This window comes from Pinus tabuliformis, chromosome J (assembly GCF_031772625.1).
Source record: "Pinus tabuliformis cultivar Carrire ecotype Pingquan chromosome J, CPIR1, whole genome shotgun sequence".
NCBI lineage: Eukaryota > Viridiplantae > Streptophyta > Pinopsida > Pinales > Pinaceae > Pinus > Pinus tabuliformis.
The window spans coordinates 1,622,523,130-1,622,595,218 of NC_142295.1; positions in this window are offsets into that span (position 1 = coordinate 1,622,523,130).

The window sequence follows — 72,089 nt, forward strand, 5'->3', positions numbered from 1 at the left end:
ATCTATCTTTTCTATCTTTTCTTGAGTTGGTTTCATAACAGAATTCAATTGAAACAGGAAAATAGGTATGTGGTGTCTATCGTAAAGGTGCAGTATTCTTTTTCCATAATGTATGGTACAAAGCATTGCTTTCCTACTTGATCTTGTTGCAATTTTATCATTTATGCACTCGATACTTTCATAAGTGTTGTAACATGGTTTTAGTTGTCATAGTAATAAAAATGTTGCAGACTTGATGAATACTTTAAATGATGACATACCATGATATCTTAATATTTCCTTGTGGATATTTTTGCTGACACTTTTATCGGGAAGCATAGTATGATCTTTAAACATTCCCCCTGCCTTCTTCCATGATTTTATAATCTTATTGTTTGGCTTGCATGAGGACATGCAAGAAGGTCAGCATGGGGGAGTGTTGAGCCTCCATTTTGTCCAAATTTTCATGATTTAACTGAATAATTTTATGTCTGTACTAAGTGTCTATAATCATTATTATTCATTGTGTGCATTATTAAGTTATTATTTAGAGGCATTTAGAACTGACAATTGTTGATCTATGAACTCTTGTTTTGTTAATTTAATGTGAAAATGTCATTAATGTCAGGCTCTTTTGTGGTAGGTGGTAACATTCCTATAGTAGCAGTTCCTAAACAAGTTGTGCCTACACCAGCTCTGCTAGCACCAACATGCATGCACTAATTTGGGGCTTTCATACATTGACACATCTCCAGGGAAATATGAAAGAGGTTTTTGTTCAAAATGGTGTTTTAACACTTCCACATAAGTTAATACACCCAAGTCATACGGATTTATGTTTAGGCAATAATTAATGCCTTAGCCCCAAATTTGCAAGAGTTTCAAGAATGCCAACTTCCACCTCGATTTCCGTGCAGGTGAAGGTGAATGGAGAAATTATAGAACATGGGTTTTGGTCCTAGTATAGAAAATTGATGAAGAATCAAACCGATTTCTAAAATTTGTAATGGTATAAAAGTTACATAACGGTCTTTGAGGCAGTTTTCTAAAAATAGATTGTTTTTCCAAAATTTTAGCATCTCAGATTTCAAACAGTCATTTTCGGGCATGATTTCTAAGGCAATGGATCTGAACCAGAAAATTATGAGAGAGGTTATTGTTGAAAATATAACAAGCTAGATTTCCTCCAAACAGTTTTCCAAAATTCGTAATGGTTAAGGAGATACGTAGAGTTCTTTGGAGGCATTTTGTTAAAAAAACTGATTTTTCCAGAATTGTAGAAAATGACCAGATTTGGGAAATTCGTGCCAGATATTCATTCCTTCAATGGGTAAATGGTTGTACTGATATTCTATTGATGAATATCAGTTGGGATTCAATCCCCATGTTATTTTCTAAAGAAACTATCATGTAAAAACCAATATAAAAGAGAGGAGCTACGTAGGTGGGAGGAGGATGGTAGTTTGTATTTTGTAAATTGTATTTTAGTTGCAGAACATGGAATTAGATCTCGTTGTGCAAGAAAGGAGGAGCTACGAACTAGTGGGATGATCCCTAGAGTGGACCATTGGATCCAGTGCTACATTATTTAAGAATCTGCAACAAGACTTCTGAAATGAATTTCTTTGGCATTAAATATTGAATTCTAGTTTCTACTCTGAAACGAATTTATTTGGCAATCACTTCTGAGTAATTTTGTTTCTCCATATTGTTCTGAATATTGTGACTTAATCGCTGCAAGGGAAAAAAGCGAGATGGTTGGGCCCACCAGCCAGTCTGTTGCCTCTTAACTTTCTTTTGCTACATTTTAGTTTGCTTGGTGTGAGTGTGATCTTAGATAATTTCGCAATTTCATTTCATAGCTCTTCTTTCAGTCATTTCATTTTCAATTTCATTCCAAAAGCTTTATTTTAATGCTCTGGTTATTCAAGTTTAATATCAATGCTTTTGGATGTATTTTGATAAAGGATGAACTAAAGTAAACGATGAATGTTTTCACTGCATCTCTTATTTATTCTTACAAGGATTTACCCTAATCTCATTATTGCATAACAAAGTTTATTTCCAGAATGTAATGGTGAAATAATTGCTAATCAAGAATTCTGGTTAACTTAACTTAACATGTATTCATGATTTCCTTTGAATATTATATGACACGGATTCCTGTACTTTTGCAGAAAAACATTTATTCCTGCACTTTTGCAAGCAGATGTTAGGATCAGCATAAGGAAAAATTGTGAATCATGTTGAAAAATTGCTCACAAAATTCTTCATTATAATTAAATGTTGCATATATTATAAGGAAGTATTTAATAAGATCAGGCCAAATAACACGAATTATATATTGGTTCTTATTGCATATTTCTCTAACAGTTAAAGTATTGAATTGTCTTTAAGAGAAGCAGTGCATTATTATCTTGATTCTTCTTAAAGCATTCAATTATTTCCTTATATTAGTTGGAATGAAGTTGTTGTGTGATTTCTAGTTTAATTTCATGTTTGCAACATAGCATTAATGTTTTAAGAGGTTTTTCATTCTTTATTTCTTGAATCGCATTCTTTTGAACAGGGCCTGCGTTCCCTTGTCCCCTGGACAACTGAGGAAGACTTACTGCAGGAATTAACTCAACCTAGACGAGGAGCGAGAAGTAGATTCCCAAAGTGTGTTTACTTTTCTTTGAAGAGTCTTGTTTATTTTTCTTGAATGATGCTCCTTTTGAATTTCTTGCAAGAGCTTAGTTTTTATTTAACATATCCCTAAGGTCATATTCTGGCATATATTGTGCTACACCTCTAAGTTTACTTACCCAGATTTACAAATTAAATGTTGGTGTAAATCTTACATTTATACTGCCCGACATGCACGGAAGAAGCTTGAGCTGACAACAGAGTTGGGGATATTTGTGGGGTACACTGATACACCTCACAACTATCGGGTGTACTTTCTAACCAATAGGATGATAGTGGTTAACATGGATGTTAGATTTGATGAGGAGAAGGCCATGCAAGTTTCCATTGAGAGGGAGCCTCAAATTGATGTGGAGCAACCACATGCAGAGGATTCAGGAGTGGAGACATCCACTCCGGCAAAGTCTTCCAGAGAGGGAAGAAAGTGCACCAGAGAGGCTGACAGATTGTTGGATGATGAACGGGAGAATGTGGGAGCACCCACTTCTCAACACAAGTAGAGGAGGTCACCTGAGAGGTACACTGGATACATGGCTCTTATGGGCGAATGTGTTGTGACAAAGCCATCTTCCTTTAAGGAAGCAATTCAGTAGCTGGTTTGTGTTGATGCCACGGTGGATGAGTATGACTCCATAGTTCATAAGAGTGTTTGGGATGTGGTCTCAAGACCAGAGGACAAGTTAGTGGTGAGCTCCTGTTGGATTTACAAGGTAAAGCAAGCTGCAGATGGTAGTGTCGAGAAGCATAAGGCTAGATTTGTGGCTTGTGGATTTTCACAGGTAGAGGGGATTGACTATGATGAGGCCTTTTCTCTTGTTGCAGGGTACTCATCAATCAGATCTATATTGTCACTCTCAACACAGATGGGTTGGAAGATACATAAGATGGATTAGAAGACAACCTTCCGTAATGGCATGATTGAGGAAGAGGTGTACATAGAGCAACCTAAAGGTTTTGAAACATTTGACTGTGAGTCACATGTGTTCCAACTCAAGAGAGTGTTGTATGGGCTAAAGTAAGCACCCTATGCTTGGTACACTAGGATAGATATCAACTTCATCGGGTTGGGCTTCACGAAGAGTGAAGCGGATGTGAACCTGTACCACATAGTGGTGGAAGGTAAGTTGTTGATCATTGTATTGTATGTTGATGATCTCATATTGACAGGTGATGATCAACTGATAAAACCTTGCAAGAGAGTTTGAGATGAAGGACATGAGGTTCATGCATTACTTTCTTGGCATGGAGGTATGGCAGGGAGATGGGGATTTGTTTTTGTCTCAGGGAAAGTATGCCAATGAGATACTTAGGAGATTGCACATGGAGAGAAGCAAACCCATGGAGGCTCCTCTAGCAGGTAACTGGAGGAAGGAAGATGCTACTTCAGGGGGAAGTAGTGGAAGCTACTGTTTATAGGTAGCTTGTGGTTTCACTCATGTACTTGGTGAACACATGTGATCCAAATTGGATCCTAGAACACTCTCTAAGTTTTCATGAACTCTTCAAAAATCATGCTAAAGATTCAAAGTCTTATAAAGATCAAGCTATCAGAAGGAATCCTCAGACAGTTGTGAATTGCGGTCAGTGTGGATCAATGAGGGCCATCGATCTAGCACGCAGAGCGGCGGACCATGGTAATGTGCACTGACACCAACCAGCAAATGCAGGGACAAAATGAAGTAGCAGAGGTAGTTTCTGATATGCGATTAGCGACAAGTCGCTAGTCGCTAATCGCCTATCGCAGGGAAAACCTCTCAGTGAAGGAAAGCCTCGAGCGCCTAGACTCGAAATAATTATAAAACGTGGAAAATAATGCTTTGGTTTCGTCAGATTAGGATTCCACAAAACCAGCAGAATATCGGAGGGGCTTCCACCAGTAAGAAGTTTCGGCTGAGTTCCGCCCGATGCCACGCAACATTCGCCATGCGTCCTGGCAGGGAGAGAGAAAACCGCTCACATCGGACGGGTAAATGTCATGCTACTTAGCCCGCTGATATGAACGATGACCGTAGGATCTGCGGCCCCCAGATGAACGATGGAGATGCGTTCTGATGGATGACCAGATTTGACAAGGTTATGAAGTGAGGTCACATAGGATTTGAAGTCCGATATGGATGATGTGTTGATAATAGGTTGTGTTTCACGGGCATTCTTGGTGTAATGATAAAAACGATCATTCTGAGTATGTCTAAGAGAATTGACACTCATCCGTTATGAAATAGGTGGCCACCTCCCTGTGAGGCATTATACAGTGACTGATGACGTAGGACAGAGGAATTCAAACAGACAGAGGTAGGGAAACTAGAAAGCCAGGAAGCAGAAACAAATAGTCAAGAAGCGGATTGGCTTTTAAGCCACAAACTGACAGAGAGAGTAGCAAGAAGTAAGTTAGAGGCAAAAATCTAAGAGCAGTAGGCAGTAAGCTGAAAGCAGAGAGAAGAATCCGAGTTGACTTGCAAAAGTAAAGGCAGCATTGAGCCAGAGTTAGGACAGAGACAGAGAGAGTCAGAGAGTCTGTGTGCTCCAGAGAAGGCTTGAGAGGTTCAAGCACACTCCTATGTAATGTCTGTCATGTATGAGTCTTAGATTAGGCTCATACTACTGTGACCAATAGAGGTCGAGAGTTAGTAAGGAGAGTCTGTGTACTCCAGAGACTTGGGGGATCCAAGTACAGTCTTGCTGATTTATATCTATTGTATGAGACTCAAACTTAGCTCACTATTGTAAAAACTCTACTTGAAAACATAATAGAGAGGCCACCACTGAAGGCTGGATCAGGAGACGTAGCCTAGGAGTATTGGGTGAACTCCTTATTAAAATTGTTTTGTTTATATATGTTGCCTGTTATGTTTTCTTTTACTGCTTCAGTGTTTGTGTATTTTGCAATAATATCGATCCGTTGCACAAAATAACATAGGCGCATCCATGCACATGAGTCTGTAATACCTTATTGTTTGTCTTAGATCAATTTCAGATCAAGTGGTATCAGAGCTCTAGGTTGCTAAGGTTAGACAAGCTTGTGCTGGATTTTTTTGTTGAATGCTAACTAGGACAAAGCTCAAATTAGGAGAAGGAGAATTGGTTGAAGCTAACCCAGAAATTGGAAGAGTCTATCCTAAGAGGAAAATGGTAGAAGAAATTCCCTTGGAATCAGACTCCCAGTTCATGGATAGTTTCATGACCATGAGAGCCATGGTAGAGGAAATGTATAGAGAATTTAAGAAAGGTAGAGATGAAGATTCATCAAACTCCAAACAAGATAAAGGAGCAGAAGAATCTCTCCTCAATGACCATTCTAAAGGCAAAGGGAAAGAAGAAAAGCTTCCCACACCTCCTAATAGCCCTAAAAATAAAAAGAAAACATCTTTGATTAAATTAGATGTTAAATTTGATTTGCCGATATATGATGGAGAGTTGAATGCAGAGAAGCTGGATAATTGGATTAGACAGATTGATGTATATTGCAGGGTGCAAAGCATTGATTCAGACAAAAGTAAGATTCAGCTGGCCAGCCTATGCCTTGGAGGCACTGCCTTGGTATGGTGGGAAGGTAGGACACAAGCTGACATGAAGAAGCATGGTAAAATCCTTTCTATCTGGAGTGAATTTGTTTCTGCAATTAAAAAATAGTTCTATCCACTAGCTTATATGCAGCAAGCTATGATGAGTTGGCAAACTCTTCAAGAATTAAAAGGGCAAAGTGTACAAGGTTACATCAAAGAATTTAGAAAAAGAACTTTGATTCTAGGAATTTCTTTAGACTCACCTAAAACTCTACTGAAGTATATAGGTGGTCTACACAACTATTTAAAGCACACCATTCTCATGTTTAATCCTACTAGCATAGATGAGGTATCTATTCAGGCTACACATCTAGAGGCTAGAGGTAAGAATGTGAACCCAAAAGTTGGGGGATCATCAAAACCCACTGCAAGCAAGAACCAGGAAAAGAGAAAGAAAAAATGGAAAGAGAGGAAGACAAATGCTGTACAAAATACCAAACCTTCATGCACTCACTGGAAGAAGGATGGGCATGATGATGAACACTGTTGGATTCTGCATCCAAAGATGAGACCCAAGAAGTTCGATGGCAAAAAGAAGAAGACTGTTGCAGCTATTCAAAAAGATTTGGGGTCAAACTCAGGGGATGAAACAACAATCACAGCCACATGTATAAAAGGTAAAAATTCTGAAGCATCTACTAGTAATTCTACACAATCTACTGATAATGAAGAAAATGAGAGGAAAATACATGAGCTTTTTCATATTAGAGTTATTTTCAAGCATCAAAAGATTGATACTTTGTTTGATAGTGGCTCACAAGTAAACTTAATTTCTGAAGCAGTTGTAAAGAAGTTGGGATTACTAACCACACCTCACAAGAAGCCATATCCATTGGGTTGGTTATGTGATAAAGCAAAGCTACAAGTGACTAGACAATGTAAACTTAGGTTTCCTTTTGGGTCAACATTTCTAGATGAGGTTGAGTTAGACATAGTTCCTTTGGATATATGTGGAATTTTTTTAGGAAGTCCTTACTTGTATGATAGAAAAGCCATTTTTTATAGAGCTAAAAACAAGTATCAACTCGTTAAATATGGAATCGAATATATTGTAAGAGCTCATAAACTCAAGAATAATTATGCTCTCATAAACTCGGGGCAGATGAAAAGAATTGTAAATTCATGAAAACAATTTTTACTGATGGTTGTAAAGGAAAATAAGCTTGATAAAACCAATGTATTTGAAGGCTGTAATGCTAAACAACCAGCTGATTTAGAAAAATTTGTTTCAGAATATGATATGCTATTTCACGAACCTAAAGGTCTGCCACCCAAAAAGGAAATAGTACATGATATTAATTTGCAGCAAGATGCTCCATTTCCTAACATCGGAATGTATAGGTTGTCCGCTTTAGAGAATGCAGAAATCAAGAAGTAGGTACAAGAGCTGCTCAAGAAAGGGTTTATGAGACCTAGCACATCACCATGTGGTCTCCAATTGTCTTGGTGAGAAAGAAAGATGGCTCATGGAGAATGTGCATTGATTACTGAGCACTAAATAAGATAACAATAAAAAACCATTGTCCCCTTCCTCACATAGATGATCTACTAGATCAGTTGAAAGAAGTTGTTTACTTTTCCAAGTTGGACTTGCATAGTGGCTACCATCAGGTTAGAGTTACAGAGCAAGATGCATGGAAGACTACTTTCAAAACAAAGCAGGGATTGTATGAGTGGTTAGTTATGCCTTTTGGCTTAACTAATGCTCCTACTACTTTCATGAGAGTAATGAATGATGTACTCAGGCCTTTTATTGATGATTTTGTCATTGTATACTTAGATGACATTCTTATATTTAGTAAAACATGGGAAGAACATTTGAAGCATGTAAAACAGACTCTAGATGTTTTGAAAAGAGAAAATATCTATGTTAAGCTATCAAAATGTGAATTTGGAAAAACATCTTTGAATTATTTGGGTCATATCGTAGGAGGTGGTGAATTGAAGATAGATCCCTCTAAGGTTGCAGTCATTGTAAACTGGCCTAAACCCAAATCTGCTACAGAAGTTAGAAGCCTCCTAGGAGACACACAGTATTGGAGAAAGTTTATTGCTAATTTTTCCTTGATTACAGCTCCCTCACATGCTTTTATAGGATTGAACAAGGTGTTTCAATGGGGAGGAAAACAGCAAAAAGCCTTTGACACCTTAAAAGAAAACATTAGTACAACACCAGCACTAGCACTGCCTGATCTTCAAAGACTCTTTGAGCTTGAAACGGATGCCAGTGACTATGTGTTAAGGGAAATGTTCCCCTAGGTCTTTTGGGTTGAAACCCTAGCAGACTGAAAGTTGTCTCTATAGAGAAACACACATTCCACACAGCCATTATGCTAGCATAAGCAAATTCTATGATAAGGGGCATACCTGAGGTCCTACGTTTGAGAAGGTCCTTTTAGGGTCCAAACCCTTCTTGGAGTTCCTTTTGCTCCTTTGACCTGCAAAACAACCAATTCAAGAATGTACAATAGTATATGGACTAAACCTTATAAAGAAACCATCTTCATGTTATAAAGAAAGGTAGTTAGTTATGAAATTTAAACAACCATTCACATATGAATTCTAACATGAATATCACAAACATGAAGAAGATTTATATCAGGAACAAAGACATGTGTTTCTTTTATTATAGACAAATAAAGTACAGAAAGGAATAATTTCACCTAAGTCGTCCTTTCGCAAGCTCCAAGCAAAGCTTTCCTCCAGATTCGTCCAGCCTCAAGCCTTTAACAAACTCCTTCCATGACTTACTCCATGATATCACAAGTAGTGGATGGACATCAACACACAAGGAAACAAGGGTTTCCTGTAAAAATGGGGGAAGTGCAGGAGGCACAAGGATCTTCAGACCTGGTCAGGGAAATCTCAGCATAATAACCTTTCTCTCTCTTCTCTCCTCCCTTAGGCCTTCCCGTTGAGGTCTTTTTATACCTCTCCCAAAGTAGTTTTTAGTTGGGAGTTGGTTGGGAACAGTTGGGCCATGGGCACTAACAGGTGATCAGCAGGTAAAACCTGTGATCTCCGCCCGAAATTAAGGAGTTTTATATTTTTTTTAAGTGTTTTAATATATATACGCGGGTTGGGTATATGCCTACCCACGTATACACGCGTTTAACTCAGGGCAATGTCATGTATAAGGGAAAAAACACTATTTTTAAAATTTTTGGACTAGGTCTAGAAGGAGGGGTTGCCCTAGGCCATGAGTGCAGCATCACAAACCATAAGAGTGAGCTTTGGAGCTATAACAGATGCCCCCTAACATATGAGGTTAGAAGGGGTACATGATGGCCAAAATGTATTAAGCAAGCACATGGAAAGGAAATCTGTCAAAAATCGAGAAGGACTTCACCAGAGTTCAACCTTCCAAGCCATAAAAGGAGATCAGAAAGAAACACTATCTGAGGCGGGCATACCCATGCTCAGAAAAATTAAAGCATGTCCGCATATCAAGTACAAGCGGATCCACTAAGTATATAAGTATAAATGACTAGAAAATATATAATGGATCATCTGATCATGATCAAACAAGTACATGTCTGAATATCACATATAAGACTGTCAATGATGCTAAAAGATGCGACGGATCACTGATATCAAAGACTGATCCCAAAAGGTACCAACTGAACATGATGGGATAGGATGGTACTACACTGCAAACCCAGGTGCCAGCATATAGAATATCGTCGTGACTGACTGCAACATATAAGGTGGAATGGTATCAACTAGCAGCAATAGGAGCAACTGTCAAGTGAACCAATGAATGCTGATACAACCTAAGGTCTTCACCGACCGCCGTGGTACATTTCTACACCATGGGAATAAATGATCTGAAGTCAACCATGTGAGAAATCATTTGATTATCGGTCATTGATGTATACCGTTAACAAACACGAGACTACTCACCGATAATGATAATGAGTGTCAAGGTACCCAGTACAATCTAACAAGTGTGAATAGATGAGCTGGAGTCGAACACCTGTAAGAATCTATCGATCAGGAGACAATGATGGTTTCCCACTATCGATAGTGAAGGATTTGCCACTAATGACTACAAACCCCAAGGTACTGCCAAATGGACTCTAGATCTTTGCCCCAGAGCAATGGGTTGAAGTCGATAGGGAAAGATCCGCTAGAAGGAAGGCATTAAGGCATCCTTCATCAATCTAGCACGAGTGTAACCCGTAGGCCAATAATGTGGAAGGAATCGGAGGAAAGAGATGTAGTAACCCAACTGAAGTACATTTCCGGCGTACACAAGATGTGGCTAGCGCACGACAGAAACCCTCTGAACAACCAATAATGGAAGCTGACACAGAGGCGAGGTATCCACCAATAGGGTCAAATGGAAACCAAGGTACTACATGAATCCCAATGTGTGATAATGTATGCTGATGTTGAACACAAGGGAAACCACTCAGTCAAAGACCCATGATATTGATTGATGTTGAGCACAAGGTGACCTATCAATAATGAAAATAGGGCCAGGGTGTAGCTCTAGGCCTATCCTCAGAGCAAGATGTCATCGTCGATAAGGACAAGACCCGCCAGCAAGAAGTCAATGGAGACCTTCTCAAACCGGCACGAGCAAAGGACCAATATAACTGATGTGATGATAGACATGATACTGGCAACCAGGGATGGCCGACTGAAAAATGAGTCAAGAGACACCACAGAGAGGCTGACTCAGGCTAACTTCCCTTGAACAAAAGCACGACTCAATGTGACTATGTGGCAGCATATGATGACTCTATATAAGTTCGTCATGCAGGAGGCATGAACAAACCCTCCATATGATTGGAAGAGATAACCAATCGGGGGAGAACTGACTCAATAACAAGGTTAAGGCATACCTAAGTCAAACTAAATCCCGCCCAAATGGAGAAGACTTTGTTTTGAGTGCTTTGTTCAAGGGCGACATGACTGACTCTAGCTACCAACAATAAATGGAAATACTGTCCCGTTCCCGCACTTTTTGGAATATTTAATTTTTTTGTCTTTTTCTGTTAAGCTTGAAAAAGAATAAAAGAATGCTATAGTACAGTGGAAAGAACGAGCGTTGGTGAAACAGATGATCTAGTTCCTGGGATTGGAATGTTCCTATGCTCAACGTAGGGAGGTGAAAACTGGTCAGTGACACTCAAAGGTGCATTCCTTCCACGGGTCAAGGTGTGTCAAGCTGTAGAAGTCAAAGGTATGCAAGGTTGATTTTGCAGTCGTCATGGTCAAAAGTTGGCTTAAACACGAGTCCAAGTGAAGCCGGCTCTAGGCCAAAAGGTGCAAGTGGTCAACATGCAATGCAGTAGTACAACTCAACACAAAGGAGCCTCTAGGGTATAAGGCCAGAACGAAGCGAAGAAGCTAAGAGGAATGAGTCTTCAATGCATAAGTCATGGCGGGACTACAGAGGACTCCCGAGCCTACTCAAAATGGAGCAGCATGGGCAACAAATGTCAGTGAGGTGCTAACTATGATGCCCATGTAAAGGATGGCTCTACCATCGTGTCATGATTTAAAGAATCGGCGAGTGAAGATGGCTTACGAACCATAACACGATGGGGTCGAACCTATGGCAGATGTATCGACAAATGGAGGCTAGTATGCATAATGCAACGAAAAAATGGCTTCCCTAACCTATATGCCAGTGAGAAAACGATACCTGCCATGACGGGTCAGCAGTCATGGAACCATCTCGAAACTGTCGAAAAAACGTCCAAAATGTCCTGAAAATCAAACCATTCTCGACATTCCAAGCTCCCAAGTTAAAAGTCACATGAGGCCAAACAAAATAAAATTTTGAAAAATTTTTGCATTTTCAAAACCTATAAAAGAGCTTTTGGACTCACCATTTTCACCATTTGAGTTTAAGAGCAAAGAATTGGAGCAAAAGGAGCAAACTTCCCATACACCAAATTCAACCGTTCAGATTCTTCAAAAACCTCTAGGTAACTGTTATACTTCCCTTGCAATTGATTGTGACTTGTTTTAAGATTTTTAATTGATGTTTCACCACTGAATTTTTTGCCAAAAATTTCACCGCGGCATATACGCGGGTTGGTAATATGGAACCCATGTACACGCGGGCCCTATACGTGACTGTGTGCACAGGGATCCATGTATACGCCGCGAACATTTTTAAACAAAAACTAATGGTTGAAAATCATTTTTTCTTTAAGATGCTGGTCACCTGGTGAGAAAGAGAGCATTCCATGGTAGATGATGAAGTCATGAAAGATGGTATATGCCTACCTAATTGTCTTGGTGAGATCTCTCTGATGGTATATGGAGATTGTCACTGATCATGGCAGTCATTTCCAAAATCAACTAATGTCTGAATTGGCTCTCAAATTGGGTTTCCGGCAGGAGCATTTGTCTCCTTATTATCCTCAGGCCAATGGATAGGTCGAGGCAGTTAACAAAAGTCTGAAGACGATCTTGCAACAAAAAATCGACAAAAATTGGTCCAGTTGGCACATTATGTTGTATCTGGCTCTTTGGGCATACCAAACCTCCGTAAAGACTGCTACTGGTTTTACACCTTTCCAGTTGGTTTATGGGATGGAATCCATCTTTCCGGTTGAATGTGAAATTCCATCTCTTAAGTTAGCTGTTGAGCTCCTTCTAGAGACTTCAAGTCTCAAAGAGCGCCTCCTTCACTTGGAACATCTCGATGAGCAGCGTCGAGATGCCACCACGATGAATGAGGCTCATAAGAAAAGGGTTAAAATGCAGTATGATAAAGTTGTCCGTCCTCGAGTCTTTTCTGAAGGTGACCTTGTCTTGGTCTATGACCAAGATAAAGACACCTTGGGGGCATGCAAGTTTAAGCCTATGTGGTATGGTCCTTTCATTATTAAATGAGTTTTAGAAAAAGGGTCGTATGAGTTAATCGATTTTGAGGGAAACAAAATGGCGGAGCCCCGAAACAGGCTCTACCTAAAGAAGTACTTTGCTTAAGTAGGAATTAGGCAATGGCTTCTCTGTACATTATGTATATTTGTACATATCTCATCGAGATTTTTTCGATGTCAACACTTTTTGGTCTGCTGTGGCAGGTGTTGATGGATGACTTGGTCTATTTTGGGTTCGCCGATGGTGCTAGTCGGCACACTCGGAATCTTGCTTCCACAGCTTGGGTACTTTATTATCCAACTGGTCAGTTGATGGTATCAAGGGGAGTATGCATTGGTCCCGCTTCAGACAACATGGCTGAGTATACTGCCGTCATTAGTTTACAATCCGAGGCAATTTCTTATGGAATTGACTCGTTGGTAGTTTATCTTGATTCACAATTGATAGTGTCACAATTAAATAACATTTATCGGGTAAGGGATCCATGTTTATATCGCCAGTATTTAAGAGTGAGGTTGTTGCAAAGATCATTTACTTATATTAATTATTTTCACATTCCAAGATCTCATAATTGGTTAGCTGATTCTATCGCTAATCAAGCATTAGACTGGCATATCAATCATTCATCACAATAAAATCAAGCATCAAAAAGTCGAACTGTATATATATATATATATATATATATATATATATATATATATATATATCATAAAACATCTCAAGTGTACATAAGTCTATCAAAAAATATACAAAATTGGGACTCAAATGCCCATAATCATGTCCGATATATCTAGTGCCCCAGCTCAGGATGAGTGGCTAAGTAGGTAACTATCACATTGGCCACACGCCGAAAAGTGCGAACCCAGTCACGTGGCATGCCAACCACATGACGCTACATATCCTCAGGAAGGTCCTCTACGGCAGCCATCGGTACTCGGTGACTCAGTCTCGCCAAGTGTCGCTGAACGTTATGTAGAAGTCGTTCTGTATCAGCAGCTACCTCTTCAGCTCCTCGGCTGCACCGTCCATGCCGCGGGAACCCATCTGGTCGTACCGGCCCAATATCTGGAACATGATCATCATTTTAGTCATTTGAATCCCATCAAAAATATTTTTCAAAATTCATTATTATATTTGAAAAATCCAAAAAATCATAAAATCAAAAAATACTTACCAATGTCGCCCCATGCTGCGGTCGGTGGTAATGCTAGATCGGGATCTCCTCGGAAATCCAACCCAGCATAGGGGTAGTCATCTATGGCGATGATCTGCTGATCCCACCAGGTAAAGAAGTCATCATCAAATGCAGTCCGTGGGACGTCCCCACCCCCTAGACGTTTCATTAGGTCAGCCCACCTGCCCATGCGTGGATCTCGTGGGGTGCTGATGGAAACTGCTACCCTAGGGCGGAGTGCTGGGACCCTCTCAAAAAAGAAAGAACACAGAATAGTCCCATATCCAAAGTTTTTGGTCTGTCCCCTCTTGATAGAAGTGAGCTAGCTCTTCATGCTGGCTAGAAGAGGAGTACACCAGTCAAATACAGTGGTGAGACAGTCAACTGCCACGCTCATGGTTAGCCGTGATGCCTGATGCAGAGAGGCTGATCCGTTCACTCGAGCTATGGTGAACAAGATTATCCTCAGCGGTAAAATCGCCACATGTGTGATGGAAATCTGTCTCCCAACCTTCTTGGGATGTCTCGGGCAATATATCTGTACGTAGTCCTCGATCGAGAGACTGCTCCGTGTCCTGCCCCAGGAATGTACTACCTCTCCCCTTCGGGAAAGGCTCGTGATGAAATAGATATCTTCCACTTCTATCCTGAGTGGCACATGATCAATCATAAAGGCATTCTCCTCGATATTCCAATAATCAATGAGCATCTCAAGCAGACGTGTGTTTGCTTTCATATTCGGTAGTTTGAAGAATTTAAGCAAACCACATCCCCGTAGGGCATCCAAAGCATCAGGATCATTCATGACTTCATCATCTACTGCGACATGCTCTCTTTCTTGCCAGGTGACCGGAATCCTGAAGAAAAAATGATTTTCAACCGTTAGTTTTTGTTTAAAAATGTTCGCGGCGTATACTCAGGTCCCTGTGCACACAGTTGCGTATAGGGCCCGCATGTACGCGGGTTCCATATTACCAACCCGCGTATACTCCACGGTGAAATTTTTGGCAAAAAATTCAACGGTGAAACATCAATTAAAAATCTTAAAACTAGTCACAATCAATTGCAAGACAAGTATAAGAGTTACCTAGAGGTTTTTGAAGAATCTGAACGGTTGAATTTGGTGTATGGGAAGTTTGCTCCTTTTGCTCCAATTCTTTGCTCTCAAACTCAAATGGTGAAAATGGTGAGTCCAAAAGCTCTTTTATAGGTTTTGAAAATGAATTTTTTTTTCAAAATTTTATTTTGTTTGGCCTCATGTGACTTTTAACTTAGGAGCTTGGCATATACCGCGGGTTGGGTATATGCCTACCCGCGTATACATGCGTTTAACTCAGGGAAATGTCGCATATAAGGGAAAAAACACTTTTTTTTAAATTTTTGGACCAGGTCTAGAAGGAGGGGTTGCCCTAGGCCATGAGTGCAGCATCACAACCATAAGAGTGAGATTTGGAGCTATAACACTATGCATAGGAGCAGTGTTGATGCAACATGGTAAACCCATATGTTATCATTCTGAGACATTTAATTCTACAGTAGTTAATTATCCCACATATGATAAAGAATTGTATGCATTAGTACAGAGTGTGAAAAAGTGGAAACATTATCTAATGGGAAAAGAGACAGTTATACATATTGATCATCAACCACTTCAATATTTACACTCACAAACTAAGTTGCAACAATCAAGACACTATAGGTGGATGGGTTTTCTACAACAGCTTCATCTTGCCATCAGATATAAAAAGGCCATACACAATAAAGTTGCAGATATGTTGTCCAGACCAATCATAAATGCATCTACTATACTTAAGCATAATTCAGTATTGCATGAAAGCTACATTGAACAGTATGCTCAAGATATAGATTTTAAAGATGTATATGCAACTTTAAGTCATGGAAAACAAGTAGAAGAATTGGATTATCATGTTAAGGACCAACTCTTATATCATTTTGAAAAGTTATGCTTTCCTCAAACCGAAAGAGTAAAGATAATTTGAGAAGCACACACTTCTCTAATATTAGATCACTTTGGTGTAAGTAAAACAGTTGCACAGCTGCAACGATTTTGTTATTGGCCAAAAATGAATGAAACAGTTTCTAGATATGTAAGAGGGTGTACCATGTGTGCTAAAAGCAAGCCCAACAATAGAAAACTAGGCTTGTACACTCCACTGCCAGTTCCTTCTCATCCTTGGGAAAGTGTTTCCATGGACTTTGTTGGGGGACTGCCTAAATCTAGAAAATGTCATGACTATTTATATGTTATTGTGGATAGGTTCAGCAAAATGTGTATTTTAATACCCTGTAACAAATAGATTACAGCTGAACAAACAACAAAATTGTTCTTTCAGCATGTATGGGTTCATTTTGGATTACCCACTTCCATTGTATCTGATCGAGATTCCCGATTTGTTGGGAAGTTTTGGTCAAGTCTATGGGAATTGATGGACACTAGACTGAAGAAGAGCACAGCCTTTCATCCACAAACAGATGGCCAAACAGAAGTGGTCAATAGGATAGTGATCCAGTTGCTCAGAGGCTATTGCAGCAAGCATCCCAAGCTTTGGGATGAACATTTATGTTATGTGCAACATGCTTACAACCATGCTAAACATTCTTCTACATAGAGATCTCCTTTTGAGACTTGTTTTGGTTTCACACCAAGGTCTCCCTTGGATTTTGTCTTTGGTAAAGACATAGCAATTGATGGACATAGTGATGTGGACAAGGAAACCAAGTTCATTGAACAAATCCAAGAAATTCACCAGGTAGTATAGGAACGGTTGGAAAAGATCCAAGCCAAGTAAAAGGCAAAGCATGACAAGCATCAGATTAAGCATAGTTTCCAAGTTGGTGATCAAGTTTGGCTATATATCAGCAAAGACAAAATGCAAGGTGAAGGTAAGAAGTTGAAGCCAATAAGGTATGGACCTTTCAAGATACTTGAGAAAATTGGTGAGAATGCTTTTCACCTTGATTTGCCAGCTTACATGCACATCTATTCGGTAGTTAATGCAGAAAGCTTGAGACTATTTGAACCTTCATTGCTTAAAGATCCCGAAGAGTAGAGTCAATTGCCTTATGTTGATGATCTGTTGCTTGCATATCTTAATGAATTGCAGGAAGATATAGTTCTGGACAAGAAGGTAAGAACTACGTGCAGAGGGGATGTTGAGTACCTCAAGATTGGACTCAAAGGTTCAAAACCAAGTAGTGCAAAATGGATAGAAATTGGGCAAGCGAGGAATCTATATCCTCACTTGATTGATGTTTAAAAAACCAACTTTTGGTGGTCCAAATGCTTTTTCAGTGGGAAGGCCGTGATCCAAATTGGATCCTAGAATACTCTCTAAGCTTTCATGAACTCTTCAAAAATCATGCTAAAGATTCAAAGTCTTATAAATATCAAGCTATCAGAAGGAATCCTCAGATAGTTGCGAATTTTGGTCAGTGCAGATCAACGAGGGCCGCCGATCTAGCGCATAGAGCGGTGAACCATGGTAATTCACGCTGACACCAACTAGAAAATGTAGGGACAAAATGAAGCAGTGGAGGTAGTTTCTGATATGTGATTAGTGACAAGTCGCTAATCGCATATCACAGGGAAAACCTCTTAGTGAAGGAAAGCCACGAGCACCCGGACCCGAAATAATTATAAAACGTGGAAAATAATGCTTCAGTTCCATCAGATCAGGATTCCACAAAACCGACAAAATATCGGAGAGGCTTCGAGTGGTAAGCGGTTTCGGCCAAGTTCCGCCTAATGCCACGCAGCGATTGCCACACGTCTCGGCAAGGAGAGAGAAAACCGCTCACATTGGATGGGTAAACATCATGCTACTTAGCTGCCCGATATGAATGATGACCATAGGATCTGGGGCCCCTAGATCAACGACGGAGATGTGTTCCGATGGATGATCGGATTTGACAAGGTTATGAAGCGAGGTCACATAGGATTGGAAGTCCGATATGGAAGATGCGTTGGCAGTAGGTCGTGTTTCGCGGGCATTCTTGGAGTAATGGTAGAAATGATCATTTCGAGTATGTCCAATAGAACTGACACTCATCCGTTACGAAATAGGTGGCCACCTCCCTGTGAGGTGTTATACAGTGACTGATGATGCAAGACAGAGCAATTCAAATGGACAGAGGTAGGGAAACCAAAAAGCTAGGAAGCAGAAACAAACAGTTAAGAAGCGAATTGTCTTTTAAGCCACAAACTGATGGAGAGAGCAGCAAGCAGTAAGTTAGAGGCAGAAAGCTAAAAGTAGTAGGTAGTAAGCTGAAAGCAGAGAGAAGAAGCCGAGCTGACCTGCAGAACCAAAGGCAACATCGAGCCAGAGTTAGGACAGAGACAGAGAGAGTCAAAGAGTCTGTATGCTCTAGAGAAGGCTTGAGAGGTTCAAGCACACTCCTCTGTAATGCCTGTCATGTATGAGTCTCAGATTGGGCTCATACTACTGTGACCAACAGAGGTCGAGAGTCAGTAAGGAGAGTTTGTGTACTCCAGAGACTTGGGGGATCCAAGTATAGTCTTGCTGATTTATATCTGTTGTGTGAGAGTCAAACTAAGCTCACTGTTGTAAAAACTCTGCTTGAAAACATAATAGAGAGGCCACCACTGAAGGCTAGATCGGGAGATGTAGCCCAGGAGTATTGGGTGAACTCCTTATTAAACTTGTTGTGTTTATATGTATTGCCTGTTATGTTTTCTTTTACTGCTTCAGTGTCTATGTATTTTGCAATCTTACCGATCCGTTGCACAAAATAACATAGGCACATCCATGCACATGAGTTTGTAATACCTTATTGTTTGTCTTAGATCAATTTTAGATCAACATGACCGAATATGTGTTATGCAGTTAACCAACTTATTCAAGCGATGGTTAAGCCTAACAAGTTGTGTTGGAAGGTGAAAAAGAATGTGTTGAGATACCTCAGGGGAACTTCTTAGTATGGATTATGGTACAAATGAATAGAGGGAGTGAAGCTTCAAGGCTTCATCGATGAAAATTGGGCAGGGAGTCCATCCAATAGGAAGAGCACATAATGAGGGATCTTTAGTATTGGGTCAACGGAAATTTCTTGGTACTGTATGAAACAAAGATCGGTTGCACTCATTTCGGTAGAGGTAGAGTACATGGCTGTGAGTCAGGGAGCATGCAAGGCCATCTAGATGAGGAAGATCCTGGTTGGTTTTTTTTTGTCAGCAGATGGATCCAACTGTGATTTACTGCGATAATCAGAGTTGTATCAAACTATATGAAAATCCAGTTTTTCATGATTAGCCCAAGCATATTCATATCCGATATCATCATCTTAGAGATTGTGTATTGAGGGAGATTACATTGTTAGAGTACATTCCCATGGAGGAGAAAGATGCTAACATTTTGACAAAGGCATTGTCAAGATGTAAATTCTAGTTTCAAAGAGATAGGATCGGGGTAGCTGATAATCCCTTTCTTGTTGAGAGGGAGTGTTGAGAAATGGTAATAAGAAATTCCAGTTTAATTTGTCCTTGAATTAAACTGAGAACTAAAATAGAATTATATTCTAATAGCAACATGTAAATAGTTAATTAAGTTTATTTAACTTAATTAGCTAAGGAAGTCTTTTGGAAGTCATGTATATGTTCTCCTAAGTTGCAGGGGTCCAAAATAAGTTTATTATGAGTTGTAATTAGATAAATTGGGTTAGTTATATTAGTTCTAATTGCTTGTGGAACAAATAGAGGATTAGTAGTCAATTGGTGCACTAATGCATCCACTAGTGCTACTCTAGTTAATTGAATATTTCCTCATGAGAAACTGATGCATGTCTATTCAAAGAAAGACCTAATTGAGACTAGAGTGTAGGGACAATGTACTATTAGTTGTATGATTTACTAAGTTGTATAGATCATGCATGCAATCATGAACTGGACCTAGTTTTGATTGCATGGCTTTAGATGCACTAGATTCCCATTAATATGGGTTATTCATCCATAGGAATTGCACAAGGAAATATGGGCTTGGAGATCTACAGAATTGGTTAAGTTTTGGCCAAGAGCTAGCTTGTGAGATGAGAAAGTTGAGCATACTTGTACAAAATTGTTCTAGTGAGAACAAGCTTTGTATCTTCACTCATATTTATGATATATGCAATACAGATAGTGGGGTTTTGAGTAGTGGATTCCCCATATACATCTTGTTTTATGTTCCATTGATTTATCTTCTTCTTGTTCTTATTGTTTTCATCGATCTATTGGCTTCCGCTGGTTGAAAGTAGAAGTAGATTCTTGTCCTGTGCTTTAGTAAATTGCATGAGGTTGTGAATCTACAGGATTTTCTATAGGACCTACCAGTAAAAATTGTCATGCGAACTAATTCATCCACCTTTTCCACTCTAAAAGAATCAATATGGATGAAAAATAATTTAATGATCCAATCTAAATCACATGTTGGGCTCCAAATTGTCTTATTTTTCACCATTTTTGTGTTTTTCTATCTAAAGTGGCAGCGACTTATTTTATTTAACCTTGATAGTTTATGGTGAATCTTTAGTTATCTTGTTTGTGTTGTTTAGTGATATTTGTTCATCAAACAATATCAAGAAACTACAACAACAAAATAGGACATAGATATGGGCTTTGATCTAGGGGAAAACCCCTCCAAGGCGAAAACCTAGAAACTCTTCTCTTCTTATAATTTTCTTCAAATAAGATATAAAGAACTAGTCCTTTAGACTCATTCATTTTCCTATTACCAAGTCAACCCTTCCTCAAGTCCTTCTTTACATCTGCACCAAACTATTTCTTCCTGCACCTTTGAATTACCAGCTTTGATGCTACTACTGGACTTGCAACTTTGACCTTGCAGCTTCAGAAATAAACCCTAATACAACCTACTTCAAAGACCTACTTAGAGCAAGAAAACTCCCTAAGGTCAACAAGGCATAGATAAGGGTTTTCCCTTCTATTAGTATCCTATAATTATAGTAGTCAGAGAACAAGTTTTATCTTTCAACTTATTTTGGCAAATGTACATAGGTCTTGCTATGATCTTGTAGAGATCAAGCTATTGGTCTTAGTGTAGAATAGAAATTTCATTACTAAATGTAATTATGTCAAAGAGTGTGAAGGATCATGAAAATAGTCATTAATATCCTTTGAGTTTGAGTTAAATGAGTCTAGGGTCATGTTTCACCAAAAAATTATAAGGTCATGGTATCATGTCTTATCATCATTGGAATATATTTGTAGGGTCACTCTGGTCAGTTAGAATGTCAAATCACAACTTGTGATGACATCACATTGGTACAATGGTTAGGAGGATAGCGTCGCGCTGCTGACAACTGTTGTACTTTGTGATTGAGGTTCAAAGATTGTCACCATCATTCTTCAAATTTGAATTTAGCCACCTTGGGAGTTCAAATGCTTGGTTAAATTCAAAAAGAACCACAAGCCCATTAATTTTTCCATTGAGAGGTGAGTGAACATCACTTTAAGGTTCGCTACATAAAGGATCCAGGAGAGGTGTTGCACTCACAGACAAGTGCTGTGTTTTCCAAGTCAATGGTCAATTTTTTTATCTAGGTGCCAATTCTTTGTTTTCATAAATCCTTTGTTTTGTAGGTCATTGAAATTACTCCCATGTGTTGAGGAAATGCATTGAAAACCTGAAAAATTCTAAATTATTGGCTCATGGCGTTTCATAGAGAATATTCCGAGCTTTTCCTTTGCACTGCATTTTCATGTTCTTACCCCGACCAAACAACCATAGTTTTTTTGCCACCTTGATATTGAAGCCTGACATAACATTCAAGTGATTTGAAACCTCATACCTAGCCATTGCTTTCCTTAGCGACCAAAGAAGATTTTTTTCCCCCATGCACTGTGCTTTTGGCATTGCGCCTATGTTTTTTATTCTGCCACTAGAAAACACTAGATTTTATTTTATGTTTGGGAGATGAGTTGTGTTGTTTGAATTTTCCATGCAAAGTTTTAATTCTGAATTGTCATAAAAATTTAATCTAAGTTCCATTTCATCATTGCTACCTCATTTTCTGCGCTTAATTGATATACACCAAGTTGCATTCAAGGAACCTTGGAATTCATCTTTGCTGTGAAAATCATGACAACCCCAAATAGGAAAAAGCACAAGGGAGGTGATATTGTGAGATTTGAACCTCAAGACCTCACTTTGATAAAATCAGACCCATCAATCAGAGTTTCCTTTGAAAAAGTTGGTTGCATTAGATTTTGTGAGAAGATCTAGGGGTATAATGTACAACTCACCAAAGAATTTTCCTTGAGCTTTAGTGGATTAGATGTTAAGGTTGGAGGGCTCACTTTTCTAGTGTCAGATGTCACTATCTCAGCTACCACAGAGATTCCTCTACAAGGAGAGCAGTGGTTCAAGGGCATGCCTCTTGACATAGCCAATTATAAATATTTCTTGAAACCCAAATACAGAAACAAAGGGTATGGAGCCATTGTACCTAGAGAATACTTTCTTGAGCCCTACAACAAGATTTTGAAGGAAATCTAGAGATACTTTACCTATGAGGGAAGATTTGGGAGGATCTATCAATATCATTTTAGGATTTGATGCACTTCACAGGAAAGAGTCCTTTGAATCTGCCCTTCTATTTGTTCAGAAGCCTTAGCAAGATGGCAGACAAAGTGCAAGGAAAACAAATCCAAGTGGAACCTAGTCTTTTCCACTTTTCTTTGACTAAATTGTTGGTGTTGGAGGAACTAAATAGGAGAAATCAATCATGGTAGTCATTTATAGATTCTTCAAAGTTGGAAGCTGAATTACCAACTAGTTCTCTGAGTAGGAAGGATACACCATCATCAGTGGAAAAATATATACAATCACCAGTTGAAATTTCAGTCAAAAGGCCCTCAGTTTCAGTTCATTCATCAAAAAAGAAGAAGGGAAAAAAGTTGCATTTTTCTCCTGAAGTAGTGAAGGTTCCCAAAAGGCCCCTCACTAGATCTACTGCAAAGAAACTTCCCTTGGAACAAACACTTGAGCAGCCATCTGAAACTTTAGAGGCTATACCAGAGGACATTGTTCCAAGTGATAAAGACAAGGAGATTTTGGAATTGCAAGAACAGTTAAAGAAAGCACACTTGGTCATTTCCCAATTGCAACATGATAACAAGGAATTGAAGAAGGTTTCTATAGAAAGGACTCCTAAGGGTAATGAAGAAGAACCAGTGACAATGACCGCACCATCTATCACTAAGTCTAAAGGCAAGGAGAAGATAGTGAGAGAAGACATTCAAGAGGTAGAAGCTCCATCAACTAGAGTTACTAGATCTTTAGCTAGAAAATTGCAAACACGGGAAGAGAAGTTAGTAGAAGAACAGAAGAAAAGAGAATAGATGAAGGGAAGCATACTTTTAAACCTTACCATGAGGAGGGAGTTGAGGTCTATCAAGCAGTAGTTGAAGGAGATACATGAGAAGGACGGAGGTAAGCTATATTTGTTGTCTAAGGTAGCCAAAGTTTGAATGTTGGAATAGGTAAATCAAAGCAATTTTGGCCTTTTTGTTTTTTTTCCAAGAATGATAGCTGAGTGAGGTTGTATAAGGGATTCTTGTAATTTTTGAAGATTTCTTGATAGTACAATAAACTAGACTCAAGAAACCATGAAAATTTGATTAAAAGAGTAGCTCAAACAACAATATTGTATTTTGGCCAAGCATCAGGGTTAGGGATTTTATGTAAATTGGGAATTTTGTCATATTTTTGGTGAGTGGAAGTTTGAAAAGGGTTATCAAGAATGTTAAAATCATCATCATGCTGTAAATATTTTTCATAGACCTCATTGTTGGTCAAAACCCATAGAGGATAGGTTTCATTGTGCTTTCACAAGTGCTGCGCTTTTGTTGTAGGTGGAATTTTGAAATTTGGGAGCTTTGCATGATAAAAGAAGGTTTCTAGAGGGGAATTTGATGTTGTGCAAACCATTTCACATTTGTATCAGTCATCAAGAAATTCAGAGAGTCATTGGAGCTACATCAACCATTGATTTGTTGCACTTTGATGCTACGTTTTTGCTGAACTAGGAGGTTGCGCAGCACCGATGCTACACTTCCACATAATCAATCTTTTGACTGAGAATGTATAAAAGCTATGTAATTTAATTTTATGATCTTCATTAATTCTATGAGTCATATAAGGACCTTCGAGCACGATTTAGGATTTTAATTTTATGTAAATTCGTTTTGGAAAGCCTTGGTCAAACAATTCCCAGTTTTCAGAAAAAACAATTATATTTCATTGCATTAGGTAGAAACAAAAATCTTATTAGGGAATTTGGTTCCGAGAGGTGGGAATTGATTGTTTGTGATAGATTTATGTTGTAATTTTTATGAAGCAAGGGGTTGGTCAAATTTTAGAAGAAGAGACATTGTGTACTGCATTTTTCTGATATATTTTTCAGTGAATGAAAAGACAGAGGTGTGATTTTACAGGGATTCTCATGTCGGTTTCTATGGAGATGTGCTTCCAAATTTTGTGATTTATCTTCTTTTATCAATCATGTTTTGAATGTGTGTCTTCTTGTTTAGATAAACAAATATTTGTCTCATAATTTTCATTAAAAGTGCTTTGATTTCATTTTCTAAACAATCTATGTTTTCTTATTGAATGGAATTTAGAAATCATCCCATTGTTTGATGCTCTTTATATAATTTCTGCCTATCTTCTACTCAACCTCCTACAATGAATTTGACTGAAAAACTCCAAAAAGACTACCTACCTTGCCCCTGTAGAAGATCCCTCTTTCTCTTCATCCTATCATTGGAAAAGAATCAACTTATATGATCATATTGCCCAATGGATCTATCTTCTTCCTTGCCAACAAACCTTTAAAATCTATATCCCTCTGAGCATCATACCTAGCCTAAGATCTAAGTGCCTAAATTGGATAGAGAGAGCCCTCTCTAAAGCTAGAAGGGCTAGATTCTAGCTTCCAAGTGGCTTGTGGTTAGCTTTGGGTTCCTCTCCTCACCCTGGAGGAATTATGGAGTGCTAACACCTTCCTCCAGCTACAAATTATGCACTTCATCCTCAAGCAAATTGAACCTGCAATTTCGGCCTCCTATTGCATCTCAAAAAATCCATAATTTTGCATGTGTGAGAGAGATAGAGCCCAAATCCAAGATATTTTGGCCTTCTAACTTCTTCCAGATCTTTGCTCTCCTTCTTCCCAACATCCCAGCTTTAGATCAAACTATTTATTGTAGATCAAACATGTTAGTGAGGGTATCTTCAGATGAGATTGAACTTCTCTTTATATATCCTTCTTAAGTGGTCAGATTCCCTCCTTTAGGTGAACTTAATGATCCTAGGGTCGACTTGTACTCTCAGAGATTACAAGACTTTCTAGACTGAAAAAAAAATTCTTTTTACAATTACAAATTGCTTGAAGGGGTCTTGTAAACATGATGTTGACTACTTTGATTCATGACAATAAATATTAAGACCTAACAAACCCTAGAAGCATTAAGAACATGCTTTTACCTAGAATACCATCAATAATGAGAATGAAACCCATGCTTTAATAATAATAAATTTCTTTTTCTTTTTATTGTTTGTTACATAGGATACATATTGAAATGAGTACACCAATTATGAAGACCAAAACTACTTACATTTCTCAACACTTTTCCCATCTATCACCCATATTGCTAGGATTTTTTCTGAAAGTGCCACATTAAGCGAATGAATATTAAAGTAGTATATCATTATTTTCCATATGTTTGACAAATTAGAAAGGATTATTGTTGGTTTTACTAATGATGGTTTTCCTAGTGGTTCCCATGCAGTGACGTTAACCAACCTCCATGTTGGCATATGTACATAACTCCAGGAGGAAACTGAAACATGGAATTCATTCTTGGCAACGTTTACATGGATTTGTGTTACCTAAATCATACCTAGATAAACTCCATTAGGCTCCATCTCATGATATATAGTTCAAACAACTCATGCTAAGCATAATTAGATGACAAAATTTGGACATTATTTTCAAACAAATCAAATGAGTATTAGAAATATGTCACATGGGTTTTCCTGAGAACATTCCCAATTAGGTTACGAATGAGCGATTTCTGCAAAAATTTCATGGATTAGGCTCTATGTGACATTATTTCAGGCACATATTTATTATTGCAATTGTTGATAGACTACCTCCCAAACATAAAAAATAATTATCAACTGCATGAGTTGCAGCCTATCCTCAGATGGTTTCATAATATATTAATCTAATTTAATCATATATTAACTTGTTTTGTAACTAATATCTTCCAAAAACAACAAACACGATATCTTGTAAATTTGTCCATAGATTTGGTTGTCCAGATTTGGGGTAATTAATTCCAATTCACCCCCTGCCCTTTTCTTGTATAAATGTATGGGCAAAGATAAGGATGGGTGTGTTATGTTAGGGGAAGAAATAGTGGAGACAAGGATTATATCATCAAACAATGACACAATAAAATTATTGTTGCATGATTATTTTAATAAAGTATGCAAATTTCTATCATCTTAAGCATTAATTTGTGGGTAAGCTTTAGTTGCTATGATTGGTGAAGGAGGACCCCTTCACTAGTTAGGTTCTATAGTTTCATTTGTTAATTAGAAATATCATAGGTGCTACAATTTCATTTATTATTTAGATTTATCATAGGAGTTTTGTAATTCCTTATACTTTGATTTTATGAGCAGTTGCTAATTTCCAGAAGTTAGTGTTTACATCTGTTATCTTGAGAAGGTTGATTTGCTGAAGTTGGGATTCTACTACATTGACATTTCAGGGTGATTTATTTCTTGTTATTCGCAATGTTGTTTAACTACTATTACTTGCACAATAGTTTATTTCTTGCTATTTGTAGTGCATTTAACTATTATTACTTGTGGAATGGTTTATTTGCAGTTACTTGTAGAGTGGAGTGGTTTAATTTTTGTTACTTATGGAATGTTTAAGTTTTGTTACCTGCAAAATGTTTAATTTTTGTTACTTGTAGGGCGTTTAATTGTTGTTACTTGCAATGTGGTTTAATTGTTATTGCCTTCATAGATTGAATTACTATTAAGATAGGACTCTATATCATATGAATGTTATCAATTATTTTGTAGATTAAATTTCCTTTTTTTACAACCAATGCATTCTCTTGTAATTGATTGAAGTTTCTATTGCATTTATTTCATGTGTTTTTATTTCTTGAGTTTGATTTAATCTACAAGTGTGAGTTTTCTAGCTACATGATGTAACACTCTCCTCCCACATCTACCTAAGTAATCGACCAGTTGGGGTAAACATGCGACGAGAGGCCACTATGATATGATTCGACCTCCTAAGTCACCTTAAGGAAGTGGAACCGACAAAAAAACACCAGACAAACATCCAACATAATCAACAAAACCCTTAGAAGACAAGTCAACCACTTAGATAGCTTGTCCCTAGGTCCCACTATTGTTTTAAGTCTCTTGGGCCATAGTCACTCTCATCCTATGGGCAAGGGAGTGACCAAAAAACTAAAATTTCTCTCATAGGCATACCTACCAGTGATTGTGGAAAAAGATTGTCAGTGTTTTCCTAGCGACCCTGAGATTTAAGCCACTTTCTCAGGCTCAGAGCCTAGGACCCTGCCCAGAACTGATCCATCTCTTCAAATAAGTAAAGTAACATGGAAATGAAAGTACTAAAGAAAATTCTTGTTTAAGCTCTTGACTAGATCCCTACTAGCCATGATAGGAATTTCGTCAAACATATCATCGACATGTAATCTATAGGTGTAAATAATAGAGTTAAGCGTAGGGATCTCACATTTATATGAAAATCCCTATAAACCATTGTTCCCTTATGCCATTTGCCGCATTATCATCTATTAGGTCATAGAAACATTGTCCATTCAAATACAAGTAAAACCACGTTGAGAGCCATACATAATTATTGTCATATAAAATGTGCATATAAACAACATAATAGGGACATAAATACCATAAACACATCAGCCATCAAATCCATTAATACATCCGTACCTTTACACATGAAAATAAAGGGAAAGGATTTCTCATTAATGAATGTAATGAACCAGCTAGAGATGGGACTACCATGTTCCACCCGACTGTAGAATGTCTGAGACAAATCTCTCTTCAGCCATTCACCCTGTGCCATATTCCAAGCATGAATGTGGGATCTCACATAACGCATCAATCAAAACTCATCCAGGGCTTCCAAAGGCCATCCACCTCAACCCATCAAATAATGATTCCATCTCAAGGTCAAACATCACAAAAAAGCATGAGATTGGTCTCCATCCAAGCCTTCCAGGGCTTCTAGAGCGTTTGTTCTAACCAAGGCTTCCAAGACTAGTAACTCAACCCACAACTATCGCTGGGCTTCTAGAGAATTTGTCCAACCAAAGCTTCCTTGAATAGTAGCTCACCCCACCAAGGGCTTCTAGATTGTTTGTCCAACAAAGGCTTATAGGACTATTAACTCAACTCAATCTATTATAGGGCTTCCAGAGCGTTTGTCCAACTAGGGCTTCTAGGAACTAATAACTCAACCCAAGATAAGGAATCATGAGAACTAACCAAAAAAAAATTGGTGCAGGGTTACCCCTGCACATACCCATAGTATGCATGAAACGCATAAAAATAATTGTCCCAGGAGTTTGACTCTTCTATGGAGTCAAAACTTCAAAGCATAAATGGTTAAAGCTCTCTACAACAGTTCCTTTGTATCGGAACACAATCACCCCGCTTTAAACCCTCTATCGGGACTATTCAACCCTTCGTAACCTTCATATAAGGCCTTATTAACCAACGCAGCATATATATTAACCTTCACCCCTTAAACTATTGGTTCATATGTATAAACCACACAAACCACATATCGGCACTTAATTTCTTTTTAACCCAACTACAAAGGAAATCCTGCAAAAACATTATTTTCCACCTTTTGTACAAACCCCACACAGAACCTGAGGTTGTACCTCATCGCTGATCACAATTGGGACCTCACAAGTCCACAATTATTCCTCGGCCTCTATCGCATCCGATATGCGAACATATTACATAGAACTATGGAAAACTCCACTTTATTGTATAGCCGGATCTCAAGGGTTATTCATCCGCATATATAAATTTGTCGGATCCGCGCTTGAGTCGCCCACTCCTCCGATAGGCCCAAACACTACTTGGTCCTGATTGCTGATCTCCGATTATCGGCAATCGCTGTATTAGTGTTCACTTTACACTGTCTATCAGCCCTCCTATCCTGCGATATGCGATCATTCCTCCGTTGTTCGATCAAGTCCAATCCAACGGTCTACATTGCATCACTCTATCACAATCGACATTTGCAAAGGCTCAAGACCAGATCTATCCATGAAGACTTCTACCGATGTGATCAATCTCGACCATTGATCTATTATATCTAACAGTTGCTGAGTCTTCTCGTGACTGTTTCCTTTAGTCTTGATTTCGCTTATCTTCAATGAACTCTACGTTAAAAATGCTTCCCGCCCACATTCTATCTGCAATTATGGGTTGTTATATGATTTCTCTGGGAGGGCTTTGGATAATTCATTGAGTATAAAAACGCTCAAATGCTGCTAAGGAACCAAGATTAATCAAGCTATTTCAATACTGCTATTCGTATTCTCATACATAAAACAGAGAAGAATCTATAGTTTCTTCCGTGGGAATACACACAGAGAAAAGCAAAGGATCCCAATACAAATGGCATATTAACACATGTACTGAAACATTTATTCCATATAACACTATATTCAGAGTCCCGCCCTCTGTCTTGACAACAGCAATAATAAACCCTGTTTCAGTTGAAATCCTTGCTCTCTCCTTTCTGCTTCTCTCGCTAATCTATCCAGCCTCTCTCTCCTACTCTAGCTAACCAACCCGTCAATTATACGAGGAAATCACAATTTATACAAAGAATGGATTCATGACCCAATTCTGGTTCAGAATCTGAAATCTCTCAACCTCTCCTGAAAAGTCTCTTCAGTTCCACTCTTTTCTAAACAACCACTAAATCAAGCTTTCAGTTTCCTCATTTTCTATTTAAACCAATTAAATCTAATAGTTTGGCCTAATCTCCACACAGGGAGAATCAATCAGCCACTATGCCCCTTTTCTCATATTTTACAATAAATGAACACTCTCATATATTTGAATAAAAATTAATTAATTCTTTCCTTCCAACCCCTTGCTAGTCACAACATGTGATCATGCTATCATATTGCTGACTAGGCCCGAATGCTCCTGCATCACAAATTATGAAATTAAACCCATAAGAACCATGGCTATCTAGGAAATGGCAAGAGTAGGAAACCCACTGTCAATCTAGGCAACCTCCATGCCAATGAAAGATCATGACCAAGAATCCACATGCATATTGCATGCATGTACAACTAGTAAAGAAACCATACATGTAACTTGGTCCCTCCAAGCAAATATGTTGTAGTTGTTGATGTTGATGCCTTCTTGTGCTTTCCTGCTCTTCCTTTTCCTTCTTGATCCAAGAAACCAAGTATTTCACACCCTCCAAGAGTGTTCCAAGAAAACTCTAAGTATCTAAGAGTATGAGAGAGAGCTCCAACACTAAACTGATCAAGTCTTACCCACTGATCCTCATACGCCTTTTTATTAATGAGGCCTCTATTTTCTTCATTTTCCATTATTTTCCTTCATTTTCCTCCTCACATGCAACCTGTGACCTTTCACCTTCCTTTTCTCCTAATTTCCATTATTTTCATAAATAAATGTGCCAAAATACCTTTTTCCTCTTTAATGCCTTAGTCATTGCCTTTGCCAGTTTCTTTATCCATAAACAACCAAATGAACACCCACTAGGATGTCCTGCCTACCATTCATCTTGGAATATGTGTCCCATCATTTGTTCTATTTATATATTTTTACATGAAATTTTCACCAAGGATGTTACACACGATCATTAGAATCATTGGAACTAGAAAGGGATCTATTTCCTGCATATATTTTTCACACAGCCTTGAAATATTAGACAAAACCAAGATTGACATTTAAACGTGGAGTTTTTTAGTTTTTCTAAAGAGACATGTAATTTTGACATCATACTTCCCCTTTTTGGAAGGAGTTTGGTCCCCAAAATCTTCTATTAAATGACGTGAGGAAACCTTTCCTCCACCTTCTTTCGGGTGTACCATTTAGCTTTGAATATAAGTTTTCTTTTAAACCCAATCATCCAAATATCATGCTACCCCCGTCTTGTAGTTATGGACCTCTTCTACAAGATTGTGGCATCTATCAAATATACCTAAGCATCTCATGGTAGAACTTCTATAGAAGGTAGGACCTATTCCCCTTCTTGATTTAGCATAGAAGCATAATAGAGTTTTAGATTCTCTAAATTCCCCACTGAGTAAATGTACATATATGGGATTAGATTGAGTCTATAAGCATTATCTCCCACCTTTTCTAGTATCTAAAAGGTAACATATTACAAAGCCTTGATTTTCTTATCAAGACTTTGTAGCCTCTCCTTGTTGAATTGTAACCATACTCTGTCTTCCACCTTGAAGGAATTCTCTATTCTATACTCATTATGCCTAGGCTTATATTTTTTTGTGACTTCTACAATGTCTACTATACTTGTGTATGGATTTTTCTAATCTTCTCAACAAAATATTCTACCCCTAAGGCATCCCCTATAATATCATCCCTCACTCATCCTTATTTTTCATATCTTGTATCGAAAGGTGAAGGAGGAAAATGATCTGATATTCACCCTATGAGTGACATTAGTTAAAGATTTATTAAACAAAGGTATTATAGACTCATGTGTTGGTGTGTGTTCTGTGTTATTGAAGCAACAAATCGATTAGATTGCCAATACACAGACAATAAAATGGAAAGACATCAGAGAAATACAGTAAGAAAACACAAAGACACAAGAAAATTTTTAATAAGGAGTTCACCCTATTCTCCAAGGCTACATCTTCGATCCATCTTTCAGTGCTGGCCTTGTTTTATTGTGCCTTTAAGCAGAGAATTACAATACAGGGACTCAATGTGAGTTCTCCTGAAGTAGGTTTTGCTTGGCAGGGTGGTTCTTGGGTTCCCCAAGCCACTGGAGTGCACAGACTCTTCTTCTTCTGCCAGCTTTGTGACCTTCTAGTCTACAATGGCAAGAGCCCAATATGGTCCTCAGCCTGGATAGATCCTCTATGGGATAGCTTGAGTCTTCAAGCTCTTTGGTGCTCGATGCTGCTGTTGGTCAGCTCGGCCCTCTATCTCTTCTTCTTTGCTTTACTGCTCTTTGTGTTCTGTCCTCCTCTCAGGGTTCACTATTCCACTTCTTCCGTTTCTCGACTCTTCTGTGTCTTCTGTCTCTATTCATGTCTTTTAGCCATTCATTCCAATTCTTGTTCAGTTCCTCTTCCGCCTCTGTCGATTCTCCTTTTGCAGCTGCACTTGGAGTTCCCTGTTCGGCGTCATCATGAATGCTAAGGGAGTGGCCACTTGTCCTCCTCTAAACGGCGCCAACATGCTTCGTCGATTCGTTTCTTCAGTTACGTCGTGGATGCGTTCTTCCTCCACCGTGGTGGTCAAATGGATTCCAAATCTTCCTAAAACACGGCGTATTCCTTTGTCGATTCCGCTTCCTCCATCAGGTGCGATCTCAACCATCCGTCTGAGGCCTTCAGATCTAACGCCATATGCACGTTTCATGAGGTTGACTTGTTCGATCGATAGTGCATGATAAACGGTGGTTTTCTCTCACCTTTGCTTGCCACGTGTCGATCGATGTATGGAATCACTCTGCTCTCATTCAAAACCTCTTACCGTTTAAGGGCGCCCCGATCAATATCACCGATTTTCCAGAGCGCAGGTCCCACCTTGTACTTTCAACACCTTTTCCTTTTCCACCCATGGTTCTTTGGCTCCCCCATGCGACTGAGTGCTCGGGATTTTACTTCATGGCCCTGTTCCCCCAGCGATGCACGATTAACGCTAAGTGCTAATTGCACATCAAAAACCACCTCTGTTTCCCGATCCGGGGCTCCCAGGGGCTACTTTGACCTCTTGCACGGTCTCCATGGGCCTCGATCAGTGTGCTTTGACCGAGGTCCTCTTCGTTCCACGTTGGTTGCCATTGCCACTGGTTCACGGTGTCTTTGATCATTGTTTTGGATTTCTTTAGAGATTTGTTCGACCTGATACAGTCATGGTTCTTGATAGTCTTCTATGGATCCAATTCGGATCACGACCTTCCCACTGAAAAAGATTTTGGACCACCAAAAGTTGGTTTTCAAGCATCGACTAAGTGAGGGACTGTTTTCTCACTTGTCCAATCTCAATCCACTTTTCACTGCTTGGTTTTGAACTTTTGAGCCCAATCCTGAGGTACTCAACATCTCCCCTGCACATTGTCCTCACCTTCCTGTCTAGCACTGTGTCTTTTTGCAACTCATTGAGGTATTCAGGTAGCAGGTCATCAATAGAAGGCAATTGACTTTGCTCTTCAGGGTCCTCAATCATTGAAGGTTCAAACAATCTCAAGCAATCTACATTTACGACTGAGTAGATGTGCATGTAAGCTGGTAGATCAAGGCGAAAAGTGTTTTCACCAATCTTCTCAAGTATCCTAAAAGGTCCATACCTGATAGGCTTTAGCTTTTTACCTTCACCTTGCATCCTGTCCTTACTAATATATAGCCAGACTTGGTCTCCAACTTGAAAACTATGCTCCATCCGATGCTTATCATGCCTAGCCTTATACTTGGCTTGGCTCTTTTCTAGCTGTTCCTGTACTGCCTGGTGGATCTCCTGGATCTGTTCAATGAACCTAGTTTCCTTGTCCACATCATTGTGTCCATCAACCATGGTATCTTTACCAAAGACAAAATCCAAAGGAGACCTTGGTGTGAAACCAAAATAGGTCTCAAAAAGAGATCTCTGTGTAGAAGAGTGTTTGGCTCTGTTGTAAGCATGCTGCACATAACACAAGTGTTCATCCCAAAGCTTAGGATGTTTGCTACAATAACCTCTCAGTAACTGGATCACTGTCTTGTTTACTGCTTCTGTCTGGCCATCTGTTTATGGATGAAAAGCTATGCTTTTCTTCAACTTGGTGTCCATTAGTTCCCATAGACTCGACCAAAACTTCCCCACAAATTGGGTGTCTTGATCAGATACAATGGAAGTGGGTAATCCAAAATGAATCCATACATGTTCAAAGAACAATTTTGTAGTCTGTTCAACTGTGATTTGTTTACTACAAGGTATCAAAATACACATTTTGCTGAACCTATCCACAACAACATATAGATAATCATGACCTTTCCCAGATTTAGGTAGTCCTTCAATAAAAGCCATGGAAATGCTTTCCCAAGGGTGAGAAGGAATTGGCAATGGAGTGTACAAGCCTAGTTTTCTATTGCTGGGCTTGCTTTTAGCACACATGGCACACCCTCTTACATATCTAGAAACTGTCTCATTCATTTTCGGCCAATAGCAGAATCTTTGTAGCTGTGCAACTATTTTACTTACTCCAAAGTGACCTAATATCAGAGAAGTGTGTGCTTCCCTAATTATCTTTATCCTCTCAGTTTGTGGAATACAGAGTTTCCCACAATGATATAAGAGTCGGTCCTTTATATGATAGTCCAATTCTTCTACTCTTTTGCCTTCACTCAAAGTTGCATATACATCTTTAAAGTCCATATCCTGAGCATATTGTTCTATGTAGCTTTCATGTAGTACATAATTATGCTTAAGTATGGTAGATGAATTTATAAGGGGTCTAGATAACATGTCTGCAACCTTGTTATGTATGCCCTTTTTTATATCTGATGACTAAATGAAACTGTTGTAGAAAACCTATCCATCTATAATGTCTTGATTGCTGCAGCCTAGTTTGGGAGTATAGATATTGAAGTGGCTGATGATCAGTATGTATTACTGTCTCTTTGCCCATTAAGTAATGTTTCCACATTTTCACACTCTAAAATAATGCATACAATTCTTTATCATATGTAGGATAGTTAACTACTGCAGGATTAAAAGTCTCAGAATGATAACATATGGGTTTACTATGCTGTGTCAACACTGCTCCCATGGCATAGTCACTGGCATCAGTTTGGATCTCAAATGGTCTTTGCAAATCTGGCAGTGCTAGTACAAGTGTTGTACTAATTTTCACTTTCAAGGTGTCAAAGGCTTTCTGATGTTTGCCTCCCCACTAAAACACCTTATTCAATCCTGTTAAAGCATGTAAGGGAGCTGCAATCGAGGAGAAGTTAAAAATGAACTTCCTCCAATACTGTGCTGCTCCTAAGAAGCTTCTCACTTCTATAGCAGACCTGGGTTTAGGCTAGTTCACAATGACTGCCACTTTAGAGGGATCTATTTTCAATTCACCTCCCCCTACTATATGACCCAAGTAGTTTAGAGATGTTTTTCCAAATTCACATTTTGAGAGTTTAACATAAAGTTTTTCTCTTTTCAAAACATCTAATGTCTGCTTAACATGGTTTAAATGTTCTTCCGGCATTTTACTAAAAATTAGAATGTCATCCAGATACACAATAACAAAATCATCAAGAAAAGGTCTGAGTACATCATTCATTAATCTCATGAAAGTAGCAGGAGCATTAGTTAAGCCAAAAGGCATAACCATCCATTCATACAATCCCTGCTTTGTTTTGAAAGCAGTCTTCCATGCATCTTGCTTTGCAACTCTGACCTGATGGTATCCACTGTGCAAATCCAGCTTGGTGAAATAAACAACCTCTTTCAATTGATCTAAAAGATCATCTATGCGAGGAAGGGGATAACAATTTTTGATTGTTATCTTATTCAGTGTTCGGTACTCAATGCACATTTTCCACGAGCCATATTTCTTTCTTACCAAAACAATTGGTGACCCACATGGTGATGTGCTAGGCCTGATGAAGCCCTTCTCGAGCAACTCCTGCACCTACTTCTTGATTTCAGCATTCTCTAAAGCAAATAACCTATACATCCCAATGTTAGGCAATGGAACATCTTGCTACAAAATAATATCATGTACTATTCCATTTTTGGGTGGCAGACCTTTAGGTTCTTGAAATAAGACATCATACTCTAAAACAACCTTTTCTATATCAACTTGTTGTTCAACATTACAACCCTCAAATACATTGGTTTTATCAGGTTTCTTTTCCTTTACAACCATCAGTAAGAATTGTTTACATGAATTTATCATTCTTTTCATATGTCCTGAGTTTATGAGAGTGTAATTATTCTTAAGCTTATGAGCTCTTACAAAGTATTCGATTCCATATTTAACAAGTAGATACTTGTTCTCATCTCTATAGAAAATAGCCTTTCTATCATACAAGTAAGGACTTCCTAAAACAATTCCACATATATCCAAAGGAATTATGTCTAACTCAACCTCATCTACAAATGCTAACCCAGAAGAAAACTTGAGTTTGCACTGTCTAGTCACATGTAGTTGTGCTTTATCATTCAACCATCCTAATGGGTATGGTTTCTTGTGAGGTGTAGCTGCTAATCCCAATTTCTTTACAATTGTTTCAGAAATTAGATTTACTTGTGAGCCACTATCAAACAAAGTATCAATCTTTTGATTTTTGGAAATAACTCGAATATGGAAAAGCTCATGTCTTTTTCTCTCATTTTCTTCATCAATAACAGATTGAGCAGAATTACTAGTAGATGCTTCAGAATTCTTACCTTTTATACCTATGGCTGCTATAGTTGTTTCATCTCCCAAATCTAACCCCAAATCTTTCTGAATAGCTACAACTGTCTTTTTCTTCTTGTCCTCAAACTTCTTAGGTCTCAGCTCTGGATGCAAAATCCAACAATGCTCATCATCATGCCCCTCCTTTTTACAATGAGTGCATGAAGTTTTGGCTTTCTATGCAGTGTTAGCCTTCCTTGCTTTCCACTTCTGCTTTCTTTTCTCCTTGCTCTTGCTTACAGTGGGTTGGGATGGTCCCCCAACTTTTGGATTGCCATTCTTTCCTCTAGCTTCTAGATGAGTAGCTTGTATAGATACCTCATCTATACTAGTGGGATTAAACATGAGGATGGTATGCCTCATGTAGCTGTGTAGACAACCAATGTACTTGAAAAGAGTCTTTGGTGAGTCTAATGAGATACACAACATCAATTCTCTCTTTCTGAATTCTTGAGTATACCCTTTCACACTTTTCTCCTTCAACTGTCAAAGAGTTTGCGAACTCATCATGACTTGTTGCATGTAGGCCAATGGATAGAACTGCTTTTTGATTGCAACAACAAATTCACTCCAAACAGAGATGGTCTTGCCATTTCTTTTCATATCAGCTTGGGTTCTGCCTTCCCACCAAACCAAGGCAGTGCCTCCTAGGCATAGGCTTGCCAGCTGAATATTACTCTTGTCTGAGTCTATGTTCTGTACCCAACAATACACATCAATTTGTCTAACCCAGTTGTCCAACTTTTCAGCATTTAGCTCTCCATCATATATAGGCAAGTCAAATTTAACATCTAGCTTAATCAAAGATGATTTCTTATTATGCATAGGTCTATTAGGAGGTGTGAGAAATCTTTCCTCTTTCCCCTTTCCTTTGGAGTGGTCATGGAACTGAGACTCATCTTCTTCCTTATCTTGTTTTGAGCCTGATGAATCTTCAACCTTTTTCTTTCTAAAGTCTCTATACATTTCTTTACCCATAAACTTTATAGCTAGGAAACTCTCTATGAATTGAGGGTCTGGCCTTACAGAACCTTCCTCTGACATTGTCTTTCGAGAATAGACTCTCCCAATTTTAGGATTAGTTTCCACCAACTCTCCTTCTCCTAATTTAAGCTTTGATCTAGTGATCATTCACAGCGAAACCAACACAAGCTTGTCTAACCTTACAGCCTAGAGCTCTGATACCACTTGATCTGATATTCACCCTATGAGTGACATCAGTTAAAGATTTATTAAAAAAAGGTATTACAGACTCATGTGCTGGTGTGTGTTCTATGTTATTGAAGCAACAGATCAATCAGATTGCCAATACATAGACAATAAAATGGAAAGACAGCAGAGAAATACAGTAAGCAAACACAAAAACACAAGAAATTTTTTAATAAGGAGTTCACCCTATTTTCCAGGGCTACATCTCCGGTCCAACTTTCAGTGTTGGCCTTGTTTATTGTTCCTTTAAGCAGAGAATTACAATACAGGGACTCAATGTGAGTTCTCCTAAAGCAGGTTTTGCTTGGCAGGGTGGTTCTTGGATTCCCCAAGCCACTGGAGTGCACAGACTCTTCTTCTTCTGCCAGCTCTGTGACCTTTTGGTCTACAATGGCAAGAGCCAAATGTGGTGCTCAGCCTGGATAGATCCTCTATGGGATGGCTTGAGTCTTCAAGCTCTCTGGTGCTTGATGGCGCTGCTAGTCAGCTCGGCCCTCTGTCTCTTCTACTTTGTTTTACTGCTCTCTATGTTTAGTCCTCCTCTCAGGGTTGTTGGAAATAATACTGAGAGGGGGGTGGGTGAATCAGTATTATCAAATCAATAAAACTTTTTCATTTCCAAACTTTGATTCATATATGCTGCTTCAGTTAAGAATACCCAAGTAAATTCAATAAATTTATGATTCAGTTAATTGTTCTTCAATGAGTGCATTAGAACATTGTCAACCATATTAACAGAAAAGAGGTGTAGTAAAATAGAATAGATCATCACACACAAACCATACACATGAACACCATCATATAAGGTGGAAACCCAATGCAGGAGAAAACCACCTGCTGCAAGTCATATCAATCTTCTTCTTAATAAGAAAAATCCTTTTACAATATTTCTGTACTGGTGCAGTCTTATACCAGTACGCAGGCTTCTACCTACAGAGAGCTAGAACTCCCATAGATCTTGTACTAGCTGATCCATTTACTAGTACGCAGGCTGCTACCTGCTACAATGCTCTTGTACTAGCTAAGATACTAGTACGTAGGTGCCAACCTACAATCTTCTTTCCTCCGGGTACCACGTTTCATACATTTTCAGACTGGATACACCTGAAGCACAATACATAATCTAAAAGGCCACGTTTCATCCAATTTTCATACTGGACCCTTTAATATCATTGAAGCACATAATCAATCAATCTTTTGAATCACCCAATCACCAGATCAATACACTTTACAAGGATAGTATGTATGTCAGCAATCAGATCTAGTCCATCAGATCATATAAGGATAAGCCATTATGAACATAACCAAATCAATCACTTCTTAGAATGCTGCAAGTGTCTGCAGCTGCACAGACTTCTTCTTGGCAAGCATCCACACCTACGGCTGTGGGTGGCCTGCGAACTTTCGCTCTGCACCCATCTCTGGCCTGCGAACCTCCGTGCCTTTTCCTTAATCTACCTGAGTATCATCGCGCTTTCTCCTTCACTAGCCTGCAGATCTCCGCACCTAAACCGTGTCGCACCTGCGTTCTAGCGGTTATAGGGGATTTTCAGAGTTCAGGAATAACCCCAAACTATCAGATCTACAGATCTGATCATGCACCGAGGAGATCTCAACCCTTCACAAGAATTTCAGATTTAGCCTTTCTTAGGATCTTCGTCTTTTCACCGATGATAGGCCAAAAGATCTCCTTTCCTCTTATATAGTCAAACTTTTGATAAAACAATGAATTGAAACCATAGATTATCAATACAGGGGATCCGAAAACCTGGGGCTTGCTTGCTTTGACCAATCACTTAAGGAATGACTTAAGTGATAAAACAGTGAAAAAATGATGAAAAAGGTCCAAACAGAAGAAGGCGGACTTTAAACTTAATGCACCCATAACAATAATATATCGAGTCCGCTCCTTATCGCTGTCGGCACATGCCCATATCATAGCCTATTGCTGACGGCCGATCCGATGGATCGGATGCGACACAGTAATTAACCTTGCTTTATAAATGTATCGGGTCCGCCTCCTCTTATCGCAATCGACATTCAGGTGAGGCAGGGCTTTTAAGCACTGCGATATATGCCGGACGCGATATTATTATACACCAATTTAATGCCACCATCGGGTCCGTGTAGTTATCGCAATCGGAGGATTGGGGTGGGCGACCCTTTATACTGCGGATGCGATATGCCATCGGGTCCATTGCAATCGGAGGTTTCAGCGGTGTCACATAGCCAAACCCCCGACGCGCATATATGCCGAAATATATATATTAACACATATAACTGTGTTTATCCGCCAAAAAGGGGAAATGCCTTTGATTATTGTAAAATGCATATATATGGGATTTGGGCGCCCAACAACTCCCGATAGTGTTAATACATGCATATATGGGTTTTAATTGCCTGAACAACTCCCGATAGTGTTAATGTATGCATATATGAGTTTTAATCACCCAAACAACTCCCGATAGAGTTAAAGCATGCATATATGGCCTGATGACTCCCGATAATTATTAAGCATGCATCCAAGGGTTTTATACGCCCGATTCCTCCCGATAAGCTCTTTATATATGAGAATGTGCCTCTATTGCTCCGATAAGCTCCCAATGGCTCAATGGCTCCCGATAACTTCTTCTTTGGCATATATATGTGATATATACATATGTATATGGCTCCTCTTGTCTCCTCTTGGCTCCTCTTGGCTCTTCTTGTCCCCATCTTGCCCTTTTTCTCTGATTATCTCCTTTGTAGATGTATATAAGTGAGATGTTTGTCTATGAGAGGGTTGCCATCAAGTACAATGCATGCATCACAATGCCAACAGGGGTTCACTGTTCCACTTCTTCCATCTCTCGACTCTTCTATGTCTTCTGTCTCTGTTCACGGATTTTAGCCATTCATTCCAATGCCTATTCAATTCCTCTTCTACCTATGTCGATTCTCCTTCTGCAATTGCACTTGGAGTTCCCAGTTCGGCGTCATCATGAATGCTCAGGGAGTGGCCACTTGTCCTCCTCTAAACGGCGCCAGCATGCTTCGTCGGTTGGTTTCTTCAGTTACATTGTGGATGCGTTCTTCCTCCACTGTGGCAGTCAAATGGATTCCAAATCCTCCTAAAACGTGGCGTATTCCTTCATCGATTCCACTTCCTCCATCGGGCGCGATCTTAGTCATCTGATCTGGGGCCTCTAGATCTGATGCCATATGCACGTTTCGTGCGGTTGACTTACTCGACCGATAGCGTGCAATCAACGGTGGTTTTCTCTCACCTCCGCTTGCCATGCATTGATCGGTGTATGGAATCACTCTGCTCTCGTCCAAAACCTCTTACCGTTTAAGGATGCCCTGATCAATATTGCCAGTTTTCCAGAGCGCGGGTCCCACCTTGTACTTTCAGTGCTTTTTCCTTTTCCACCCGCGGTTCTTCGGCTCCCCCACGCGACTGAGTGCTCGGGCTTTTCCTTCACGGCCCTATTCGCCCAGTGATGCACGCTAATCGCGCATCAAAAACCACCTCTGTTTCCCAATCCGGGGCTCCCAGGGGCTACTTTGACCTCCTGCACGGTCTCCATGGGCCTCGGTCAACGCGCTTTGACCAAGGTCCTCGTCGTTCCACATTGGCTACCATTGCCACTAGTTCAGGGTGTCTTTGATCGCCGCTTTGGATTTCTTTAGAGATTTGTTTGACCTGATACAGTCATGGTTCTTGACAGTCTTCTATGGATCCAACTCAGATCAGAAAATAACCAAAATAAGTTTCAAATGGGGACTTACTACTAGATGTGATAACTAGTTTGTTATAAGAGTGTTGTATATAAACCATAGTTTCATCCTAGGTATTTTGATGCTTCTAATTGTAACACCTCAAAAGTTACACCAAAGTCTTGTTGAATACTTATGTTTACCCATATCTCTATGGATGGAATGATACATACCTCTTCAACTTTGAGTCCATATTCTCCCACAATTTAGTCCAAAAGGATGCTACTTGGTATCCCAAAGTGCACACAGACTTGTCCAAAGAACAAGTTTTCTACTTCTTTCCCATTTATGGTTTTTTAACAGGGCATTAGAAAACACATCTTGTTTAACCTATCAACTACCATTAACAGTTAGTTTGTCCCTTTCTGTTTGTCGGTAAACCTCCCACAAAGTGCCCAGAAATGTTCTTCCAATGAAAAGTGGGTACAAGAAAGGAATGATATATACCATGTTTCCCATTACCATGCTTGATAGTACAACAAGCATCCCCTTATGAACCTACCTACCTATTCTTACATCTTGGGCCAATACACATACCTCTACAATTTGGACACTATCTTCCCTACACCAAAGTTCACTACAACCTTAGAGGTGTGATCCTATCTAATAAACTATAGTTGTTGACCTTTATAAACACATAACTTATTCAACCTATAGATTAATCCATCCTTGAGATGGGATTCAATTTTGTTTTCACCATTGTGCACATGAATCTTGCTATACAATTGTTAAAATCCTCCTTGAAGTCTAAAATGCATTGAGAAATCCCATGTCCCTATTTGAAATGATGCTCCTCGGCATCCAAAAGTGCACTTAGGCCTATCCAAAGAATACTGTTTATGCTTCTTTCCCATTAGTGGTATTTTTACAAGGAATTAGAACACACATGTAGCTTAACCTATCAACTACCACAAATAGGTAGTCATGTCCCTTCTTGGTTATTTGTAAACCTCCACAAAATCAATGGAAATGTCTGGGCATAAAAAAGACATGATACAAACCATGTTTCCTATTGCTAATCTTGTTGGTACAACAAAGCATGCATCCTCTTACTATCCTAGCCACCTATTATTGGGTGAATTTATTTATAGCAAATTCACAACATAAATATGTCAATCCAGGAGCATAGGCATAGAGGAATTACATAGTATGTGTGGAGCTGTGGACATTGATAATGTTTCCTACTCAAATACTACAATAAGGCTTCTATATGGTATTATCATTTAGTCTCTAGGAAAAAAAACTTAGAACGTTGACTCCAAAATGGCTAATAAAGTTCTTACAGGATACTTCTAGGTCTTTCCTTTAGTAGATCTTACTCCTATACTTAGTGACAAATAAATTGAAAGGGGAAGTCTAAAAATGTATTAATCAATTGAATACCTATTGCAAGCAATTTTAAATGACACAAATATCTCATTAAATATCTATAATCAACGATATAAAAATAATTACCTACATTTAAGCTCCTTTATTGATAATCTTTCTACTATAATGTTCTGATAAGAAACCTTAAACTATGAGGACCACTAGGTTCATGTCAAAAATCCCTTCCCTCAAGAGTTGTAGTATTTCACACTCAAGGAGAATGTGTTTGTACAACCATGGGAGGTTTTAATGTTTCAGAGGCTCCTTTAGTGATCAATCTCCAAAAAATCCAAAGAAACCTGAAATGAAATAATCAAGGAAACAAAAATATTCAGATCCACCATGTGTAATGTTGTCGAAATCAATCTCACAAATCAACACTGAGAACACAATTGTGTAGCTCATCAACAAAATCAAACCTAGATTCATCAATAAAAATATTTTCATATGCATTAGATTCTATTATGTGTATGTTGGGGAAATTATATGTGTTATAATTCCAACATTAAATTATCAATCTGAGACTTGTAAGCTTCGAGGCACAAGCATAGGTAACATAGGATCAGAGCATCTAGCCTAAACTAACATCATGAAGTACAAAATGAAATATGAAATACCCAATTCCTATATCTAATGATATCATCCAGAAAAGTTGAAGTGGAGAAACCTATTTTACTGTAATCTAATCTATCTCAAAAACTCGAATCACTATTCTATTTTAACTATGATTTATTTAACTCAAGAACTCATTATAAATAAAACAAACAACTAGTACTACAAATGCTTCTAAACCAAACCAACAGTAATCCTAATTCAAAATTATTTCATGAGATGCTAAAAAATTATTGCACAGTATCCAAGTTATTGCATAGGTAATATAAATCATTGCGCTAGTAACACAAACCACTGTACCAGTGATACAAATACAAATCACTATTCAAATTACTGTACAGGTGATACAAGTTTACTGTACAAGAAATACCAATCACTTTCTCAAGCAATCCCCAGGGTTTGTAAACTAATGAAAACTCATAATAACTCAAACTGATTCCTTCTATTCTACCTAGTTCACACATTTAATTCCAAAAGTCTTCAAAGGAAATTAAATGACAATTTCAATCAACGCTCTTATACTACTTAATTTAACATATTCAGATTCGAAAGACTTAAAAAATCAAAACTTATATTTTGATTCAAAACCAATCTAAATAAACTCAAAATATATTCTATGCAAAACAAAAGTAACCTATGATCTAAACACGATTTCACTACAGTTACGTTGAATCTCAGAGCTATGCTACCACTCTTAATATATTAACATACGATCTACATTAATGAATAACATTCTTCCTTTTCTATTTTTGGATATTCCATATAAACCACAATACTACAATAACTCTATGCTATTGACAATCGCACATGATTTAAAATTATAAAGACCAAATCCAATTTGAATCAACAGATTAAGCTCATAACGCAGTTATCACTTTTGGAATTCGTTTGAAATTGGAAAACATCCTTCTAAGTGTTATTGACTATGGAAATATGATTATGAAATCATTCATGCATGAGAAAAATTAATTAACCTTGTTCCTCTATTCGCAAAGGCTCAAATACATTCTTCCGGTTTCAAGAAAAACAGAGCAAGCAATTTTAAGTACATAATGGAAGACAGTAAATCTGAAATCTATTTGGAAGACAACTTTGAGATGAAATGTAAATCTATGAATTTGATTTAAACACGCTTCCTATGATCTATATTGATTACATGACTCGGTTCCAAGTTGTGGTGGGCCCTTGACACTTCTCGGAGCAAGTCTTAAACTAATGCAATACCTTAAAAATTAGAAGACATAGCACTTACAGGAAAATAAATGTTGAGACCAAAATTGTATTAAATTTCAATGAAACATCATCTCAGACATCAAATAATAAGTATGCCACAATCACCAGTTTATCTGAGCATATATCTCCCTTATAGAAAACTATGCATATGTGTATATCGCTCTCTTTACAAAACAAATACCTTTTTAAAGAGTTTAGCTGATGGAAATGGTTGCAACAAATTAACTAAATGGAGTAAAGAATAGATCAGAGCCAAGTAAAGTAAAATAATAGATCGAAGATAATCCAAATGAAAATATTCTACAGGGTGCAACCAATTTTCCCAATCGTGGTCCTCGGCGTGGCTGGTTGCCGAAACTGTCAAACCCAGGTTTTCTGTACTTCACTCAGAATTTCAGCACTCATTCTATACTTAATACTCCCCTGACCATAAATTCTTCATGATGAAGAATTGTTCCAAATGCTTTTTGGGTTACCTGAATGAGAGTATTCTAAAAATAACCCATATCTTGGAATCCTGGTATTTTTCCTCATTTGATCATAAATTTTATATTTTATCCTACATGAATTCTGCATTTTATACTACATTATGTACTTAGTCATGTAGCATTTTGTTGTATGAAGAATTTCAGCAATGGATCCTTGTCGTAAATGAACTTGGCACAACCATCATTAGAAAACCATAGAAAAATCATCTCTAATCGTAGAAAAGAAAACTAATGATAATCAACCATGAAGTGTAAGCTATGAATTGGCAGCAACTTGTGAAATTATGGTATGAAATGAGTTAAAAATATAGGAATTTAGATTATGAATAGTGGTATTGTATGGTGGAAAAATGGGCATATTTGAGGCCCAACATCCCCCCATGTCTGTGGATTTGCATGTCCTCATGCAAACAAATCCCTTGTTCATTAACAGATTTTTGACAATGTTTTGTAAATGTTGGTTCTTTGTGGAACAACATTGCTTAAATATTTGGAGGTGCTGGTTCTTGTGGAGTAGCACTACCTGAATAATTGGAGGTGTTTGTTCTTGTGGAGAAACACTCTTCACATTAACATATCATACTAATTTACTGAGCAATAAAAATTGAGGACAAGAAAGGGATGGATGAGGAAGAGATGATGGATGAAATGAGATGGTGATGGATATGGTAAGTATGTGAATGGGTGCTTGCATACTCTGTCATCATGAATCCAATGCTTATAGGTGGTTTCCTTTATCATTTCGTGGTAGTAATGAATTCATCCTATGAATAGAATCCTAGGATAAAACATTATAGAGACTACATTTATTAATATATCATAAGGATTTTCTTTTAACATGGTCTTGTAATCAGAGTATATGCGTAGTGAATGGAAGGAAAACAAAAGGATAATGATTTATGAAATATGAAATGCATGGAATGAGAAGTGGTTAATCATTAAGTTTATTAAAACTTCTAATGAATTAGAGAATATTAAGCCAAATTTACGTCAAGTTTTACCTTTATCATTGATGTCCTCGGTGCTGCAAGATGAATTGGAGGATGGAAAGGCTGGTGTTGATTTGACTGATGATATGATATGCTGAAGAAGGTAGAAGGATGAACTAAAGGGTTAAAGGATAAAATGAAGGTCCCCTTCTCCCCCATGCCTAAGGAGTTGTAGGTCCCCAAATAACTGAGGAAATGAGACTTATTCTACAAATGATTGGCTAAGATACTATATGGAAGCCTTTACTGAAATAGATATATTGCTGCAAATGAAAATGGAAATGTTGATACGAAAATCCAAACTGCTACAAATCTGTGTTGAGATCTCAAAACCATATAGTATTCAACCGCTACACACCCATGTGCAATCTTGCATATGTGAATAAATGGTGTCGATGTCTAACATAAGCAAGAATAATTGGATTACTGACCATTGAGGAGGGTCATTAACCAATGCGAGAAATCCAACCTTTGATGTCAATAGGAATCAAGGCATTAAGTACATTCTACTAGCCAGGAATGGATTTGTCGAAGTCGAATGGACTGCAGAATCCATCCACCAAGAAACATTGATGTATTTCCTTACTAGATGACAAGGATACCTTCCATTAAGGCATGCAGGCTCCCATGTACCTTATCTTACCCTAACCTTGGTCCTAGATAATTTGTTGATGTGGATGGGACAAGGCTTGTTGGCAGGTGGGACTTAAGGATCCCACATCAACCAACTCGAGTATAAACATAATGACTTGAAAGATACATGATTTGAATAACTCATACAAATTTACAAACTTTATTGGGAACTTTTCCTGCTAGTTACCTTGTTTTCAAGCAAGGTTCATGCCAAGTCACACTAGACAAGATGGTTTTCACAACAAGGCTTATTTTTCTCTTTATTATTCTATTTATTTATTACAATGCAAACTTTAATACTCTACTGCAGAAAAGAGGTCCTCCTTTAATTAAAAGAGTACTTCCAATGAAGCCATGTAAGGATAAGGTACAAAGATACATTCATGCCCAGATTTAACATATAAACTTTAGAATGTACATGAGCATGAAAAATCAGTGGTTTTGAAATATGTGATACAAAGAGTATTTGAAGATGAGAGTGGTACTTTGACTGGATTGTGATATGGAACCAATGCTCGATGTAATCCTGATCGTATTGGCCCATTTCTTCATTTGGACCACTCTGAAAGTCCTCCTTGTTCATGCCAAGAGAACTTGGATAATTGGTCTCTGGAATGCATACAAGGCTTGCTGATGGACATGGTGAAAGTTCCTTGATCTCAGGTTCAGAAGGATGCTCCCCATCAGATTTGGTACATGATTTTTCAATCTCCTTGGTAGATATGCAAGAGGAATCAAGGGAGACTTCCAAATCCTTTTTTGGTTGTAGAGAGAGAGATAATTTCCTAAGGGTGGTCAAGATGAAATCTTCTTGAGAAGCAGATATCCCAGCTAATGCTAGGATTTGAGAAAGTACTTCGAGGGACATTCTTCAAGCTCTCAATCATTCTTGAATTTCTCTTACTAGTCGATGATTCCTATCTTGCAACATGGATTAGTACAAAGGGGTTCTTATAGAACCCCAAAAGTGTTTTGTCTTTAAAGATCTTGAATTTAATCTAAATGAATAAATACTGCTAATTGCAATAAAACTTACCAAACTTGAACTGATCGCTTACTTGGAAACCAGACTTTGGAGCGACCTCAAACCAAAGCAGATGCATGGCTCTTCACTCTCATCTTACCATCATCTCCACCCTCTAGTTGCCCTATAACTAAGATCACATTGAAAACTTGTGAAAGAAACTATTCTCTAATCCCTTTAACACGTCCTTGACAATGGCGCCAAAAATGTTGGGGAAATTATATGTTTTATAATTCCAACATTAAATTATCAATCTGGGACTCATAGGATTTGAGGCACAAGCACAGGTAACACAAGATCAGATCATCTAGACTAAACTAACATCATGAAGTACAAAATGAAATACGAAATATATAATTCCTATATCTAATGATATCATCTAGAAAAGATGAAGTGGAGAAACCTATTTTACTGTAATCTAATCTATCTCAAAAACTTGAATCACTATTCTATTTTAACTATGATTTATTTAACTCAAGAATTCATTATAAATAAAACAAATAACTAGTACTACAAATGCTTCTAAACAAAAACCAATAGTAATCCTAATTCAAAATTATTGCATGAGCTGCTAAAAAAGTATTGCACAGTATCCAATTTATTGCATAGGTAATATAAATCACTGCACTAGTAACAAAACCCACTGTAATCGCTATTCAAATTCCTTCATAGGTGATACAAGTTTACTGCACAAGAAATACCAATCACTTTCTCAAGCAATCCCTGGGGTTTGTAAACTAATGAAAACTCATAATAACTCAAACTGATTCCTTCTATTCCACCTAGTTCACACATTTAATTCCAAAAGTCTTCAAAGGAAATTAAATGAAAATTTCAATCAATGCTCTTATACTAATTAATTTAACATATTCAGATTCAAAATACTTCAAAAATCAAAACCTATATTCTAATTCAAAACCGATCTAAATAAACTTAGAAAATATTCTATGGAAAAGAAAAGTAACATGTGATCTAAACATGATTTCACCACAGTTATGTTCAATCTAAGAGCTATGCTACCACTCTTAATATATTAACATATGATCTACATTAATGAATAACATTATGCCTCTTTTGTTTCTAGATATTCCATATAAACCACAATACTACAAGAACTTTGTGTTATTGACAATCACACATGATTTAAAATTATAAAGACCAAATCCAATTTGAATCAACAGATTAAGCTCATAACACAGTTATCACTTTTCAAAATTCATTTGAAATTGGAAAGCATCCTTCTAAGTGTTCTTGACTGTGGAAATATGATTATGAAATCATTCATGCATGGGAAACATTAATTAACATTATTTCTCTATTCGCAAAGGCTCAAATACGTTTTTCTAGATTCAAGAAAAACAAAGCAAACAATTTTAAGTACAGAATAGAGGACAATAAATCCAAGATTTGCTTTGAAAACAACTTTGAGACGAAATGTAAATATATGAATTCTAGTAAAACAAATTTCCTACAATCTATATTGATTACAGGACTCAGTTCCAAGTTGTGGTGGGCCTTTGCCACTTCCCAGAGCAAGTCTTAAATTAATGTAGTACCTTAAAAAATAGAAGACATAACACTTACAGGAAAATAAATGTCGAGACGAGAATTGTATTAAATTTCAATGAAACATCAACTCAGACATCAAATGATAAGTATGCCAAAGTCACCAATTTATCTGAGCATATATCTCCCTTATAGAAAACTATGCATATGCATATATCCCTCTCTTTACAAAACAACAACCTTTTTAAAGAGTTCAATCAATGGAAATGGTTGCAACAAATTAACTAAGTGGAGTAAATAATATATCAGAGCCAAGTAAAGTAAAAGAATAGATCAAAGATAATCCCAATGAAAATCATCTAGAGGGTGCAACCAACTGTGCCAATTGTGGTCCTTCATGTGGCTGGTCACCAAAACCGTCAAACCTAGGTTTTTTGTACTTAACCCAAAATTTTGACACTGATTCTATACTTAATACTCCCCTGACTATAAATTATTTGTGATGATGAATTGTCCCAAATGGCTTCTGAGCTACCTGAATGAGGGTATTTGGAACAAAACCGATGCCTCAGAATCCTAATATTATTCCTCATTTGATCATAAATTTTATATTATCTCCTACTAGAATTTTTGCATTTTGTACTTAGTCCTATAACATTTTGCTGTATGAAGAATTTCGACAATGGATCCCTATCGTAAATGAACTTGGCACAACCATCATTATTAAATCATGGAAAACTCATCTCTAATTATAGAAAACTTAATAAAACTAATGAACCATGAAGTGTAACATATGAATTGGCGGCAAGTTGTGAAATTATGGTATGAAATGAGTTAAAAATATAGGAATTTAAGTTATGAATAATGGTATTGTACGACGGAAAAATGGACATATTTGAGGCCCAACAGTGTCTAATGGTTAGTAAAGTTGCAAGAAAAGATAAAAAATCATACATTAAATCGATTAATTTGTTAAGTAAACCCTTGTTTCATTTACGAAATTTTCATGCTAAATATTAAATATGTCTTACAAATTACAACATGAGTAGGGTGAAATTAGTTATACATTTGATCTACTTAAGAACAAAGCATTACTTTTTGTTATATACAAAGCTTGAACACTTCAAACAAAACTTGAGTTTTATAAACCAAATGAAATCATTCATATACCTAATATGTATGCTCACTAGACTAATTGTTATTCATTGTACCATATCTTATTGCAATAAAGGGAATCCCTATATCAAAATACAAACATTAAAGATCATATTTATGGGTTATGGATCAAATTTTCATAGAATACAATCATTCATATATCAAACCTATGAAGAGACAGAGTATTGTTATGTGATTTTCTTGAACACCAATATTATAAATCAGACCTAGACCTTACAAATCGATTACAAATACCATGCATTATATAGATTTGATGTATAGTAAAACAATGCATAAGGAAATATATCAAAGGTAGTTGCAAAAAAAAAAAAACTTGTTCACCATATCTATATGGATTATGATCAATACAACTCAAATCTAGGTTCTATAGGTCAAATGAAACCCGTATTGCTTCAATCCATGCAACTACTATAGCGCAAAGTTATCTCAGAGATGGAGCACACACATTAAGTGTTATACAACAGATTTATCTATAAAAAAAAGCAAATCAAAGAATGAATATGGGTATACTTACATCCTATGATAAAAACACCATACTATATATTAAAGAACACTAAAAAATGAGGTAATGCGCTGGGTTTATGGGCCCTTTCCAACCAACAATGTTTCCTGGAAATGAACTTATCTCATATCAAAGTACAACAAAAAACATAGATCCACATATCAACAATAGTATTTTATTATAAAAATACATATATTATATGAGGAGTGATACAATAACAACCCCAATGGCCACAACATAGGGTTACAAAATAATAGTCTCTCTCTATTCCAACTATTTAATACCAAGACCTAGAGCTAAAGCTTTGCTTTTATAAGAAACAATATAAAAAGTACATTGACATCTCCCATCGCTTGGGATCCTATTTTAGCTAAGATCTAATGGGTCCAATGATCTCAACACTGATCTTGAATCCAGGTGCAATTGAACACCAAAATAGGGTTGAGTGGTCACGTTATTAATGAAGAGATATTAACAAAAGCACCTCCATCATGGTCACATCTCATTAGGTTTAACCTGCTAAAGTGGTAGGACAACTATGAACTTCATGTAAATTGAAAATCCAAACTAATAATTAGGATACGATCTTGAAACTAAGTCTGAGGGGGCCCACATGTGCAACCAATTGTAGAAGGCATGCTTGTATGTCCAATGTGGAGCTTAATTGTAGTAATCCTAAAGGGGGTGCAAGACTTGCTTCAAACCCTCTTTAGCAACCTCAATAATGTTTAATCTCTTCTAATGCATTCAAATATTGTAGATAATCAACATTAGACCAAAATTTTACCTTAATGTTCATAATTAGCATGATTCCCTATATTATGCATAAAAGAAGGTAGTAATGGGATGGAAATGGGGGATTAAAAGGGTCAAAAGTTTGTAAATGACAGTAAAAATGTCATCAATTCTAGGCTTTGAAACGTATTCTTGAATCTTGGTCCAATGCACATACCTATATAAGTTGTTCAATGTCTTCCCTACACCTAAGTTTCCTACAAACTTAGAGGTGTGAGCCTCTCTAATTATCTATAATCACTCAACTTTAGGAACATATAAAATTTCCAACCTATAGATTAACTCATCATAAATATGGAGATCAATTGTGTTGTCACCATGGCACACATGAATTTTTCTCTGTAATGGTTGAAACACCTCCTTGAAGTATTCATCCTATGAATATGCCTCTCTATATGTACCACGGGTGAATGGTGATGAGCATCGATATTGCAACAAGAATGCTGCAACTCCCAAGGCTAACAACTTTAATTATTAACCTGGGGTTCGTACAAACTTAAGAGGTATCTACACTATATTTTCAACAATGTGTCATTCCTTTGCTGTCATGATGTAATGGAGTGCATGTACTGAAGTCAAATCCTAAACTAATTGTAGAAAATGAAAATGCTCGAAATGGAAACCTTAACCTATTGCAAGAAAGAAAGTACAAGGAAAGAAACCTATTCTAATTGCATAAAGTAAATATTGTGAATTAAAAGTTAACCATCACATTTCAAATAGTTTAGATCCATTAACATGGTTCATTGGATGTGGCAATCAAGAAAATCAACATTGTATTATCAATCCATAAATCTGTCCATTAGACAAAATTACTGAAATATTTTGCATGGGTAAAGGGGAAATCCGAAAGTCCTAGGTGGTCTTCAGCCTTCCCTAATAATTTATTTAGAGCCTAGTGGGCTTTATTCAACCCTAAGGGATCATATACAAGCCTCTTGAGCGAACCTAGGCAAGTATATACACGCTAGAAGAGTACTACAAGAAACAACATATTTACTACAAGAAACTATAATCCACTGAATGACCATGAAAATCAAATCCAAATTGGATGGGACAAATATTTTTGTTGACTAGGATGTATTAGGTCTCCATTCCAAGTGGAATCACTCAAAAATACCTCTGTTAACCGATGCTAAAAAATAGCAAAAAAGTACTAATCTAAAATCTAGAAATTCGCAAACTAGTGAGCTAGTAAATCTATCAAATGCCTAACCTAATCAAGTGTAAATGCAAGGGGATGATTATTTTTATTAACTAGAATGGTTTTATGATCTAATGCAAGTGGAATAAACTCAATTGAAGCACGTTAGCTTGCTCTAAAAAATAACAGAAATTTACTATTATTTACCACAAGGAACTTCCAGAAATCTAGATTTGGGAATAAGAAAGCTAATCCAAGTAGCTCAATGATTACTATGACCTTCCAAAGCTGTTACAATGATGAAATGATGCTTGTGATATTTCAAAATAACTTACTTCAACCATTTAACCAAATCCTACAACAAGAAATCATTTATACTAAATGCAAAAATAGAAAAAAAAATAAGAACAAGAGATGCATGTGAATAAGAAGTGAAAAGAATAAAAGTAAATGATAAAAAATGGCTCTGAGGCTCTTGGGATGGCCAAGCCCAAGGAAAATCAGAGTCCTATGGAAGATACCAAGATTTAGAAGCTGAACAGGGCACCAATCTTCATTATTTCCATCAATACAATTAAATCCCTGCAAGAAATGGCAGTCAAGCTGCAAAAATATGAGTTCTCTCCACAAGAAGACTAATAAAAATCAACCCCTAGAGGAAAATTTGACTTGGTACTTATAAAAAATGATTAGGAATTATTCCCCATGAAAGGAGGAAGCTTTTCCCACCAAAATCCCTTGATTAGTGGATCTGGCTCCCAATACTAGGGATCTGCATTAAATGACAAGGAACACATTCCTAGGTTTTCTCAATCATTGGAGCTCCACAATCTATGCCTTTATTCTAGAATATCTTATTGATTTATTATTTAATATTTATCCTGCTGTAGTAGGGAGAAGCTCTCTAAATTATCTCCTCCTCCAAATCTTCATAACTTGCCCAATATTCTCACAATATTCCACAAAAATAAATAATATTAGGCACAAATATGAAATTATCTATAAACCTTCCTAATGAACATATTAAAGTTAAAAATACATTATGTAATGAAAAAAGAGAGGTTTAATGTGTTGAAGGATGGTCAAGTGAGCCTTAATTTATGTCTAATTTAGATGCTCATCATACCCCCCTACTGAAAGTGTTGCTCATCCTTTGAGAAACTTAATTACCTAATTGTGCCTCATTCATGGCCCTGGTGGCCTCTCTCTTTTCCATTCGTTGGTCCTTTCTCTTAAGAATCTTGGTTGTAAGTTCTACAAGGACAAACAAAAAAAATGTAGTTTTTCTTTTCATGATTGTTTAATAGTCTTTCAAGAAAAAATAACTTTCCTCTTTGCAAGTGAACTTTGTTGGCTTGTAGATCCATTTCATTCATATCCTCTCCCTTGAAACCTTCATTCCATTTTCACTCATTTTTCCAAAACTGTTTGTGCATAGAAAAAATCACAGTGTTTCTTGAGACCATTAACCTGCCTTCTTCCCCTTATTCAAGATGGGTTCTTGAATATTTTTCAGTTTGGCAAGGTCTTCCACATCCTTTTCCAACCTTCTTCTACCTTTTTCCACCATTTGGACACCTCTAAAACCTTCAAAATGCCTTTAGATGAGAACTAGGACATCCTGTAGTAATTCCTGTAGTAACTACAAGAAACCTTGTAGCAACCTGTTTAAACCTATTTTGAGTAGAAATGATAGTTTGAACCTAGGGTAGGCCCTCAACTTGACTTCCATGCCTTTCCCCCCTTTCTATAACATCTTTTAGGCCTTGGGAAAAAGCTATAAAGATATTACAAACCTATTGGAAAGCCTCTTTTCATCACTGTAGTTTGAGATCTATTTTGATGGTGAATGCCTTCTTACCTTTTGTTTCCTTCTTCTTCTCTTTTGTGGCCTAGAAGATTGCCTAATGGCCTTGGAGTTCTTTGGTTTGATTAGGTCTCTCTTAGGCACTACTATTTTGGGTTTTAGCACAATTTGTTCCTTTCTTCCTTCTTGTAGCAGCGTTTTGCCTTCCTGTAGCAGTCATTCCTTCTCTTTCAAGGTCTTCTAACTGTATGGGAGTGATGAGAAATGATGTATAGGGGTTGGAGGATGATGCTAGGGCTCAGAGGGAGTAGTGTAGGTTTGTGAAAATGGAGAGGATGTGCTTTGTGTGTTTTTTTCAAGAAATTTTCAGGGCGAGATAGAGTGTAGGGTTTGTTCTTGAAAAATATTGTTTTTTTTCTTATGAAATGGGATGGATGAATGATGGGTAGATAGTGGATATGAAGTGTATGGAGCTCTTGGAGTGCTTTGGCGACTTGGCTTTTGCACAAATTTCCTCTTTTAACTATTATCTCCATTCCTTGAAATCATCACCCTTGATAATTTGTCTTTTCCACAATGCATGGGTGAAGGAGCGAGCTGCAATTAACTAGTTGAAGGTGGTTGAGATCGCTGACCCATCCGTAGCTTATAAAACCTCATCTCTCATGCATTGATAGGAAATTTCTAACTATAATATGCTCAAGAGAAGAGGCCAAGAATATTGCTTGCCTGTACTTACCTGATGGTTGTTGGAGAGAAATGCATGTTGCTGTTGAGTTGATGATTGATCCATGGTCATTTGGAGGTGTTAATTTCATTTTTTTTCTTCCGCACAGGTTTTCATAGCTTGGTGATTCTAAACCTCTATCTTCAAGTTATGATGAGAAAGTTATTCTAGTAAAACTTGGCCTTCTTAGAGTGATGGGCTTGTCCATGGGTGATGTTCACTGTCCTTATACCTTATTCCACCATTAGGCATAGTTCCCATAATTTATTTCACCTTTCCTACCATCTCCTAAGCTTTCGGCCTGTTTCTTGTAGTAAAACAGGGCATCCTGTAGTAGTACTATAGGAAATAATAGATTTTCCTTGTTTTATCCATGTCTCCCAAATGGTAGATGGATTGACTTGAAACTTTCTGAGCACATTTCCATCATCCTTATGAACCTCCCCATAAAACAAATTTGGCCAATGCATGCATGAATCTAGAGAAATAATTAAAAATGGTTGAAGTTGATGGAGGTCGATTTATTGGAAACTGTGCACTGGAATTTTCTGAAATTTCTTGGGCATGTTACCATCATCCATGTGTGTCTCCCCATGAAACAACTTTTTAAATGGATGCACGAATATCGAGAAATTTAAAAAATAGTTGTAGGTGAAGGAGGTTGATTTTTCGAAAATTGTGCGCCAACATTTGTTGAAATCACTTGAGCATATTACCATCATCCATGTGCATCTACACCTGAAAATGCTTTGGAAATGGATGCATGGTTTTAAATATATGACAAAAATAAATTTCTGCTCTATGTATTTCTATTTCCTGTAGTAAAACAGAGCGTTCCTGTAGTATTTCAGGACAACAAGGAAAATGAGTGGTAAAAGCTTAGGAATGATGAGTGGATAGTGGAAATATATGAGGATGATGGATTTTCATGGCCTTGGTCCTTCTGGAGCATCTGAGCAAAAGAGGAGAAAATCCAAATTTGACTTCCTTTGACTAGAATTTTGACCATTTTTTTCTTTTTTTTGGTGCCAACTTGTTTTTGTTGCTTGCAGATGTTGGAGAGAACCTGAATTCATCAGAGAGATACATGGAGAAAATATTTTTTTATTATTTTTTCTTTTCATTTTTCTTCTAGGCCTACTAGTCGCCTCAATGAGGTTTTCAACTAGTAGGCTTGCCTAGGTACCTCAAAGGAGGTTTTCACCTAGGATATTTTCTTTTTGTCAAATTTCTTTTTTCCAACCCATTGACCATCTCATGGAGGTTTTCAATCAATGAGCCAATATCAAGCGCCTCAAAGGAGGTTTTCACCTGAGATTTTATTTTCTCTCTTATTTTTCATTTTTTATTTCTTTTCCTATCCTACTCTACTTGAAAAAAACAAAATCATTTTCAAGTGTAGGAATACTTCCAATGGAGCCATGTGCACATCAAGATGACAGATAAACTAATGTGTAGGCTTGCAATATATGATTTGAAATGTACCTGAATTTCAAAGACCAAATGCTTTAACTTTGAAAATATCAAGCATAGTAGAAGAAGAGAGTGATGCTCCATCTTGTTGATTTTCTAGAACCAAACCTCAATATAACTTTGATGCCCTTGGTTTGCTTGCTCATTTGGATCATTCTTCATGTCTTATTCTAACATGTCCTTCAAATATTCCTCTCTTTTTTATTTTTCTCTTGAATACATGGAGGATTTGGTGGCAACCATGAGGGAACATTCTCAGTCTCTAATTTTGATGTCTACTCTTCATCAAGTGTGGCCGATGATTCTTTGTTCTTATGTTTTGAATCTTCTTTTTTGCCTATTGTCCTTCAATGGCATTAAGAGAATATATTTTTTGTAATATTCTTCCTAACCTGAGATGAATACCATTGAGATCAAGAAGATATATTTGGAAGTTTTGTACCTCATCATTGTAAGTGGGTTGAGCTACATCATTGTGTGGGTTTGGAAATGGTGGTACGGGTAGTTGAGTGGGAGTGGATATTTGAGATGGATGTGGTTGGGGTTGTGGTTGTGGTGGAGGTAGATTGTAGGGATAACATGGATTTGAGTATGTAAGATATTGAGGAAAATATTGAGGATATTGTGGATGGCTCCCATAAGTTCCTTTCCAACCTTGTTTCCAATATTGGTTTTGGGGTTGAGATGGCCAATGTGGCCAAGTAAAGGGTGTGTTCCAATTACTTTGAGGTGCGTGTGCATAACCTTGAAATTGTGAATTATGCTCTTACATCATTCTATGTTGACTAGGCTACCATGGTCCTCTTAGAGTTACATAACATAGTTTCTTTGGTGATTGACTTGCTCCATTGTCCTCTTGGTAAACTTCCTTCAACCTTGGTAATGATGGACAATATTTAACATCATGTGATTCTGCATGGACAACAAACATATCAACATATTCTTTTTCTTCATCTTGAATTCTTAACATTTCTACTTGTTTGGTTAGATTGTTAAGAATTTATGTTTTAAAGTCATCAAACAAATTTCCAAGTTTAGCTTGACTTACCGATGCTGATTTACTTACTCTTACCCTTCCTCTTGATATGTGTTTGCATGTTTCACAAAATTCTTCAAATGATAATTGGTATACATCACCTTTACTCATGAGATCAAGGATATCAATCCATTCATCCCTAATTGCTTTAAGTGAGAGGGTTTTTAGTGTGTCGGATCCTATATGATGTAGTTTTTCCCTCTTAACATTATACATGAACTCCTCTATTAGATCTTCAAGAATTTCATCTTATTTTTTATTCATTCTAAAGATTTCTTCTTTAAGATCACTATCTTTATATTTTTCTAGAAATATCTTCTGCATCTCACTTCATGATCTTATTGAATTAGTCCATAAACTCATGAACCATTTAAGAGCTCTATCCTTCAATGTTTCTAGAAACAATCTCAATTTTTGAGTGTTTAGTAAGTAACCATAAGATCTACAAAGGATTTCAAATTCAAAGAGAAAGGTTTCCAGATCCTCTAACCTTAGACCATGAAATTTTGGAAGAAAATATGGAGGGATGTTCTTCATGTGCACACTACCATCAGTGTCTTGAATGGGAAATCTGAGAGGATCTTCTTCATTATAATCATCTCCATCCATTTATTCTACCTTATTTTTCACCTATACTTATTATACCTATAAAAATGAATGGTGATGTGGCTCTTATTGCACCATGTGATCAAATGGGGGGGGGGGGGGGGGGGGGGGGGTTGATATTGAAGAAATATTTTTAATTATTTTTTGAATAAGAATGCTAATGCAATGCAATTTTCTGTTTTTGAAATGAAATATGCCTAATGCAATTTTTTTGTTTATGCATAAAGTAAAAGAAATTAATCAACTAGGGAAGAAAACAATGCATACCTTGACACCTCCCTAACAATGGCGCAAAAAAGTGATGAGCCTCGATATTGCAACAAGAATGTTGCAACTCCCAAGACCACCAACTTTAGTTATCAACCCAGGGTTCATACAAACTTAAGAGGTATCAGGACTATATGTGAAACATACAATGTGTCCTTCCTTTGCTGTCATGATGTAATGGAGTGCATGTACTGAAGTCAAATCCTAAACTAATTGCAGAAAATGAAATGCTCGAAATGGAAACCTTCACCTATTGCAAGAAACAAAGTACAAGGAAAGAAATCTATTCTGATTGCATAAAGTAAAGATCATGAACTAAATTTCAACCATTATATTTCAAATAGTTTAGGTCCATTAACAGAGTTCATTGTATGTGGCAATCAAGAAAATCATCATTGTATTATCCAATCCATAAATCTGTCCATTAGCCCAATTCGTTGAAATATTTTGCATGGGCAAAGAGGCAATTCCTAAGTGGTATTTAGTCTTCTCTAATAATTTATTTATATCCTAGGGGTATTTATTAAACCCTAAGGGATCATAACCAAGCTTCTGGAGTGAATCTGGGCAAGTATATACATGTTGGAAGAGTACTATAGGAAACAATAGATTTACTAAAGGAAACTATAATCCACCGAATGACCAAGAAAATCAAATCCAAATTGGATGGGAAAAATTTTGTTATTTACTAGGATGTCTTAGGTCTCCATTCCAAGTGGAATCTCTCAAAACGGCCTCTATTAACCGATGCTAAAAAATAACAGAAAATTACTAGTCTAAAATCTAGAAATTCGAGAACTAGTGAGTTAGTAAATCTATCAAGTGCCTAACCTAATAAAGTGAAAATGAAATGGGGTAATTTTTGTTATTAATTATAATTTTTGTGATATAATTAAAGTGGAATCAACTAAATTGAAGCTCGTTATAATTCTCTAAAAAATAGCATAAATTTACTGTTATTTTCCACAAGGGACTTCCAGAAATCTAGTTTGGGAATAAGCAAGCTAATCCAAGTAGCTCAATAATTAATATGACCTTCCAAAGTTATTAGAATGATGAAATGATACTTTTGATTGTGCAAAATAACTTCAATCATTTAACCCAATCCTACAATAAGAAATCATTACTAGTAAATGCAGAAATAGAAAAAAAACAAGAACAGGAAATGCATGTGAATAAGAAGTGAAAAGAATAAAAGTAAATTATATAAAAGGGATCTGTGGCTCCTCATACGGCCAATACCAAGGAAACATAGAGTCCTATGGAGGAGACCAAGATTTAGAAGCTAAAAATGGCACCAATCTTCATTATTTCCATCAATACAATTACATCCCTGCAAGAAATGACAATGGAGCTGCAAAAATACAGGTTCTCTCCACAAGAAGACTAATAAAACTCAACCCCTAGAGGAAAATTCGACTTGGTACTTATAAAAAATGATTATGATTCATTCCCCATGAAAGGAGGAAGCTTTCCCCACCAAAATCCCTTGATTAGTGGATCTCACTCCAAATACTAGGAATCTACATTAAATGGTAGGGAACACATTCCTAGATTTTCTCAATCATTGGAGCTCCATAATTTGTTCCATAATTCTAGAATATATTGTTGATTTGTTATTTAATATTGATCTTCCTTTAGTAGGGAGAAATTCCTTAAATTATCTCCTCCAAATCTTCATACTCTGCCCAATATTCTCACAATATTCCACAAAAATAAATAATATTAGGCACAAATATGCAATTATCCATAAACCTTCCTAATTAACATATTAAAGTTAAAAATACATTATCTAATGCAAAAAGAGAGGTTTAATGTGCTGAAGGATGGTTAGATGGGCCTTAATTTATGTCTAATTTAGAGGCCCATCAAATGGCTCCATGTGCATCAGATTTCCAAAAATGTGATCTTTGATGTGAGTGGTTTTGAAAGCATGATATCCAACTAGTTTGTGGTACCCTTGTTATACTTTATCACTAAATGAAATTGTTGAATAAATCCCATCCACTTGTAAGGCTTGGAAATTGTAGCTTACTTTGGGCCTACAGATAGTGTAGTGTCTAGGGATTTGTTTGGATAATTGTATCATTTCCCATTGGATAATATATCTACTTCTTCATAGCTTGCACCGGGGAATAAATCTCCTCATTATAGGTAGGGTAGTTGAGAACTGCCCCATGAAATAATTTTGAATAGTATCATATAAGACTTCTTCCCTACATTAATACCACTACCCTAGCATACTCACTCACATATATGTCCATTTAAATGGGTTATTTCAAGTTCAGTAATGCTAGAAATGGTGTCAAAATGATCTTCTTATTTAAATCCTCAAAGGCACTTTACTGGCTCTTTTCTTGTTAGAAATTCTTTCCACTCACTGTTATAGTTTCGATTGGTGCTACTACTACTAAAAACAAGGGTATGAATTTCCTAAGGTACTGTGCTACCCCATAGAAACTTTTAACCTCAGAAACATTAGTAGGCGCTGACCACTTTATTATGGCCTTCATATTGGAAATATCTATATTTAGGTCTCCTCCAACTATCACATACCCTAGATACACCAAATATTATTATGAAAACTCACACTTCTTGAGATTTACTAGCATTTGGTGTTTATTTAATGTCTTAGCATCTACATCAAATGTGAGATGTGCTCCACCCAAGTAGCAATATATACTGGCATATCATTTAAACAGATAGTAACAAATGAATCTATAAAATAGCATCATATATCTCTCATAGCCTGATATATATAGTTGGTACATTTCATATGCCAAATGGAATGACCAATCACTCATACAAACCTTTCTTTGTTTTGAAGGTGGTCTTCTAAGTATCTTCTTCTCTAACTTGAAACTAGTTATATTAAGACTTTAAGTATATATTGGAGAATTATTTGGATTTATACAAATGGTCCAACAGATCATCTATCCTTGGAAGGGAGTACTTGTTCTTAAGTGTAATTTTGTTTAATTCCACATAATTTATACACATCAACAAGATCCCATCCTCTTTTGGCATAATGATGATGGGTGGCCCACATGGCAAGGTACTTGTCAAATGAAACCTTATTCTAGTATTTTTTGAAATGATTCTTCACCTCACTCACTTCTATAATGGATTTCCTATACAATCTGATGTTCGGAAATGGGGAGTTCATAAATAGCTAAATATTGTGCTCCACTTCCCTCTTGGGAAATAGCCATTTAGGCTCCTATAACACACCAATGTATTCCTGTAATGAATCTTCTAGTTGTTATTTATATTTCTTACTACACCCTTCTAGGGATGACTCTACTCCCATTGGCTCTCACTGACTAATTTTCTTTTAAAAGTAGTAAAACATACTTCTTGCTAGAGCTTATTAGTTTCTTAGCTTGGTTAGCACTTACTAATGAAATTTTGGACTTACCCTTGTGTGTGTTGATGGTTAAGGATTTTCCATCGTTGATGAGGTAGTACTGGTTGGATATCTGCATGAATATTGCATCCTACATGTACATCTTGGGACTTACAACACCACCCAACATACATCAAGGGGAACTACATCTAGTTCTACTTCATCAATAAAATTAGCATTGATAGAAAATATGATTTGCACTATTTAGTACCCTTATTTCCACATCGTTATTTACCCATGTGAATGCATAAGGGATTGGATGATCATGAATTTCTAGCCCTAATTTTTTTACCATCTTTTCTACAATGAGATTTGACTATTATTATGAGTCAAATAGATCATCATTTTTTTTCCTTTTTCACATGTATCTGTATGTCGAAAGTTATTGTCCTTTTGGTCTCTTCCTATTGCTAAGGTGTAGTGTTGTTTTAATCAACCTTAATTGACTCAGACTGCAACATTAATTGTCAACCCAAGGTAGGTCTTGCTATTTCAATGGAGTTCGCACTGTCTGTGCCGATACACTCTAGCCAAGCATAAGAAAATGCAGAAAAACTGTAAAAGATGTCGCTGATCTAAATTGTTGAATCAAACCATGTGTGTAGATACAAAAAACACTCTATAGAATTAAATCACAACTCGCAGCTATTGAAGTAAAGGCGTGCCACACAAGAACTAACATCTATTCCAGCTGGTTACTATTACTCTGTTGATTAACTCTATGTAACAACATAAGATAAATAGAAACAACAACGAATGCAATCCACAATTTGTATAGCAACAGTGAGAAACCATAAATCAATGAACTAAACTAAAATGTACACTACCTAATCACTACAATCCCTGCCAAAGAGGAGGGCCCTTCCTCCTTAGCAGGGTGCAGGAAGAACACAAAAAGTGATTAACGAATCAGTTGGAAAGTAATAACAGCATCACCGTGCCAATTGATATTGAATAAGTTCAAGATTATAGAAACAGAGTAATGATACTCTTCTATATGTCGTCTACTAATACATAAAAAGTTGAGTCTTTTATAATTATTACAACCCGAAAGTTAGAAAGCAGATCAGTTATGAGAATATCTCGATTCTCATGCTGATAAAAAATAAAGAAGTTACAACTTATTACTAAATAAATACACATCGGTTGCAACTTCTTGAGTCTTGTTGCTTAAAAAATAAATAATCCTACTACCAACAGCTGTTATGTGGAATAGTACCTGTTAGCCATGCTAGAAAAAGGCCCACAAATGGATCCATATAGGCTCTTTAAGTCTCCAAATTTGCTTAGAAACATGCCAATGGATCCATTAATCCACTTGAAATTTTCAATTTTGGCTCAAAGATCATCTAATGATCAAAATCGGCACAAGAGGAAAGCCCTTGGAAGGGTAGAAATGCACTATCAGGAGGCTTAAAACACTCTAAAACCATGAAAAAGCATTACCGTAGGCTTAAACTAGGCATTGCATAGCTATCATTAGATCTGGCTGATCAACGGCCTAGATCTAAGTGGCAAGTCACATCGGTCAGGCAAAGGGGACAGACTAAAGGCGAGCACATGACACCGCTAATCAGTGATTGCTGATGATCAGATCGGTGGGTCGCATCGGCGGGGAACATATGTGGCGATATATATATATATATATATATATATATATATATATATATATATATATATATATATATATATATATATATATATATATATATATATATATATATATATATATATATATAGAAGGCCCAGGGATTGAGCGATCAGGGATTGCAATGGGGTTGCATCGCTATATCACATTGGCTCTATACCATATGGCGGGGCCTATGCATGGGTGTAAGTGCGATGTGATAACCGGACCCGACGACATTATAGTGGGGATTTCATACATTTTGAGATCCACGCCCAGGCCATTTTCAATGTATTTGGTGTATTTTTGTTATATAAACGAAAATACAAAGGGAGCATTGGCAGCGCCGATAGCGATATAGCTCACACCCGAAAGGGTTCAGGAAGTGATATATATAATATTTGAGGTCTGCCAATGGCAATTTTCCAGTGTTTTTAGTGTTTTAGGCATATTTTAAAATAAAAAGGAAAAGTCAAAACAAGCAGGATTTCTGGCAGGCCGTGGGCGGTAAGTGGTTTAGGCTGAGCTCCGCCCGATGCCATACAACTATTGCCACATGTCCAAGACAAGGAGAGAGAAAACCACACTCATCGGGCAGTTAACTCTAGCATAAAAGAGGTGCCCGAAATGAATCACCATCGTTGGATATATGACTCCTAGATCAATGGTGGAGATGTGCTATCACTGCAATGGCGAACCCGAAAGGAAAATGAGCCATATCTAATAAATTTTAGGTCCGAAAAGGACAGATATGGGTGGGATTTTCACAAGATTGCTATGTTTTTCTATGTTTAGTAGAAAACAATCATTCTAAATATCTAAAGGGAAAATAGAGGCCCAATAGCCCTCCCATCGCAACATGGCCCTCCCTAAAAAGAAAACAGTGATGGAGCAAGCACAGCTAGCCCAAAGCAGAATCGATTAGGAAGCATAGACAACATGACACAGCCATAATAAACAGAAGGATCGTGGAGCATCTCTGGCATGAGAGAGCTCCCAGACAGCGCAACAACTGCCCAAAATATCTGAATGTAGTTATTCCTCTATCAGGAGAGGAAAACCGCTGAGCCATGCTTGCCTATAGGGTATCAAATTAGTTAAACAATGCATATCAGGCAAAGTAAGACTCCGAGCCTTCTAAAGAGCTCAGGAGCATTGTAAACGGGCTATAAAGAGTTGCTAGTAAGATGTAATAGAAGTTCAACTTCTGGAGACTATTGCTACTTTGTTCCTTCAAGCTCTTCATCTTTATTCTAGCAATACAAGATTCTTTTGCCATCATATGTTCAACATCCATTCTCTTTACTGTTCTATGCTTGCACTTGAATAGTTTGTTCATGTTTCCTTTGTGTCTAAGGCCAGATAACTGTTATATTATCTATGCTTCGATAACTTAGACTTGCAAGCTTCTTTGCTGCATGTAGCTAACCATTCATATGTGGTCATATATGCATCTTCCAGTATAGTCAGTATTCTCCATCTATCCATTAAATTTACAAATTATTGAGCATTATTGGTTTAAAGCCTTGTGTTGTTGAGGGTGTTCATGCATGCCCTGAGTGGGAATAGAGCTGAAATGGTCATCTGACTTGATCCAAACCATCATCCATTCCAATAGTTTAGAGAAAAATATTGAAGATTATATGTTACCAGGCATCTCTGAGCTGAAACCTACGAGAGTTTCCTAGAGTGCTAACATAAATTTGCACCGTTGCTGGGGAGAGGAAACTGAAGCTCAACTTCCCTGGGAAATGATATAGATCCAGCTTTGATGATAGAAAAAGTCTGGGCACATTTTTAGTTGTAATCATCTATCTAGCAACTCTACTGGAGGCTGAACCTCTTGGCGACTCCACTTCATAGTTCTGGCTCAGTTTGTGAGGCATACTCAGAGAAATCCTCAAAAGCTACAAGCTGACCCAGTGCTTGATCTTGAAAAAATAATCAAAGAAAGAAAGGTATTGCAGAAAGGAGCATCAGTTTCAGGTAAACCTAAAAAATCTTCTATATCTCTTCAAGAAAGTCTTGTAATAGAACAAGTACATGTTGAGAGTATAGCATCTAATACTAGCAGTGAAGAAAAAATCTCAGAGATTCATAAAGCTCCTTATTCTTTAGGTTCTTCTTTTTGCTTTAAGCCCTAAGGAAACCTCACCTCCTATCCATCAGACTCATTTAGTCCTGTCAGTCACCCCTCAGCCCTCTATCATTCAGACTACCACTACTCTTTTAGCTACCACAACTATGGCAGGTCCACAAGCACCTACCAAAATGGAAAGAATCATAGCCGCTAGGTATGGGTCTCTAATATTGCCCACTCCTTTAAATGCCATGCCTACTGGAGAATATCATAAATATAGGCCTAAATTCACTGGCACTAAAGGTGCTACTACTGAAGAACATCTTGAGTCATTCTATAGCTATGCTGATAATCTAGACATTAGTGAGGATGATGTGTGGATGAGAGTCTTTGTCCAAAGCCTAGATGGATAGGCTAGAAAATGGTTCAGAGAACTGACCCTGAGATCTATAATAGATATTGAAGCTTTATATGATGCATTTCTAAAGCATTGGGGGGATAAAAAGGACCTCCTCTACTACCACACTGATTTTGGAAACTTAAAGAGAGAAAATGGTGAGTTGTTGTCTGATTTTAATAAGAGGTTTAACCGTATGTACAGCAAGATACCAGCTGAAGTAAAACCCACTACTACCTCTGCTAAACTCACCTATGCTAGTGCTTTTGACTTTGAGTTCTGCCTACTATTGAGAGAGAGGTGATGTGCTAATTTGGCTGACATGCAGGATGCAGCCTTGGAAGTGGAATCAAACATCATGGCTGTAGAGAAGCTTAAGGGAAGTGTTGATAGAAGAAGACAGAGGGGCAAGTCGTCATCATCCTCTGATCCTAAGATAGATAAAATGACAAAAATGATTGAGTCATTAGCCTCCGAAATCTCCAAATTAAAGGTTGAGCAACACCCAAGGAAAGGAAGAGTGCCTAATACCTTTTCTCCTAGAAATCCAAATCCAAATCCATATAGAAGAGCTAATGAGCAGTTGTAGATTTTGCAAAGAAACAAAGATGCAAATGAAGACCAAAGGGTGAGGGCTCCTTTTCAAAATACAGTCATGGAAGAAGAGCAGTTTGAAGAAGAGGATGAGATCCATTGTCTAGAAGACAAAGGCAATGCTTCCTTTTTGACCTCAGCTGCCTATGAAAAGTCATTATGCAATGACAAGATCAGCCAAGAATGGGATGGTAAAGCTATTCTACAAATTGTAGATCAGCAAAGATATAATTTGAGGTCAAAGATAAATAATGCCAAGGAAACTCCTATTCAAAGAGTTGTTGTCCTTGTAGTACAACAAGATAATAAGAAAAAACAACTGACAGTTGATCCCATCGTCCTCCAAGCTCCAGCTCATGAGGTAAGAGGTCTTGAAAAGTCTCCTTCTCCTTTCAATTTTCAATCAGAAATTCAGAAGCTAAAGATACCCATGCCTTTGATTGAACTATTGAAGAATGAGTCCTTCAAAAGATCCATCCTTGAGGCTCTAGAGCCGAAAGCCATCCAAGCCTCCACTAACTGTGTGAATCTGCAAGATGACAAGCCAGCTATTATTCTCAGCCCAATGATTGAAAATTGTGAAGACAACTCCCCATCATTCTATGTCTCTCTGACTATTCATGATAAAATCCTTCACAACTACCTTCTGGACACTGGAGCCAGCCATAATCTAATGCCCAAGGCTGTCATGGATGAGTTGGGTCTTGACATCACAAAGCCTTATCATGACCTGTTCTCTTTTGACTCTAGAAAAGTGAAATGTCTGGGATTAATCAAGGACCTAGCCATCACTTTGTCTCAGCTACCTATGAAAAGCATGATGATGGATATTGTGGTGGCAGATGTACCCCCCAAGTTTGGTATGTTACTTTCCAGAGGTTGGATCAAGAGACTAGGTGGATCATTACAAAATGATCTATCTTATGCTATTGTCCTAGTTTTCGGAGGTGAGAGCAAGAGATTATACAGAGAGGCGTAGTTGGCTTATATCATCAACGATGAGAAGAATCCCACTAATCATCCCATTTACGTTGTTGACACTGATTTTGGAGCATGTATTCTTCATATTGAAGAATCTCAGTTGGCCTCCATGTAGCTCAAGAAACCAGTTTGCCAGATCGCAGAGGAAGAAAACCCACAGATCTGGGATATGTTTTTTGATGGGGCTTGCTCTAAAGAAGCTACAGGGGCAAGTGTAGTCCTTGTGTCCCCAAAATAAGAACACATTCATTTATCTTTCAAATTGACCTTTCAAGTAACAAACAACATTGCAGAGTACGAAGCTTTGATTTTGGGCTTAAGCGCTACTAAAGAAATGGGTATCAAAGGCCTGAAAGTGTTCAAAGACACAAATCTCATTATTCAGTAGGTAAATAAAACTTTCCAAGCTAAGCATCCAAGGTTGAAAGCATACAGAGATGAGGTATGGAGGCTCAAGGATTCTTTTAATGATTTCAGCATTTCTTATTTTCCAAGAATGAAGAACCAGCTTGCTGACTCCCTTGCTGTCTCTCCTAGCATGTTTATTCCTACTTCGCCTCCTAAATTGACATATGAAGTTCAGATAAAATACAGACCATCTCTACTTGAAAATGTCAAATATTGGAGGGTTTTCGAAGATGATGAGGAAATTAATAGGTTTTTGCAAGTTGTTGGGGAATTTTCTGAAATGCACATCGATCAGGAAAACGAAACCATGGAAGAATGTGGCCAGTCCAAGCTAAAAAGAGAAATCAGCCAAAAAAATCATCATCCAGCTACCCAATAATCACATACCAAAAGGATTGGTGCCTCTAGAGAGGCTCTTCGATCATAATGAGGTGCTCTATAATGTGGCCAAAACAAAGAATGAGTCTGCTATCTGTAAACACAATATAGGCAGCCCAGCCTGTCCAAAAAACATAAATCTATCCACGCATTTATCCTCTGCCCAGAATTCTGACTATTGCACCCTCATGAAGCAATTCGCTGACATTTTTGCCTGGGAATATAGTGATCTTAAAACCTATGATGTAGACATCATTCAGCATAAGATCCCGCTGGAAAAGAACACCATCCCTTTTAAGCAAAAATTAAGACCTATCAGCCCTCTCTTATTGCCTTTGATTGAGAAAGAAATCAAGAAGCTGTTGGCTACCAAAATCATAGTTCCCCTTAGGTATTCAAAGTGGATAGCCAACCTGTGGTGGTAAGAAATAAAAATGGAGAAATCAGGCTTTGTGTTGACTTTAGAAATCTGAACAAGTGCTCTAAAAACGATAACTATCCCCTGCCCAAGATGGAACACTTGCTGCAAAGAGTTTCATGGGCCAGAGTTATGTCCTTCTTAGATGTATTTTTAGGTTACAATCAGATAGTTGTACATCCTTAAGATCAGGAAAAGACCGCATTCACTACTCCTTGGGGCACTTTCATGTACTCCAAGATGCCTTTCGGACTGATGAATGCTGGGGCTACTTTTGAGAGGGCCATGGACATAGCATTTGTGGGAGAGAAGGACACGTTTGTCCTTATTTATCTTGATGACATAATAGTCTTCTCCAGTAGCCACAAAGACCATTTATAGCATTTAAGGAAGGTCTTCCTAAAGTGAAAATAGTTTAGAATCTCAGTGAACCCGAAGAAGTCACAATTTGCTCTAGAAGAAGGCAAACTTTTGGGACATATTTTTTTTGCTGAAGGTGCGAAGATTGATCCAGCAAGGGTTCAAGCCATTTAGATATTGTCCATCCCAAGGTTGAAAAGGGACATTCAATCCTTCCTGGGTAAGATTAACTTTGTAAGGAGGTTCATTCCAAACATTGCAGAGCTAGTTAAGAACATCACTTCCATGCTGAAGGAAGAATTAGAAATAAAATGGATAGCTGCTTCAAAAAGCTCTTTTGAAGCCATCAACCAAGCTATCATGGAAGCTCCCACTCTAATCAACCCAGATTACACTAAGGAGTTTCACATATTCTCTTTTGCCTCTTATGATGCACTTGCAACAGTTCTATTGCAGAAAAATGATGAAGGCATAGAGCACCCCGTGGCCTTTTTCAGCAAAACTCTAAGGGATGTTGAAATAAAGTATGACCTCATCAAAAAACAAGCTTATGCTCTCATTAAATCTTTAAAAGCATTCAGAATTTATATTCTGCATTCCAAAGTAGTTGCATATGTACCTTCAGCCTCAGTAAAAGATATCTTAACTCAGCCAGATATTGATGGAAAGAGGGCAAAATGGATTGCAAAATTCATAGAATTTGACATAGAGGTAAGGCCCACTAATATTATCAAAGGCTAGGGCTTGGCTAAGCTTATGGCTAAAGAAAATTGCAGCTTGTTAGACATAAATTGCATAGGTCTAAATTCAGATGATGAACAAACAGAGGGAGTAGTAGAAGAGCAAAAGCAGAATCAGTCTTTGGCTGAAAATCTAGCCACATGCGAATGGTATTATAGCATAGTTCATTTTTTGCAAAAGCTAGAAGTCCCTCCAGGGCTTAGCTCAAGTCAAGCTCATGCCATTAAACTCAGATCAGCCAAATTCTGCATTAATAAAAATCTGCTCTATTGGAAAGACCCATCAGGAATCCTCTTGAGATGTCTAGATAAAGAAAAATCTATGGAGGTCATACACCAGTTCCATTCTAGCATCTGTGGAGGGCATCATTATTGGAAAACCACAACTCACAAAATATTGAGGGTTGGATATTATTGGCCTACTCTATTCTCTGATGTGTTTTCTTTTGTAAAAGATTATGACAAGTGTCAGAGGTTTGCAGGGAGATAGCAACTAAAATCTTTGCCCTTGAAGCCAGTATATGTCAATGGTCCCTTCCAGTAGTGGGGCTTGGACTTATAGGTGAGATCAACCCACATTACAGTGGCCAACACAAATGAATTTTAGTAGCCATCGATTATTTCACCTAGTGGATTGAGGCTATACCCACTAAGAATTCCAATCATCAAGTTGTCATAAAGTTCTTGAATGAGCATATTTTCACTAGATTTGGTTGCCCAACCATACTAGTCACTGATAATGTAGCAGCTTTCAAGGCAAAAGAATTGATGGATGTGACTAAATCCATGGGAATTCAAGTGGTGCATTCTACTTCATATTATCCTCAAGGAAATGGCCTAGCAGAATCATCTAACAAAAGTCTGGTAAGGGTAATCAAAAAGCTGTTAGAGGACAACAAAAAGAGTTGGGATTCCAAGTTGAAGTTTGCACTATGGGCTGACAGAGTTACCATCAAAAAGTCCATAGGGAATTCCCCATTTAAACTGGTTTATGGTGTTGATGCTATTTTCCCTATCCAGCTCATTCTCCCTGTGGTTAAGTTCTTACAAGAAGAACAAGATGAAGAGAATGATATGGTAAGAAGAATGAATAACCTGGTTGAACTACAACAGATTAGAGAGTAGCTGGTTGAGAATTAAAAAGCTCATCAGAAGAAAATCAAAGAAACCTTTGACAGGAAGGCAAAGGCGGACAATTTCCAAGTTGGTGATTGGGTGCTTAAATGGGATGCATTTAAAGAAAAGAAAGGTAATCATGGAAAGTTTGACTCCTTATGGACAGGTCCTTTTATCATCGCTCAAATTCAACAAAACAATACATTCATTCTACAT